The sequence below is a fragment of the Capricornis sumatraensis genome, chromosome 22, assembly GCF_032405125.1.
Source record: "Capricornis sumatraensis isolate serow.1 chromosome 22, serow.2, whole genome shotgun sequence".
Taxonomy (NCBI): domain Eukaryota; kingdom Metazoa; phylum Chordata; class Mammalia; order Artiodactyla; family Bovidae; genus Capricornis; species Capricornis sumatraensis.
This window is the reverse complement of record NC_091090.1, coordinates 20,762,765-20,833,357: the sequence shown is the minus strand read 5'-3', so window position 1 is coordinate 20,833,357 and position 70,593 is coordinate 20,762,765. Positions and strand designations below refer to the sequence as shown.

Sequence of the window (70,593 nt, the reverse complement as noted above, 5' to 3'; positions counted from 1 at the left end):
GGACGGTTGAAGGCTGCCTGGAGCTGATGCCCAGGGCGTGTCTACACCAGGGTATAAGCCAGCTCTCCTTGACTTGTCAGAACTGAGGAGTGCTGCAGGGGTCCAGCTAGGGCAAGTAACTTCAAGCTACTCCGATCTGTGACAGATGAACGAAGGGCACTGCACAGTATCAGAGGACACCTCCTCCTGGCATCAGAGGGCTGGAGGCTTAGCCCCCAGCTGCTTGTGTGGAGCCATGGGTCCATCATCCCCTGCATGTGAGTTTCCTCATCTCTGAAATGGAGAAAGCAATTCTGAACTCACAGCCCCGTGGTGGGGACAAAACAAAATAGTCGATGTCGGTGCTTTGTCCAGTGCTTTCCAGAAGGCTACTGTTGGCCGTGAGGACAAGCACGCCCTCCCATGAACTTCTCACTGTCCTTACGAGAGACTCCACGTGGGCCAAAGGGTTCGTGGCTGTTGCCTCAGGGGACGGGTCTGCTCTGAGCTCCACTGACCGCAGGCAGACACACCCACGGCCGCCAGGGCGGGTCAGTCTCCATGTCAGCCCTGACCTCCTCATCCCAGGGCTGTTGGAGAGAAGGAGCCACAAGCTTGTCACTCTTCTGTTCAGAAAAAGGCAGGAGAAAGAAAAGAAAAGGATGAAGAAAGAATTGATTTTCCCCTTTCTCCCCTCCTTGCTATGACTGAGACTGCCACTTTTTTTTAATTAAAAAAAAAAAAAGATGTTCTGGGTGATGGAACATAATATTTAGACATGTTGAACTGACAGCTGATGGGCATGTTGTCAATACATCACCACAAATCATGTGGCCAGGGTTGGTGGGGGGGAGATTTGTGCGTGCGTGTGTTTGCACGCACATGCTTGAATGATTTTAAGTGATCAGGGAAGGCCCCATGACCCTTATAGAAAGCAGCTCCCATGGAAGGTTAGCCAGGGAGCTGGTGGGCTCTGAGGGTGGAAGTGGGAAGTGGGCTTCCATTGTGAATGGAGGGGGCTCTTCTCTGTATGAGCCTGCAGAAGTGAAATGTCCCCCCTCCCTCTCTCTTTCCTTCCCTGTCTTGTGTCCTTAGCTCCCAGTGGGTGCCCAGTAGGTACTCCTTAGAAGAGGCCCCAGTCTGATAGCTGAGGCAGATAAAACAGCTGGAACCGGGGCACTAAGTGGTGTAATCAAGACGCGCAGCCCGAGTCTTACCATTCTCACTTGCCCTCCAGGCGTTCTTCCTCCTGTCTCTGTCTTCACCTACCCGCTGTTGTCAGGGGACGCGCCAGCCTCTCTGAGCCTTGGAGCCCTCGGTCCAGCTGCCTCTGTGACGGCTCCTGTCATAGGTCTCAGGATGAAAGCGCTTTCGCGGTGCTCCGTCTTCACAGATGCGGATCTAGGCGTCATCTTGACACTCACTTCTCCCACACCCCTGTGCCCATCTCATCACTAAGTCCTGTCAGGTTCACCCCCAGGGGCCCTTCCATCACCACCCGCATCCGAACTGCCTGGCTTGGACCGTCACTAAGCTGAGTACCCCTCGCATCCATCCAGTGTCATCACACACCCTCCTGCAGCCCGTTGTTCTGACCAGGGGTCCACAGATGATGGCCCATGGGCCAATCCAGCTGCTGCCTGGTTGTGTGTACAGCCCACGAGCTAGAAATGTTTTGTCCATATGGTGATTTGATGATATGGGACACTGACTTTGAACCCAACTAAACAAAATGTTATCCCTCCAAAAAATAATTCCATTCTTCTCATTAGATCTACATTATAGAAAATCGTACTCAATTACTCTTATATTTTGAGTTTCCTCAAGAAGTTTGTAGAAATTTGTTTTTCCTCTTATTATAAAAATGTCTACATCATAACCTCAATTTTGCCTCCTGGCTGTGAAGCCTAAAATATATACTGTCCAACCCTTTACAGAAAAAGTTTGCTGATCTCTCTTCCATCCTGTGGCCTTTGCTTAATGGAAATCTGATCAGTGACACATGCTTGTACACACACACACAGAAACACACTGCTCAAAACACTTTGCTTGTTCCTCAGTTGCTCTTGATGTAAAGATAAAACTCCTAACCTTTGGGAACCTGGGGTGGCCCAGCCCCTGCCCCCTCTCCAGTTTCATTGCTATGCTCCTGTTCTGGCCACTCTGGCCTTCTTTCTGCTCTTGGTCCTACCGCGTTTCCACCTGCCACAGGGCCTTTGCCCGTGCTGTCCTTGACTTTGTCTGGGAGGCTCTGTTTTTCCTGTTACACCCCTCTCATCCTGCAGGTGGCTGTATCACTAAGTTACACAGAGGATTCTCCCCTGACCTTCTGCTGAGGTCACAGCCCCTGCTGTAACCCCGCATCACAGTCATAGACTTGGATCTGTCATTGTCTGACACGCCCCCATCCCTCAATGGCAAGCCCCTGACACCACGTCTTACACCCCCCTCACCATGTCCACTGTGCCTGGGACATTGTGGGCCCTCAGTAAAAACTTCATTTCATTGAATGTCTGAGAATCAAGGAAGGCATCATAAAAGATAGGTTTCAAAAGGAACTTACAAGTTGAGAAGGAGAAAGGGGAAAAGGGGGTTTCAGGCAGAGGGACCAATATTCTGGAGACTCTGTGTGGCTCCATGTAGGAGGTTCAAGACGTGTATGGGTGAATGGTGGGGCAAATCATTGAAAGAGAAAGTGAGGCCAAATTGTGGGGTGCCCTCTGCTAGACTAAGCTCTATGGATGCTTCTCCTGTGGACAGAGCGCATTGGTGGTTTGAAGCAGAGAGGTGTTGTGGACAGTGGGCTAGAGGGGGTAGGGCTAGAGCAGGTGAGACCAGCTATAAAGGACTGTTCTGTGGATTGGGATAGTGGGGATAAGAGAAGAGGTGATCAGGGAATGTTATGGAGGAGAGGCCAGCTAGAATTGATAGCCGATTGAAAGTGGGGGAGGTGAGCTCTTGGGATCCCATGTTTCTGATCCAGGCCCTTCCAGTATTTAAGGTGAGTGGAGAGAGAGTTGTTGGGGTGCAGGTGGAGGGTGGACGTTTGTGTGAGAGTCAGGAAGTGGAGGTGGTGAAGACCTACAGCCCTCTGTTCTCTATGAAGTGGAGTTAGGGTCATCTGCTGAGACAAAGAGCTTTTGAGGTTCAGGTCATAGACTTTGGCCTCTTCTCCCTTTTGCAAGCAGAAGGTACCATGTCCCCTCTAAAGTGTTGAGGGGTTCAACTCAGCCAGGAGCAGCTGGGGGTTCAGGCTGGGGATTTCTATCCCAAACAGCTCCTTAGGGGGTTAAACAGGCACTCAAGGAGATCTTAAGAGACCTGTCTTTCCTCACCTGTTTCCTGAAACGTGATGTCTAGATGTCAGCTTTGTCAGAAATCCTACTGTGAAAGCCTTTGGAAAAAAGAGTTGCACTCATCTGTGAAAATGTTCACCAAGGTCCTGCCCTACCCACCTCTGCTCTGAGCACCATGGGGAACCCAGCTCTTGGCCTCCAGAGGGTCTACACCCGACCCAAAGACATGTAACTAACACATGAAATGCACAGAGATGGAACTCCCCGATGGTCCAGTGGTTTGGACTCAGCACTTTTCAGTGCTGTGGGCCTGGGTTTAATCCCTGATTGGGGAACTAAGATCTCACAAACTAAGATCTCACAAGATCTCAGTTAATTCAATGTGACGTAAGTCGACAACCTGTGGATGCAAAAGAGAAGGGAAGTTTGACAAGCTTGTTGACTGCTTTCCCTAAACATTGAGTGGGTTGGCTTTGGGTCAAACACTGCTCATGCCATCGTGGAGAAGCAAGGGAGAGATGTAAAAGTGGAGGTATTAAGACAGCTCTGCTTCCGTAGAACTTAGTCTGGCCACGGTGGAGAAATAGAACACCCAAGATTCTGGTCTGGTTCTTGTCTTGAGAACTGACCTGGAGGAGTGACATGTGTCTGGGCCTACGGATCTTTGCCCAGGACTTGGTCCTCACTTTCCCCAGGGCCCCCAGGCCCTGGGAACCCCATGCCTGCCTTCTTGCTTCCGCTGCTGGGGCCCCTGGTGGACGCATCACTTCGGCCCTCTGATCTTAGAGCAGCCAAGGGAAGTTATTTTTTTACTGTTTGTTTAGTTATTCAGCTGTGTCAGTTCTTCGTTGCATCATGTGAGCTCTCTCATTATGGCGCTCGGGCTTAGTTGCCCTGCGGCATCCACGATCATAGTTCCCTGACCAGGGATCAAACCTGTATCCCCTACATTGCAAGGCGGGTTCTTAACCCCTGTACCAGCAGGGTAATTCCAAGGAAAGTTATTTTGGCAAGAAACGGAGGCAGTGAGGTAATGAGAGCCAGTGACCAAGGGGACATTGGTCTTGAGTGAGTCCAGACAGGCTTGGGAGCTTCCCAGGAGGGATGGAAGGGTTACCAGAGGAGGGGGTAAACCTCACAAAGGGCAGGACAGTCTCTTACTCTCCTGAGGCCTCTCAGCACCTGTCGGGTAGACGGAAGCCAGGCTCTGTGATCCTCCCACTATTGCGCACGAATGTCCACAGCAGGACTCTCAGGTGAATATGCACTTCCAACTTTTTTCTGTAATACTGGAATTCCTAGAAGCATCCGTAACTTAAAGCATGCGGTTTTTCCTCAGTCTTGGCGTGTGCTGTCGTTTGGGACAAGACCCTCCCAGAAGTGGTCTCAAAAGTGGTTGCGACAGCTTGCATCGGCTCGTCTCCTGCAGGGCATCTTCCCTATTCCATCCCTGGGGCTGTCTACCCTTTGCTTCCCCTCCCTCAACAGCTTCCCGTGGGCTGTAAGATCCTGGTCAGGGTGCCCTCTCCTCCGATGAGGAAGGCTGGCCTCCCTCGCTCAGCACAAGCACTAAAAAGGCATCTCCAGGGGCAGCCAAGCCACTGAGTCAGACTTCAGTCCAGGGGCTCTGGGGTGGTGGGAAATGAGCAGGGGGCTGAGGCCCTATGTCTGGCTCCACTGAGCGAACGCCTGCTTAACACAGTGCCAGGTGTGGGGCCCAGGCTGGGTCCTGGAGATGAGCAAGCAGGGGCCTCCAGCTGCCCTCGACAAGTTCACCCCCGCTGGGAGGGTGGGGGCGGACTGACGATGATCCGCCAGAACCCGGTTCGCAGGGGCCCGGAGGAGGGACCGACTCAGGAAGTGCCGCTGGGAAGGCCTCCAGCCCCAGACACCAGAGGTCCTTCTGGCTTGTTTCCTGATTCCCAGAATTCCCCCCAAAGTCTCAGAACTCTGGGCCAGAAGGGCCGTGGCATTGCCCCAGGCTGGGGCCCTGTGTTGACAGGATGGCCCAGCGTGGCACTGACGTCATAACCCAGGGTACCTCCCGTCCGAAACACAGACGGAAGGGCCAAGTGTACATGTCAGTCGCTCAGTCATGTCCTACTCTTAGCAACCCCATGGACTGTAGCCCGCCAGGCTCCTCTGTCTATGGGATTCTCCAGGCAAGAATACTGGATTGGGTTGCCGTTCCCTTCTCCAGAGGGTTTTCCTAACCCAGGGCTCGAACCCAGGTCTCCTGTACTCTAGGCGGATTCTTTACTGTCTGAGCTACCAGAGAGCCTGAAACACAGACAGAAGGAGCAAGAGAGCACGAGAACCTTCATGCATTTATTTCCACACAGGGGAGCAACCCGGGCTTTGTTACCCAATGAACTGTGGGCTGCTTGCCAGAAAGAAGGGAGGTGATTTCCCCTGATACACCAGCTCCTTCTCCAGGCCTTGGGTGTCAAGGGGCATTTGTTTTTTGTACAATCTAACATCTTTGACATCACAGATCATAGCCAAGCCAGCTGCTCCATTTGTGAATTGAGCCCCTAACCACACAGCCTACCTGGAATCCTGGGAGACATTGGGGATGGGGGCTAGTGTAGTCCCAGGGGCCAGTGCTGGCCGCCCGCCTCCCTCCCACTGCAGAGGAAGTCAGTCTGTGCTGCTTGAACAGCTGGAGTCCCTCCCAGCAGCTCGGCCCAGGGTGCTGGGTGTGGGGCTTGAGTGACAGGAGCAGAGGCCTCAGGTGCTTGACTTGTGTTTTCTTAGGCTTCTTGTCGCTGGGAGTGGGGCCAGTGAGTCTGTATCTACCTGCCAGCCACCCCTCCTTCCCTCCATCTTCACTCCGTGCTCCCTGTGGCTGCATCATAGGGAGGCCTCCCGGTCTCCCAGCCCTGCCCTGCCCTGCCCAGAAAAGCTGTCGGAACAGGGCTCCTTCCCTGGCTGCACCCCTCAGTGCTGATTCACAAGGCCTGAGCCTCAGGTGCTCGGAGGCAGGAGTGGAGGCTCCTCCCTGCAACCCTGGCCCAGACCCCTCCATCTGGTCACCCTGCCGAGATCCTCCCTGAGCCCCCAGAAGCAGGGAATTGGCCCACAGCACCTCCTGAGTGCTGGCTGGAGTGACCCTAGCCCCCTGCCAGGCTTCCCTCTGCCCCCTCCACCTCCTCCTTGTGAAATCTTTTGGCTCTTTAGGAAGCTTGGCACCTGCCCCTGCCCCAAGGCTGTGGGCCTCAAGACAGAGGTTTGCAGGGTTTTGTCTCCCCTAGCAGGGCGCTGGCACAGTAGGTCCTCCGTGTAAGTTTACAGGAAGGAATACAGAAGATAAGGCCAGGCATAGATGCCAGTCTCTGGGCTGGGAAGCCAGTGGTCATGACCTAGTCATATCTCCTGGTACAAAGTAGGTCTTCAAAATATGGTCATGTGACTCCTAAAATTCTCCCAGCAGCAGCTCCTTAGGAGACACGTGTGATGAGGAAGTAGTCGGTGTTCAGGTTGCCCAGGAACTCACATGTGGATGGTTCTGGTGTCTCCCCATCCTGCCTTCTCTCTGCACATCTCTTATCAACTTCCGGCTAGTCCCTATTCCTTTTTAAAAATATTTATTTCTTTATGTGGCTGTGCCAGGTCTTAGTTGTGTCATGCGGGATCTAGTTACCTGACCGGGAATCGAACCCCGGCCCCCTGCATTGGGAGCACAGAGTCTTAGCCACTGAACCAGAAAGGGAAGTCTGACTAGTTTTTATTCCTAATCTCCCCACCTAGTCCCAACCATTTGTCAAGGAGGGGTGATTTGAAAAACTGTATCCAGAAATGTATCAACAGGGCCCCCTCGGACCATGTCTGCCTGCTCCAGGAAGCCCCCCTAGACTTCTGAGCACCCCCCCCTTTTCTCCCTGTGTCCTCAGCATCCACACTGCTTCATACCAGCTAGGGTGGGAAGGAAGCGGCATGTGGCAGTCACGACGGCTGGGGATGACAATGTTAATTAATTCTCTGGTAGAACTCAGAGAATTCTACCAATTCTCTGGTAGGCCCAGAGAGCACAGTGAGAACTGCATCCCAGAAAGTGAAATAGCTCCCATCTCCATGCCCTGATGGAGAGCCAGCCCCAGGAAGCGAAGTCCAAACTCTCCAGGCTGCGAGTCAGGCTTCTTCCTGGTTCCTGGGGCTTGGGAGGAAGCAATTGATGTTACGGGGTGAGACTGAAAGATGGAGAAATAAATGTCTCTTGGTGTCCAAAGGAAGGCTTGTGAACTCGCCCAGGGCTGAGAGTCAGCGTGAGACCGGGGGCAGGGAGCAGTGGGGGCGGGAGGGAGCAAGGACCGGCCAGGCACTCTGCGTGGAGGAAGACTCAGCTCTAATCGCCCACATTGGCAGAATTGGTCCGCGGTAATTGGGTTACTGGATTATAAAACACCCACTGGCTTTATTTAGAAGACTAATCAGAAAGCATTTAGAACAACAGTGTTGCTAGAAAGGAGACCACGAGCCACGAGTCCATGTCTTGGAGAACTGCCCTTGGCTTCTGCTTCCTTCAGGGAACAGAATTCCAGGAGGACCCAAGTTAAGCTCCTTTGACAGACCTGAGAGGAAGTCGTGCCTAAGACCGAAGCCAAGTCACTAGGGAAATTGTGTGTATAGTCCCTGAAGGATAGCCTGGTGTCAGAAAAAGGAAAATCTTTTTGGTTTTTCTTCCTCAAACAAGCGGTGGTGGTCTGGCAGGAGCTTACCCTGAATTGTAAGCAAACAAGTCTTGATGAACCGTTGGCCAAAGTCAACTTCCTCTCTCTCTCTGATTCAAAGGATGGTCCTCTCCATCCTTCTTTACAGACTGCGTCCTGTCTCCTCTACCCCCGGGGGGTTTAAGGGAGGGGAGAGGGACTTTGATGCATTAGAACAGAGGTCAGCATGCCGTGCCCGGGGACCCAATCCAGCACCAGCCTGTTCTTGAACGGCCTGTGGGCCCAGAAGGGTTTTTCACATTGAAGAAAAATCCAAAAAAGAACACTATTTCTTGACATGTGAAAATTATATAAAATTCAGTGTCCATATATAAAATTGTGTTAGAACACAACCACACATTTATATATGGTTCATGGCTGCTTTTGCATTGCAACCGCAGAGCTGTGACAGACACAGTATGGCCCACAAAGCTGAAAATATTTACTCTCTGGCCCTGTATAGAAAAGCCCTGTGCTAAAACATCTCCGCAGAGCCTTCTTACTATGTGCAGCATTCCGTGACTCTGGCACTCTAGCACCCTGGGAAAATAGTAAATTCTGGCCCTCGGTCCATGTCAGAGGCATAGGAATCTGGGAGTGAAGTGCTTTAGGCCTCATTTGTCTGACTTGGCATTGCAGCTCAATGAGTGTCTGTTGAGCATCAGCTGTGTTCCAGTCTCTCGGGACCCAATTGGAGAGGATGCTGTCCCTACCTTAGAAGGACTGGGCAGCCAATGGGGGCGTAACACCAAAGCAGGTCATTTGACTCTAATGCTTCAGAGTGAGCATCTCAGGTTTTGAGCAGGCAGCATTTTTGTTGAGCTGAATCCAAAATCCTGGAGTCTTGTTCTAAGGAAGGACTTGACCAAAGAAATGTGAAAGCAGTTGTTCTGTTAATTCATTCATAAATGAAAAAGTTCCTGGTGCCAGTTACCCAATAGGAAGTGTTATACATAATGAGAAAAGCAGTTACTTTATTAGCAAAATAATAAAGACTTGAATCTTGAGTTAGTATTATAACAGTCCTGTGGGATTGACTAATCCACCAAGAGGAACAGTTTCCAGGTTTTAAATGTTTTATTTAAAAACATTTGACCAAATGCTGAACTGTGGGCCTGGTGTGCTGCTGCCTGTGTAAATGGGGGTGGGGGTAGGGGTGCGTACAAGCATTCTTGTATGAGCATAAAGTGTCTCTAGAATATACAAACCTGAGTGATTGTCTGGAGGGGTGCTGGCTGTCTGAAGTACCCTTTATAAAAATTTTGCTCTAACTTTTCGTTTCATTTTCAAGCATTTATTTGAGATTATTTTCACTCTTTCGTATGCTCTTTTATACCTTTTGTATGCTTTTTTTACCTTTTGAATTTTGAACCATGTGAATTTAGTATCTATTCAAAAATATATAAACTTAATGAAATAAGTAGCATATGGTTTTGCTGTTACCTCAATACATCTCCCTAGGGAAGTCATTTTTCATCTCTTCCATTCAGTATATGATTTTTTTTTTCCATTTTATGATATCTGTGTTCACTTTTTTCAACTAATTTTTTAACTGGAGGATAAGGAAATGGTAACCCACTCCAGTATTCTTGCCTGGAAAATCCCGTGGACAGAGGAGCCTGGCGTTCTACAGTCTGTGGGGTTGCAGAAGAGCAGGACATGACTTAGCAATTAAACAATTGCTTTACAATGTTGTGTTGGTTTCTGCTGTTCAAAAATGTGAATCAGTCATAACTGTATATATGTGTGTATATACACACAGACACACATATATAAATATATCCCCTCCCTCTAGAGCTTACCTCCCACCAATAGCCAGGACAAGGAAGCAACCTAGATGTCGATCGACAGATGAATGGATGAAGACGTTTTGGTACATATATATGATGGAATATTACTAAGCCATAGGAACGAACAAATGTGAATCAGTTGAACTGAGGTAGATGAACCTAGAGCCGTTATACAGAGTATATGATTCTTGATTGCCTACTACTGTTGAGTCAGGTACTCTTCTAGGTCTGGAAGTTACAGACAGCTTTCAGCTCTAGAGGGCATCAGACTGAACAGGAGCGCTCATTGAAACACGGACTGCCAGGACTTCTCTGGCAGCCCAGTGGCTGGTAATTTGTGCCCCCAGTGTTGGGGGTGGAGGGGCTCAGGTTTGATCCCTGGTCGGGGAGCTGGGATCCTGCATGCTGCACGACACAGCCAAAAAGAAATGTTTTTTTTAAAAAAGCACAGACTGCTGGGCCCCACCCCACCCCCTACATTCAGTGGGTCTGGGTGAGGCTCAAGAATCAGCATTTACACAAACTGGTGTATATACAATGGAGAGACGACAAGGTCCTACTGTAAAGCACAGTATAATCTATAATCCCTGTGATAAACCAAAAGGAAAAAGAATATGAAAAACGAATGTATAACTGAGTCACTTTGATTTATAGTAGTAATTAGTGCAACATTGTAATTCAACTATATGTCAATAAAAAATAATTTTAAAGGAAAAGAAAAAGAATCAGCATTTACAAGTTCCCAAGTGATGCTGATGCTGCTGGCCTGGGAAAAAACACTTTGGGAGCCCTGCCTCTGACTTTCTAGCGTTTTCTGCTTTCTAGGGTTCTTTATAAATAAACTACGTTCCCAGTTCTGAAATTATCCACAAATAATGGATACAGTAACTCAGAACACCAAGTAATCCCTCTTGCTCAGCAGTCTGGGAACACAGCAGAGCAGACAGGTCAATAGACATAAAACTATCTAGCTTCCCTTCCACCCACGGTGTATAATGGAGAGACACAGAATCAGATCATGATCAGAGTCTGGTGAGTTTCAGCAAGTAATTCTTCCTGGGGGAGGTGCCCTGGTGCAAGGCTTTCAAGGAAGGTTACGTGGTGAGGTTTAAGCCGGGCAGGACATTCTGATATCACCAGGGCTAATGCCCACAGGATCACATTGCTGGACATAATTTTTTTTTTCTTTTCATTTATTTGGCTGTGCAGGATCCTTAATTGTGCATGCAGAATCTTTAGTTGTGGCATGTGGGATCCAGTTCCCCAACCAGGGATCAAACCTGGGCCCCCTGCATTGGGACCTTGGAGTCCCAGGGACCACCAGGGATGTCCCTGAACATCATTTTAAGACCCCCCACAATTTATCCCTGACCATACAAATTTAGCCTGATCATCAGTGAGTTCCTCTCAAGGATGTGGAGCCTCAGCATGGACCCCTAACCTCCCTGCACCTGATTCTCTGCCTTTGTGCATGTTCCCACAGGTGGAATACTCCTGCTGGTCCTCTCAGCTCTGTAAACCCTATTTGTCCATCAGGACCAGGTAAAATATAATTGTTCTTTATGAGGATTTAATATTCACTCAGCCTACACTGAATATCTTTTCCTGTATATCAGTTCACCAGGACACTTGATCATTGTTCTCTTAATTTTTTTTCCATTTATTGATTCATTCATTCAATAATATTACCCCTCTGTCAAGAAATTCTTATCAGGGGGTCTACCATATACTGTGAATTATGGTAGATTTGGGGAATAGAATCATCAGTTCAGTTCAGTTCAGTCACTCAGTCGTGTCTGACTCTTTGCAACCCCATGAATCACAGCACACCAGGCCTCCCTGTCCATCACCAACTCCCAGAGTTCACTCAAACTCACCTCCATCGAGTCGGTGATGCCATCCAGCCATCTCATCCTCTGTCATCCCCTTCTCCTCCTGCCCCCGATCCCTCCCAGCATCAGAGTCTTTTCCAATGAGTCAACTCTTCGCTTGAGGTGGACAAAGTATTGGAGTTTCAGCTTCAGCATCCAGAGAAATCCCAGGACTGATCTCCTTTAGGATGGACTGGTTGGATCTCCTTGCAGTCCAAGGGACCCTCAAGAGTCTTCTCCAACACCACAGTTCAAAAGCATCAATTCTTCAGTGCTCAGCCTTCTTCACAGTCCAACTCTCACATCCATACATGACCACTGGAAAAACCATAGCCTTGACTAGACAGACCTTTGTTGGCAAAGTAATGGCTTTGCTTTTTAATATGCTATCTAGGTTGGTCATAATAGGCTAAAATAAAAAAACAGACATGGTCCCTGCCCTGGTAAGAGAAAGATCCATGAATCAAATAATTACACTGGTGGAAATACAGTTACAGTCTGAGAAAAGTGGTCTGAAGGAAAGGGATACAGTTTTATGAGAACATAAAAGAAATGACCCTCATGTAGCCTTGGGAGTTGAGGTTAGGATAGACTTTCTAAGAAGGTATAGTTTTGGCTGAGAACTGAAGGATGCCCAGAACTTGGCTGGATGAAGAGGTGGAGAAGGGAAGGGGAAAGCTCTCCAAATTGGGGAGGGGCAGTATGTGCAAAGTCCTGTTGTAAGAGGCAGCTTGGCAGATTCATGGAACCTGGTCACTCTGGGAGACCAGAGTGACTGGGAATGTGGACAGGGAGTTGGTGGGGAGAACAAGGAGGAAAGGGTTATATCCTGAGGCTGGGAACAAACCATGGGGAACCCTGTCAGCCCCGTTATGATTTTTATTTTAAACTGAATGGTACTAAAGATGCCATGGAAAGGTTTTAAACAGTGGGATGATGTTATCACAGTACATTTCGGAAAGATCTGCTGCTGCTGTGTGGAGAATGGACATGACTGAAAGCAGGGAGATCACCAATCAGCCTGCTTTGGAGATGGTGCAGATGATAAATACAGTGCCCTGGACTAGGGTGCTAGTAGTGGAACCAGAAGAAAATAGGTTGAGTTCAGAAAGTACTAGGTGGTGAATTGATGGGTCGTGGTGGCTGATTAAGGGGGAAACAAGAGTCAAGGGTGAGACTTTGTTTTGGCTTGTTTTCTTAAAATATTTATTTACTTAGGCTGCGCTGGGTCTTAGTTAGGCTTCCCAGGTGGCGCCAGTGGTAAAGGACCCACCTGCTAATGCGGGAGACATAAGAAAGGCAAGTTCAATCCCTGGGTCGGGAAGATGGCCTGGAAGAGGGCACGGCAAGCCACTCCAGTGTTCTTGCTTGGAAAATCCCATAGACAGAGGAGCCTGGCAGGGTAGAATCCAGAGGGGTCACACAGAGTCAAACACGACCGAAGCGACTTGGCACGCACACACTCAGGGGTCTTAGTTGCGGCCTGCAGGATCTTTTTTTTTTCAGGTGTGGGATCTAGTTCCCTGACCAGAGATCAAACCTGAGCCCCCTTCACTGGCTGCGTGAAGTTTTAACCACTGGACCATCAGGGAATTCCAAGGGCTTTGGAGGAGCATCCATTTGTGGGGAGATGATATTGAGTTTGCTTTGAACTTGGAAATGGGGGTGTGGAGTAGGAGGCTGATCAGGAGGTCAGACCCTCTTAGTGGGTGGTCGCTGGGAGTCCTCAAGGCTTCGTCTTCAGGGTCTGCTCCAGCCATGTTTATCCAGCCTTTGTCCCACTCCACTGCTTTCCTTGTTCCACCCTTCATTCCACCAAACCAAATGCCTCACCCTGAATTTGTCCATCTCCATCTCTTCTCGTTCAGAAAGGGACAGAGAGACCAACTTAGATTTGCTCCCAGTTGGAGGGAGTGTCTTCAAAAACTTCCTGCTTAAAATCCCCCATAAAAGGATATTATAAAACCATTTACCCCCTCACACATTTTAAAGTTTACATCTTCATTTTTTATTATATGTCTGCAGAAGATGCAATTTCCAGTACATTGTAAACACTGATATTTTTAAGTAAAACTATGACATCACTGTTTTAAATTTATCCAGTGGAATCTAAACACCATGGAATTTGATACCCACATCATCCATTTTAGAAATGCATGGACATGTTCTTCATTAATAGTCAGTGTTCCTTTTTCTCCTGAAATTTTATTTCTGTTTCACTTCCCCTGTGGAATTTTATGCTAATGTAATATGTTTCTGTCCCTAAAACTCTATCATTTGTTTCCCTATCCTAATTTTTGGTAACAATTTTATATGAAGTTAAAACTTTTAAAATTTCCTGAAATCATAAAGTTCTAAGTTCTAAAATTTTCTTCCCATTTGAGTTATCATTATAATGATTATTAAAAGTGTGCAGTTGATCAAGATAGCATAAAGTATGTTCTAATTTGGGTAAATAATACTCATAAAAACTAAAATTATATTGAAAATATACCTAAGATAGTGATGCTGGAGACTTTTTAATTTTTAATTGTTTTTCATGTAAATACTTTTTTGTTTGCGGGGGGGTTGGGGGGTTGTTTTGTTTGAAGTATAATTAATTTACAGTGTTGTGCCAATCTCTGCCGTACAGCACAGTGGCTCGGTTTTACACATTCTTTTTAAAATATTCTCTTCCATCATGATTTATCCCAGGAGACTGGATTTAGTTCCCTGCGCTAAACAGTAGGACCTTGTTGTTTATCCGTTCTCAATGCAATAGTTTACATCTACCAGCCCCAAACTCCCAGTTCATCGCTCTCCCACCCTCCTCCCTTGGCAACCCGAAGTCGGAGCTCTGTGTCTGTGAGTCTGTTTCTTTTCTGTAGCTAGGTTCATTGGTGCTGTATTTTAGATTCCACTTATACATGATATGATATGATTTTTGTCTTTCTCCTTCTGACTTATTTCACTCAGTATGACAGTCTAGAGTTGCATCCATGTTGCTGCAAATGGCATTAGTTTGTTCTTTTCTATGGGTGAGTAGTATTCCTTTATATCTGTGTGTGTGTGTGTGTGTGTGTGTGTGATGTGTGTACCACGTCTTCTTTATCCATTCACCTCTTGATGAACAGTTAGGTTGTTTCCATGCTTTAGCTAAGTCATTTTTTTATTGACGCACAGCATACACGTATGTGATGAAGTGCGAGTGTGCAACTCAGGGTATCACAGAGGAAGCACACCACCCCCATGCAGTTGTCACCCAGATCCAGAGGTAGACTCTTGCTGGTGCTGGGTTATTTCTTCTGTTTTTTGTTTTTTAATCTGTCCATGGAAGAATACCATTTGTTGCATGAGATATGAGACACAGACCAGCATCTATTATATTCCCATTTTTCATTTATATAGATGTAAACACTGAAAACCCTCATTTGTATAAACTAATAGATAAAAAAATACGAGTTTTATTAAAGTGGTGTCAGCTCAGTGTTCTTGATCTGCTTCTGAGTTATGTACCAATAATCACATAGCGATCTATCACTGACAATTGTATTTTAATTCTACTGGGCCTTCCTAATGAAAAACAAGAATTGGAAACCACCTAGCCTAACAAATAAGATTTACTACGTATTTATTAGAGAGTCTCACTTTCAGTGTTCTGAGTGTGGGCTCAGTAGTTGTGGCGCAGGGGCCCAGTTGCTCTGTGGCCTGTGGGATCTTCCTGGATCAGGGATCGAACTCGTGTCCCCTGCACTGGCAGGCAGATTCTTAACCACTGGACCACCAGGGAGATCACCTAGTTCATGTTTCTAAGAGAGGGAACTTGATTGGCTCCGCCTATTTGTTTACCTATATATATATTTATTTATTTATTTATTGAGTCCAGGCCCATCATAGACTTCTGGCCAGGTGATCAGCACTGTGCACAGATGTTTCTTTGAGCAAGGATACCAAAGGATCAAGTAGCTGTGTACTGATGTGCACTGCTCTTCTTTGAAACTGTTCTTCTGCTAGAAATATACCCTCCAGCCTATGAATTCCATATCTGTTATTTTCCCCTTTCTGTACATGTGTCTCTTTCATCCTTGTACTGTAGTTATTCATGTGACCAACTCCTTTTTCCAACTGTGAGCTCCTCAAGATCTGGCCCATGTCTTAATCATTCGCTTAAGCATTGTGTCTTCCACTTAGTAAATGTCTTTGTCTAATAAGTATTTGTTTACTAGATGAATTGATTTATGAGTATCTTAAACTTCTTCATATCCTTTTAGGCCCTACAGTAGTGCTGGGCTTTCGATAGCAGGGTCCCAGAAGAACGGATGAATTAATCAGTGAGCAAAACAATGAATTAACGAATCGATGAACTAATGAGCCGTTGAGCAATAGCTTGAAAGTAAGAGAGTTCACATCTTATGTGAGGGTCAAGATCTGCAGAATCAGTGTAAAGGTGTGGCATGTATGAAACGGGCTATTTTTAATCCAGGCTCCCGTTTTGTGTTTATTTCTCTAATGAGTCGTGGTAGATACAGTTGCTCATTGCAAAACAGTCAAGTAAGTCCTTTCCTGTCCTTTGCAACTTGTCTTGCAGGTGTGAGCAGCATCTCTTCACCACGGTGGCATTTGGTCCGTCCCTTAGCCCGGGTGAGGATGTAAAACCCCTCGCTCTGCACATGCGTGGTAGAGGCCAACAGGAACACCTGGCTGCAGCCACGGTCACGGACATGTCAGCCGTGGAGTAGTGTGGACGCTTTCTCTCTGCTTCTCAGGGTTTCAGTCCTTTCGGGTTTGTGTCATTGACCTTTTTGTATGGTTTTGTGGCTGGACGTTCACAACCAGGGCAGGCACCATGGGGGACCAGCAGCTATACAAGACCAATCATGTGGCCCACGGTGGTGAGAACCTTTTCTACCAACAGCCACCACTTGGCGTCCACGGCGGGCTGAACCACAACTATGGGAATACAGTGCCCGGGGCTGGAATGGATGCCCCTCAGGCATCACCCATCTCCCCCCACTTCCCTCAAGACACTCGGGATGGTCTAGGCTTGGCTGTTGGCTCCAAAAACCTTGGCCAAGTGGATACCTCGAGGCAGGGAGGGTGGGGAGGCCATGCAGGGCCTGGAAACCACATCCAGCTACGTGGCAACCTGACCAACTCGAACATGATGTGGGGGGCACCAGCCCAGGCGGAGCCCACCGATGGCTACCAGTACACCTACTCGCAGGCCAGCGAGATCCGGACCCAGAAGCTCACCAGTGGTGTCCTGCACAAGCTAGACTCTTTCACCCAGGTGTTTGCCAACCAAAACCTGCGAATTCAGGTCAACAATATGGCCCAGGTGCTGCACACCCAGTCAGCGGTGATGGACGGAGCGCCCGACAGCGCCCTCCGCCAGTTGCTGTCCCAGAAGCCCATGGAGGCCCCAGCACCGGCTCTCCCATCCCGCTACCAGCAGGCGTCCCAGCAGCCTCACCCTGGTTTCACTAGTGGGCTATCCAAACCGGCTCTCCAGGTTGGGCAGCACCCAAGCCAAGGGCACATGTATTACGACTACCAGCAACCGCTGGCCCAAATGCCGGTGCAGGGAGGACAGTCGCTGCAGGCCCCCCAGATGCTATCCCAGCACATGCAGCAGCTGCAGCCACATCAGTATTACCCGCCACAGCAACAGCCACACTCCGGGCAGCAGCGGGTGTCCATGCAAGAAATGCAGCCGCCGCCACAACAGCAGATTCGCCCGCCGCAGCCCCAGCCGCAGCCGCAGCCACGGCAGGGTTCAATGCAGATACCTCAGTATTACCAATCCCCACCCATGATACAGCCTTTGCCAGAGCCGCAGCAGCCCCAGATGCACCTGCAGCCCCCTTCTTATCACAGGGACCCCCACCAATACACCCCGGAGCAGGCGCACGCAGTCCAGCTGATTCAGCTGGGCTCCATGCCCCAGTACTACTACCAGGAGCCCCAGCAGCCCTACGGCCACTCCGTGTACCAGCAGAGCCACCTGCCTCAGCACCAGCAGCCTGAGGACAGTCAGCCCAAGACTTATCCAGGCGACAGGCAGGCCCAGGCCATGCTGAGCTCCCACGGGGACCTGGGGCCTCCAGATACAGGAATGGGAGACACGGCCAGCTCCGACCTGAACCGGGCCAGCAGTGCCCTCCCGCACCGGCCGCTCCTGTCCCCTGGCAGCATCCACCTCAACAACATGGGGTCTCAGCACCAGCAGCTGTCTCCCAGTGCCGTGTGGCCCCAGGTATCCTCAGAGTGGACGTTCATCCCGGGATCTCAGGGTGCGCGTGTGTCAGCCAGAGCTGAGTCCAGTGCAGTGCCTAGTCCCATCCTCCAAACCCCTCCAACACTTTCGTTCTTTTCTTTGTTCCACAAACGTTAACCAGACACTGTGGAATACAGAATCAGTTGTGACTCAGTCTTTTGCCCGTAGAGCTTATAATCTCACTAAAGAGGCGGCCAAAATATATATCAGGTCCCAAATGATGCATGTCATGGTCAAGGCCTCATCAGGTGCCCAGGGACCACACAGTGGGGGTGGTCTTGTCCCCCTTAGGTCTGTATCCTTAGGGGACTTCCTGTGAAATTGTTCCCTTCTGGGGAGGGAGACCGTATTATGACAGCATTTCTCAAAGTCTATTGCTCAGAATAGGAGTTCCATAGAATGTTTAGCGGACATTGCTCGGGGGAGGGGAGTGGGTTCTTGGGAGAAATCAATATGAGGGGATATCTCATGTAGTTGCAGAGGTGAAAAACCTTAGCTGCCCACAGGATCCAGGCAGGTAAAGTCAATAAGCAGAATGGCCTGGTATGGATTTTGTGGACTGGAGGGCCGATGCCCCAACTAATGATATCCACAGTCAGGGTTTTTAAAAACAGTCCAGCCAAGCAGACCATGTCTGCAGATCAGATTCAGCCTGTGGGTGACAGGTATTAACTCTTAATTGTTTCCCAAATCGATTTGATCATAAAATTGCCTACTGTGTGCTGGGCACCATTCATGTTTTGGTGTGTTCCAAGTGCTACACTCAAGTGACAACAGATTCAAGGGAGGAGGGTACCTTGAATAAGACCAGGGTAAATGAAGAGAGGGCTCCAATGAAGGCTGAAGGCCAGAGATAACTCCCTCTGACCCTGTTTTGTTTAGGACTCAGGCCAGTAGTAACTGAGAGCCTTTGTGAATGCAAGAGTAAGATGACATGGCCCAGGCTAAAAAGAATTCCAGCAGGAGGTCTTGTGTGAGGCTGTATCATCCAGCTCTCCATTCTGTGTCTCTCTTGGGAATGGAGTCTGTCCATGCACAGAGGGGTGGACAGGGAGAACAGGAAAAGGAGGTGAGGGACTGAGTCCCAGTGGGCTTGTGGCTGGCGGGGCATCCTCAGGGGTGTGGCCCCAAGCCCAGGAGCATCGGGGGAAAGAAGACTGGAAGTTTCAGGTGTGGAAGGGCAAGGGCATGAGTAGCTATGAGCCTGGTCAGCATGAAGCAGAGAGAGGGAAGAATCCTAGAAGGGCAGGCCCTGGTGTTCCCGCTGCTCAAAGACCCCTCCTGTCAGAAACATGTTTTTCTTTTTCTTCTTCTTTCTTCTGGTGTCCTGCATTGCTCAAAATTAGATGCACCTACCTGATGGCCGAGCCCAGCCAGGGTCTCCTGAGTCAAGGTAGGATGGATGCATGGAGGTTTGTTGGCATGCGGGGAGACTGGGAGGTTTTCCTGGATGGTCTCATGATTCATTTCCAAATTCAAAGTCAGTTCCTCAAAGAAATGTATAAGAACAATAATAGCAGCTGTTGTGGTTGAGCCACTTACTATTATTCCATATCATGTCTAATAAAAGTAATTCAGTGAGGGTGGGTATGATTACCATGTTCCTGGCATGTAGTAAGCACTCAACCACTGTTAACTGTTATTATTATTTTACAAATGAGAAAGCCGAGTCTCAGAGAGCTTAAGTTTACACATCGAGAAAGTAGAGGTGCTGTCATAGACTCCAAAGCCCATGTTCTGCCCTCTTATCCATTCGGTGAGTGTTTGTTGAGTACCTACTATGTGCCAGACATAGAACTAAGCTTTGAGGATGCCATAGTGAAACAGTACAGTCTTGCTTTCTCCCCTCGTGGGTCTGGTAAATCATTAAAGACTTAGCCAGAACCTGACAAACTTAAGGCGTGTAATCTGAAGACTTATCAGAGGACTGAGACTCATATCTCTAAGGGAAGGCTTCTAGAAGAGGAGGAACCAAGCACCCTGCTTCTAGAAGGGTCGTAAGCCAAAGGTGGGGGAAGAAGACAGCACGTGAAGGCCTGGAATGAAGAAAGATGTTTGGTTCATCTTTTGCATGATCTTAAGCATACCCTTTCCTACTTTTGAGCCTCCATTTTCCATCTGCAAATTGGGCTCAGTTCTGCAAAGGGAATTGGTGAGGGGCCATGGCCGTTGGGAGCTCTGGGTGAATGAAATGGGTTCATCGTGGGGTATGTGGCCTTGTGATGAGTCATTGTTTCCCTTCGTTGATGTGCGTGTCCTCTCCTCTTGGCCCTACCCTTGAGCAGCGGCCAACCCAAAGGAGTGTTTGGGGAGCAGTTTGATGCCAAGAACAAGCTGACATGCTCCATCTGCCTGAAGGAGTTCAAGAGCCTGCCCGCCCTGAATGGCCACATGCGGTCCCATGGGGGGATGAGGGCCTCCCCCAGCCTCAAACAGGTGAGCAGGAATCCAGCCCCGTCCTTCCCTGGCCATGTGCTGCTTGCTTCGCTTTGCTGCCGTCAGATGGAGTAATATGAGCCCCACCTGGGGGACCTAGAGAGGCGTAGTCCTTCCCTAACGAAAGTGCTCAAGTTTTGACGCTGGGAGCCAGCCAGGTCACACAGTCCTCACTTCCACTGGCACCATGAACAAAAATCCAGAACTGAGGTGGTAGAAATCCTTTTAGGGGATCCCAGCCTCTCCGCGCCCTGGAGAAGATAACAAAGAAAACATAGAGATGCAATATTATTTTTAACTTCTGCTGCATGAAGCACTCAAGACCAGGGTCCCTTATGCCTTCCAGATCAGTAGTCAGTGGCCAGGGAGAGCTAGTGTGACCACCAGGCTCCCAGCTGCATTTTCTATTCACTGGGGCACCAGTGTTAGACTCTAGCATCTAAAGACCTTTAAATACCCTCGGGATTATCCAGGCAGGATATGCTTGTGGTGAACTAGCCACGCAGTTTTAGAGTTAGGTTAAAACTCAAAAGAATTTTCTTGATTCTTTGAATATTGTGCATCTTAATTTAAGTCTATGAGATTAATTCACTGTTCGCCAAAAACTTTGATGTGATCCAGGTCACTCCGTCTCTTGACGGTGCCAGTTAAAAGATCTTGGTCTTCCATTTGACAGATGAGTCAACTGCAGCCCAAAGAATTAAAAGGTCCTACATGAGAGCTTATGTGGGGTTTTTCCTTCTTTTTTTTTTTTTGGCCTGATTCTAAGTCCAGATCCTTTTCGTTAAAAGCAATGACAACCACACAAAAATTTTTCTTCACTGTCTGTTTGAATATACAAGTGGTCAGGATTTTTTAAATGTAGAAAATAAGAGTGCCTTGTCCACTGCCCACGGGCATCACTGGAGCCGAGGGACTCAGGGTGGCGGGAAGGAAGCCACCCTGAGGCGGTTCTCTGTCACCCACGTGTGATGTCCAGGAACGGTGCAGGAAGAGCGAAGTTGCATGCCCCACTGTGGGAGCTGCTCTGAGCCCAGGATCAAAGCCTTTATTGTCTGTGTAGGAGGAAGGAGAGAAGGCCCCGGCGCCTCCGCCTCAGCCCCAGCCGCCACTGCCGCCTCCGCCGCCGCCACCTCAGCTCCCTCCCGAGGCGGAAAGCCTCACGCCTATGGTCATGCCCGTGTCTGTCCCTGTCAAGCTTCTCCCGCCCAAGCCCAGCTCTCAGGGCTTCGCCAACAGCGTCGCTGCCGCCCCCTCGGCCAGAGACAAGCCAGCCAGCTCGATGTCGGACGACGAGATGCCCGTGCTCGTGAGGATGACCCTCTCTCCCCCACACTCGCCCCACGGGGCTGCCCCCAACCCGCCTGCTGTGAGTTGCAGCTCCACCCCACCTGCCTGAGGTGGGGACATCCCTTTGCTTTCTTGGAGATGGGGACAGATCTGCCCAGGCCACCAGCCAGAGCTCAGACGTGGCATGGCTCCTTGGGGCTGAGCCCCTGTGGCCACCCTGGGAATTCCCATCTGCGCCCAACTACCTGCTACCCAGTATATCCTAGTACTCTACCAGGTTCATGTTCCAGATTAGATTCTGTGAGACCTGAAGATGTTCCTGCATTAAAAACAGAGGTGATAACTCAGCTGATGATCACAGTGATTAAAATATGGAAGTACTGTTCCGGATCACAAAGACCCTCCCTGGTCCCTCCCCCAGGATCCCCAGACCTCCCCAAATCCATCCACCAGAGATGAAACCCCCTGGCACGGCGGGTCCTCCAGGCATCCATGCTGATGGTCAGCCTTAGCAGATGCTTAATATTTTCAATATCACCTCTGCATAAATAAATACTCTCAGAGGACCTGATTCATTGAGGTTCCCAAAGTAATTCCACTGAGATACCCACCCCCAATCTCAAGAAAGCAAAGAGATTCGTGTTTCTTACTGCCCTTCTCTTTCTCAGCTTCTAAGTGCTTCACCCAAGCAGCTTAGCCTGGCTCTGGGACAGAGATCTCTCTCTGTCTCCTTCCTTCTCCTCTTCCTTCCCTCCCTACCCTGCCCCCAACCTCCCTGGAGTCTGGAACCCCTGTGGTTCATTACATCAGACTTGTCCCCTCCCCACAAAGTGCTGTCCTGGGTCGTACCTATTCTCACAGAATAAGTGGCCACTGGGATGCCAGGAGGCATAAAGGTGGGGCTGGGCCAGGAGAAGGACAGGGAGAATAATTAAGAGAACTAGAAAAGTCCAGAAAGAGCCTTTTTGGTTCTCTACATAATATCAAGGCTCAGAAGAGGAAAAAGACAGATGGAGAACCTCTGGAGGTAAGGATTCCCATCAGCTGGCAGGTCCTGGGGGCCAGCAACAGGGAGAGAGATGAAACCACACCGCCAGACCTCCTCTTTGCCCAGGACGTGCCTGATTTGCTGGGAGAGACACTGTTTCTATCCTTTGGAAACTTTCAGCCTGAAGCTGGAGAAAGTCAGGTTCCTAGTGACACAGGGGTCAGAGCCCCAGGCAGCAGGTCTGCCTCAATTCAAGACAGAGACACCAAGGCAGCACTGCCCTGCGTGGGGCTGGTGGGGAATATACCCCGAGAGCTAAGGTCGTTAGGGACTAAGACGAGGCAAGGGACCTTTGGTGTTAGAAGACCATCATGAGGAGAGTTCCAGACAGTTTTGAAGGCAGAGATGAACTCGGTTTTGTGGCAAGGGTGAGAAAGATACTGTGAGGAGATAAGCTGAAGTGGAAGCATGAAGTAGGACTGAGTGCATGTGAGCAAGGTCCTGACACTTACTGTATTAAGAGATGAAAATGTTCAGGGAGGAGTCCTGGATTTTAATCCCCACTGTGCTCCTAGTCAGTTGGGGTGCAGACAGCTGAGACCGTTCGCTTCTCAGAACCATGGTTTCTCCTGTGACCTCAGGGGGAAGGGAGTGGGCTTCCTCAGTGGCTGTCACCTTTCTGAGGAGCTTTTAAAACCTCTCAGCGCTTGGCCCTGCTTGGCTGGAACTCTGTATATACTTCCTCCCAGGTGATAATCCAGGTCTGACCTTCTGGGGGCCTTCCCTGGCCCACAGTCTCAGAACCTTGCCTGGAGGATTGGAAAGTTCCAGTTCAGAGCTGTTGTCACTGAACCAGAGTCTCAAGGAGAGAGAGCCCCAAAGGGACCTCTGGCCCTGTCTGTGGTCAGAGGTCTGGATTCTGGTGCAGTGTTGAAGACATGCAGAGTCAAGCTGACCTCATCAGTCACCCAGGAACTGGGTGTAAAGCACCAGGATTGCTCCCCTAGTTGCGGGGCACGGGCATCCTTTCCCCATTCCTCAGCCCCCTCTGCATCTGAGGCTCAGGCAGCGAGGAGCCCTCTGGTGGGGAAAGAAAGCAGGTTGGGGCTCTGTGGCCTCAGGAGGGCCCCCCGGGGGTGAGTTCCTCTGCCCCTTCTTTCCCCACCTCTCTGCTTCCCTAAACTCCCCTGCTAGGTGCTGGGATGGCACCCCAGAAACTGAGGGGGAGACAGGGAGGGGCAGCCTGAAGTGCTGAAGGCAGCAGAACTGCCTTCAGCGGGGTTTGTTAGAGGGAGAGAAGCCCAGAGCTGAGGGGTGACTGGGGCAGGTCACATGACCATGGAAACCCTTCCCATCACCCCCTGCTGCCTCCTACTGAGGCACCAAGGTGGATACCAGGATTGTCAGGGACCACAGCTGTGACAGGCACTGGCCTGCAGGGCCTGGGAGGGGACCACAGACTGCCCAGAACTTCCCTGCAGGTATCTCCTCTGCACCCGCCACCGACCCCTGCCCTACAACTGCAGCACTGTCAATCCGGCCTCACCCAGCTCTGGGTTTTCTGAGCTGATGCTGGCACACACCAAGTCTGTTTATGTTTGGCTTTGGCATGCCCTGCTTTATCTCCTTCCATGCATATGTTTACTTATTAGTATATCTGTTTCCTTGTGGCAAATCTTCCTTCCAGAAGATGCTTGGTTCTGCTGGAATAAAATAAACTAAACCCGCTGACAGGAAACCAACCTAGGAGAAGGGTTTGCCACAGAGAGCCACCAGTGCTGGGAGCAGGAGTGAAGGGCGGTGAGGGGGAAGGGTCAGCGGGTCCACTTCTAGGAGAGCACATGAGAGGGGGCGCCTCGGAGATCCCAGCTGGCCCTCCTCCACCCTGACAGTTACCTCCAAGGGAGAGCCCAGTGTGCGGGTCACTGGCCCTGGGAGCTTTGGCTGAGGCCGGACCGTCCCCTCCCCCGCCCCGTCTTCCTGCCCCACAGCCTCTGCCAGCTTCCCTGAATAGACGATTCTGTCCCCTTCTTAGAACATGTGTTATCTGTCCCCGAGGTCCGTCCCTGGGGAGCCCGTGGGGAATTAAAGGGCCCACTCAGCTGGAGTCCACTCAGCAGATGGGAATGTGGTGATAAGCAGTAAAGAATGTGAATTTATTCTTTCTTGCCCACCCACTGTTCCTACACCCACCCACCCCCAATCCGTCTCCAGACATGAGGGATTTCCTCCCAAACCAAAGTCGGCTCCCTTAACCAAGCCACCAGATCTCGCCTTGCCGGAGATGGCTGTGACCGTTTGTTTCTCAAGGCAGGGGACGCTGGGGTCAGCCCGGGGCGGGGGAGGGGGGGCGTGTTCCCGTTAGAACGCAGATTGCCCCCTCCCCTCAACCTGTGGCAAGGGCCTGAGGGAAGAGCCCCAGGATCTGAATCGGACCGTTCTTCCCGTCGTAGGAAATTCCCAAGAAGCACCAGCCAGGCGCGGCTAAAGCCGAGGACGCCCTCAGAAGCGCGCCCGCGGAGAAGAAGAAGTTCCGGCACCGGCCCGAGCCGCTCTTCATCCCGCCACCGCCCTCCTACACGCCCAACCTCGCCGCCTCGCACTCGGGCGCCACCCTCTACCAGAGCCAGCTGCGCTCCCCGCGGGTGCTGGGCGACCACCTGCTCCTGGACCCCGCCCACGAGCTGCCCCCCTACACGCCCCCGCCCATGCTCAGCCCGGTGCGCCAGGGCTCGGGGCTCTTCAGCAACGTGCTCATCGCCGGCCACGGCCCCGGCGCCCACCCGCAGCTGCCCCTCACGCCCCTGACGCCCACGCCGCGCGTGCTGCTCTGCCGCTCCAGTGAGTCGCCCCCCGACCCCGCCGCCGCCACCCCGGGGGCCGGGGGGTGGCGGGGGCACCCTGGCTGTGGGTGCTGCCCTGAGAAGCCTCCCGTTCTGTCCTGGTCTCACTCACCTCGCAGACCTTTGAGGTGGCCCACAGACCTTTGAGATGGCTCAGGCCGTGTGCTGCGTGCTAGGAATTCTTAGAATACTTACCCTCAAGGGAATCACAGTCTAGCCGCGGAGACCAACGCATAAAGCTCATTAGGGTTTCTCGGGGATGAGGGAGGGAAAAAAAAGAAAAAACAGTCGAAGTGCGCCGTGGAGAATCGTGTTAAGACACCCAAAGTAAATGTACTAAGTACACGTACAAATAGGATTAGCTGCAAGACCACACCTCCACGTTTTAGCACGCGGTGTAAAGATCAAGGCCTGTAGCAGGATCTCTTTCTAGAGCAAGAGGAATGTCATAGAACAAGAAAGCTTAACAGGGGAATTCCCTGGCGGTCCATTGGTTGGGACTCCCGGGGCTTTCACTTGCCAAGGGCCCAAGTGTGACTCCTGGCCCAGGAACTGGGATCCTGAAAGATGCACAGTGCAGGCCAAAAAAAAAAAAAAAGAATGAAAAAAGAGTAGTAGACCGGAGAGATAGCTGGCCTCTCCTTACTCTGAGAAGTGCGTGTGTGTGTGTGTGCTAAGTTGCTTCAGTTATGTCTGACTCTGTCCTGACCCCATAGACTGTGGTCTGCCAGGCTCTTCTGTCCACGAGGTTCTCCAGGCAAGAATACTCGAGTGGGTATCCATTCCCTTCTCCAGAGGATCTTCCAACCCAGGGATTGAACCCAGGCCTCCTGCGTTGCAGGCAGATTCTTTACCCTATTAGCCACCAGGGAAGCCAGGTGTTAAGAAATAGGGAAACCCTAAGCCACGTTGCTCCACACTCCAGCTCCTCAGAGACTGCTGGGGTAACTCCTGCATGGTTTGGGTAGGAGAGGGACCCTACCATGACTGTTCAGGTAACTGCTTGTTTAGTTTAGTTTCTTTAGTATCTTCTCTGCTAACCAGTGACCTCTGGTTTTTGTGCTTCAGACAGCATCGATGGCAGCAACCTGACGGTCACCCCGGGGCCTGGAGAGCAGACCGTTGATGTCGAACCGTAAGGAAGAGCCAATTATTCTTTAGAACAGAAGCCTCAACCTAGAAAAGGGAGAAGGAGCTTTAAGAAGTATAGCTAGTACTTCTGGGGGCCGAGTGGCCACTGGGCAAGAAGTTGTGGAAATTGTAGGATCGTGGTATTTCTCAAGTGTGATGGTTACCCTATAATTTCCAGTATTTCAAGGCCCTTTCTACAGACTGAAGGCATTAAAAATGTGGAGCCTCGTATTTGGAGAACCTTAGTGTCCCTATCTCCAGCTCCATGAGCCAGTTTGGTTGGGGGCCACAGGCCTTCATGTCCCCAGTGACATCTCTCTCAGGGTACCTAGCTCCCTAGGAGGCTTCACCCACCACCCTGCTCCTTTACCCCCTCCCTAAGATTTTTGGCTGGGCCTCCAAATGGGCTTGTTGAATACTTGAGTTGGGGGATATAATTGAAAAAAAAAATTTTTTTTTTTTTCTCTTCATGGATAAATGCAAAAGAAGCCAGATGGTAGAGTGGTGAGTAGATTTGAGTCAGGAATCAGGAAACTTGGTTCCAGCACCATTTTGTTATTTGATCTTGATAAAGTTAACCTTTGTAGAGTTAAGTTAACTCATCTGTTAAGTAGGAATACTTATCACTGCTTTGCTTACCTCACAGGCCTTTGTGAGGTTCAGATGGGATCATTTATGTGAAAATGGCCTGAAAGGATAAAAATAAGGACTTTGTTCCTTTGGGTCAAGTGGTACCTTTGGCCATGCTCTGGGCATCTGTCCCCTTGGCATTAGCACCCTCCCTCTCCCAGCTATGAAAGTCGCTCAGTGGTGTCCGACTCTTTGTGACCCCATAGACTGAATAGTCCATGGAATTCTCCAGGGCAGAATACTGGAGTGTGTAGCCTTTCCCTTCTCCAGGGGATCTTCCCAACCCAGGGATCGAACCCAGGTCTCCTGCACTGCAGGTGGATTCTTTACTTGCTGAACCACAAGGGAAGCCCCTCCCCAGCTCTAGGGAGCTAAGAATCCCCAGCCAGGCTTCTCCCTTGCTTCCCGTGGCATCTCTCCCCAATCTTCAAGCTGTTCTTTATCCCAGTGAAAAAGTCATGCCTGGAATCTTCAGATCACACTGTGAGGAAATGCCCCTGCATTCTTCTTGCAGAAGGAGCTGTTTTCCTTCGTTTTCAAGTCCCTGACAGTTACCTTTGGTTTCAAATTGAAGACCACACTGTTGTTTTTCTTCTTGTGATTTAAAGACGCATCAACATTGGCTTGCGATTCCAAGCGGAGATCCCAGAACTCCAGGATGTCTCTGCCCTGGCCCAGGACACACACAGGGCCACACTAGTATGGAAGCCCTGGCCAGAGCTGGAAAACCACGACCTCCAGCAAAGAGGTATTGACAGCCTGGGAAGAACTGGGCAGGAAGGGCTGGATTTCTCCTGGGGGCCTCTGGCTCTAGGATCAGTGTGTCTTTCTGGTGACACTGAGCTCTCTCTGATGCAGTGCCCTATCTTTGTTCCCAACAGTGGAGAATCTCCTGAATTTATGCTGTTCAAGTGCGTTGCCAGGTGGAGGGACCAATTCTGAATTTGCTTTGCACTCTCTCTTCGAGGCCAAAGGTGATGTGATGGTAAGGAACCATGAAAAGGAGGCTTCCCAGTTCATACTCTTCATGTGGAAATTCTGAAAAGCATTTCCCCAAGTTCCTGTGTTGTCTCACGTCCCATGTAACCAACTCATAAGATGATGACCAGTCAGTGTGCCCTCCCATATTCCTTATCTCAGTGAATAGGTCAGAATTTGAAAGCCTGCAAGAAAACCTCCAGTTGGACTTCTGTATACACATCTGTTCCTCAGTGATAATGATTTGAACGTCTGTCTTGGGAAACTAGAATTTCTTTTCAGCGGTCTTGTAATTCACATCAGGAAACAGGTCTGCAACGGTGGAGGTAGAAGGCCTTCCTGAAATAAGACTTGGCCTAAAAAAGCTTGTCATTCTCTGCTCTTCATTCTTCCCTACCATGGAAATCAGAGTTTGATGTCCATAGAACTGTTTGCTGCCCTAACCAAAGAGAGATGTTTGCTGCACACCATCTGGTGTCATTCTTCCACTTTTGACACAGTTCTCTGGCAGACCCAGGCCAGGATGTTGGGACTCTTCTCCCAGAATCAGAGCTGATCATTTGCCTGCTCAACCGGGACCCCTGGCTGGAGCACTACATCACTAGCCTCAGCTTTCCCTTCAGTAAATACATGATTCTTACACCAGAGCCAGCCTCCTGTTTTGTAAGTTTATGAAAATGCATAAGCAAACAAATGTCCCAGTACTACCTTCTCACAAGATTATTGATACCCTTCAGAGATTCTCTAGAACACTGGAAAACTCCCCTTGACCTTTTAAGATCAGTGCTGCAGAGCTCTGCTTCTCAAACTTCTAACATGCACATGAATCCCCTGGAGAGGCTTGTTAAAATGCAGCAGTTCAGGAGGTTGGGGTCCAAGGGCCTACATTTGTAACCTGCTCCCAGAGGATGCTCAGGCTGCTGGCCCATGGACCGCGCTTGGAGTAGCAAGATTCCAGACCTTGCTCTGCCCCTAAACCATCCACTACTCAACTCCATTTGTGCCATTTTTAAAGAACCCCAACAAGGCTGAAGGAGGAAGATTTGAATAGGTTATTTTGTGAGGCTCCCTGGAAGGACAATGTGCAGTACAGTTATTACTAATACAGCTGTTTGTGTTCAGTTATAATGAAACATGTAATTTTTTTTTCTGAAAAAACAGTTCCAAGTCACCCACTCATTTCCTCAGAACCCTTTCCCAGAGACTCAGCCTCCATTCATAGGAGGCCCCACAGTATCTGACGGCGGGGCCCTCACCAAGGAAGGAGTGGCGTTTGGGCTGCCGTCTGTGTTTCTGTAACATGACTAGCTGGCTGCAGGCATGAGCAGGGGAGATATTAGAATGATGAGTCCTGTTGGGTGCTGACTGGAAGGAGGACCCCAAATAGGGGAGTCTCCCCTTGTTTCCCTTCCAGCACCCCCACCTCGGGCCCTGCCATGCTGGCTCATCTTCCTTGTGGGATAGTTGGTCTTCCGAGGATGCACAGCCCCATGAATGACTCTCACCTTTTCTCTCCCGTGGGTCTGCAGGCTGCTCTGGAAATGCTGCTGTTGCGGAAACCAGTCAGGTTAAAATGTCATCCTTTAGCAAATTACCACTATGCTGGTAGGTGCCGGGGCCCTGCTGGGGCTCACTGTTTGCATGTTGCTCGTGTCCCCTTTACTAACAGAGAGCACCCATTCTCTCCTCAGTGCCGCTTGTTAACCCTGGGCCTCTGGGGCATGGCCAGTGGGGCAGCTGTGTCCACCGACTGGTTGCTGTTGGGCATTTGTCTGTCTGTCTCCTCCCTTCCTGGGTGTGCTAAGAGCTGAGCAGCAGTGGACAGGGGCCCCGCATGTGGCAGTGGGAGAGAGCCCCAGAGGGTAGAGCACAGAGGCAACAGCTCACAGTGGCCCCTTGGCTTTGGAATCCAATCTTACCTGCTCCCCGTGGCCCTCTGTAGTTTTGGTTTCCTCACCTATAAGGTGGGGCTCATATTCCATCCCTTATGGCATTTTGTGAAGACTAGGGAGAGCATATTGAGCCTCTTGCCTGGCACATTCTTGTAGCCATTATTATTCATTTATTGAACAATTTAAGATGAGGAAGTGACAGTGACAGATTTTGATACAGTACTGCCTTGTGCAGTTTGGAGTCTGAGGAGGAGGCAGTTATTAAACAACAGGTCACACGAGTAGCAGGAGAAAGACACGTATGTGCACGTGTATACATGTACCTGTACGTATACACATGGGGCTTCCCAGCTGGCGCTAGTGGTAAAGAATCCACCTGCCAATGCAGGCACAAGAGACTGTGGTTTGAGCCCTGGGTCGGGAAGATCCCCTGGAGTAGGAAATGGCAGTCCCCTCCAGTGTTCTTTCCTGGAGAATTCCATGGACAGAGGAGCCTGGTGGGCAACCGTCCATGGGGTTGCAAAGAGTCGAACACGACTGAGCGCACACACACGAACATATACACTTACGTATACTTGTATGCATAGATACACACATACACACACATGTACACTGTCTTAGAAGCGGGTGGATTAATAATGGCATCACCAATAAGAGGGAAGAAGCACACCCCTTAGAGAGTTGAATGTGGTGAGAATGGTGAAAAGACAAGGAAACAGGTTGGGGAGCCTGTGGTGACAAGGGAAGTCAAAGTCAGCATCTATTTCCATTAAGCGGTAGCCGTCTGTTCTGGCATCTCCACGAGCCTGCCCAGGTCCTCTCTTTCAGAGCGGGCTGGATCCTCCAGTGCCCCTTGGTGGTATTCGTTTGAAGGTGTCTCTGGTGCCTGGGGGGACCCTGCACGGTAGGTGCTGACTACCTCAGTGGCCTTGGGGACCCAGTGGTGCCTTTTCCAGGCCTCAATCCAGGTGGCCAGATGTGGCCTCAGGGGAGGGCTGTTCTGCAGGTATCACGGTGCTCTCAGAGGGCTCCCTGTCCCCGCCTCCACTGTCTGCCTCAAGAATATCGTCTCCATCATTTCCTGCTCGGTGTCTTCCCTGAATGTGGCTAGAAGATGTGGGAGTTCTCCCTAATCTGCTATGGAAACAATTCAATCCTCTCTTAATTCCCAGCGTCATCTGCTGCCCATTAAACCCTGACAGGCCGTCCAGCCTCCTGGAGCCTGTGTCAAGCTTCTTTGCTTAGTGGGTGAGACTTCCCAACCATCTGCCGCAGCTGCCTTCCGCCCCCGGGGTGGCTGGGGTGGCTGGCGCCTCAGGGCGGGTCAGCTCCAGCAATGAGCAACCTCTTCTGGAACCTAAATCCCCTCTGGTTCTTTCCAGCATGCCAAGCAACAATTGTGATTTTTTTTTTTTTAATGTATGTCATGGCATGAAAAAGATGGGAAAACTGTGGGATGGAAACTACCCCCACCCTAAACAAAACAAAAACATTGAAACAGGACTAAAAACTTTGATTCCCAGGTGACTCAGTGGTAAAGAATCTACCTGCCAAGCAGGAGACACAGGAGACGAGAGTCCAATCCCTGGATTGGGAAGATCCCCTGGAGGAGGAAATGGCAACCCACTCCAGTATTCTTGCCTGGAGGCTATACAGTCCATGGGGTCACAGAGAGTCGGACACAACAGGAAGCGTTGAATTCCAGACTCCCAGTTGTCTAGAGAGAGAGGTCAGACCTCCCTGGCTTGGGCCCTGGAAGGAAGGTGGAAAGACTGGGTTTGGGGGGAGACAGACAGGGGCCCTTGAAAATCACTTCCCTGACTTTACTCCTGACTGCCCTTCCACCCCATCCCACCCCAGAAAGAAGAGGGAAGAACGGCCAGTTCTGGAGCCCAGAAGAGACGCCCGTGTGGGTGGGCTGCTCACACAGATCTGGGGCTGCTCGGCAAACCTGGAGGAGCTCTGTTAGGATCCTGAGGGTGGTGCTGTTGCTGTGGCCTTCAGGGCTCTCAAACTGATATCAAAGCGCCTGGTCCAGCTTTCTCTCCGCACCCTCCACCCATGTGTGGGCAGTGTTGTTTGCAGTGGCTCCCAGTCAGCAGCTGGATTGGGTGGAGAAGGCTTGAGCATGGGGGTGTCAAGGGGGCAAGGATGCCTGGCTGTGATTAGAGGACTTCCAGCATCCTTGGTTTTTCTGCTGAGCCGGTCATTCCTGCAGATGGGCGCCAGAGTGGAGGGGTGTCAGAGGTGGCCCTGGGACTCTTGGCAAGAGTTCAGCAGAGGCTCGTATGGGCGGCCCCCCCCGCCCCAGCCCAAGCGCTCAAGAGGTCCTGAACCTTGACCTGACTCCAGAGATGGGAGAGACCTGGAGGAAATACCCATTCAGTAGAGGGAGGCTGGTCTATGTCTTGGAAGTTGCCCCAGTTTGGTGGGGAGACAGAATTACATGCTCCAGAGAATACTTTGAAAGAAGCATAGCTGTGAAGTCACCTCGCAGGCATTCTTAGCCCATGTTGCTAGCGGGAGACTGACCCCCACAAAGGGCAGGAACCGAGTTACTATGCACTTCGCTGCTTGGCCTGTCACGGCACTTGGAGAGAAGAAGGTTAGTAGACAAGCTCAGGTTCTGGATTCAGACCAAGGCCTCCCTGCCTTTTGCCTCCAGAGGGAACTTTGGTATCACCCAGTTCACATGCACCCCTAAAAAAATTACTCAGCCTTCACCCATCATGGAAAATCTTTCACCAAATGAAGATCTGGTATAAAAACAAGTCCTCCTTTTTCTGCAATGAACATGTCTTTCTTATGTAACCTTTGTGACAGCATCAATAACAGTTTTTAAAAGATTGAGAGGAAGACAGAAAAGCCCTCTTTAAAAGACACTGTGCCCAAACTTTCTCTCACCCCTCCAGGTCTCTCTTTAACTGCCTGTGTTCTCTATAGATTGCCCCAAATTTCACCACCATCCAGAGCCTGTTTCCCGGCAACCGAAGCTCAGAATGTTTCTCCTCTGGATACTGTTCCAGCACTGGTTTCCTCCTGTTAATTAGGCTCTTTGTAATTAGGCTTAATCATCTTATTAGGGACCCCTGCTGATAATAGTCCACTAGCCAGGAATCCCCAGGGAGAATGAATGAGTGTGGGGTGGGGAGGGGGAGGGTGTCAGCCCACTGACCCTAGGGACGTGCTGAGTGGACAGCAATGATCTCAGAGAGGGTGGCCAAGCAAGAAGTGGGGGCAGCTCCCTGCTTCGGTTTTTGCATTTTTATCTTGGACTTTGTCCAAGAAACAGAATCCCAGAAGAGCTGGCTTAAAACAAAACAAAACAAAAAAAAATACCTTGTCCTAGAATGGGGAAAACGCTCCTGCCAGACAGTCTCCAGGAGGACAGATGCTGAACCTTATCTCGATGGATTACAGGAGGATTTCGAGGCAGGGAGAGGAAGACTGTGCAAGTGCCAAGCGGCCTGGAGTAAGACTGTGAGTGTACACACGCAACACGGAACACCAGCAGGGACTACTGGGCTTCACGAGTGCCACTGACATGGACATCAGCACGAACAGCATGTTTTCCACGGCGGCAAGCTTATTTGGAATCTTCTGTCCAAGTGGCCAGATCTGAGACATTCACTGTGCCCCTTCTTAGGACCAAATGCTGTTAGGCACTGCATGACTGTCACAATCCCCAAATCACAAGAGAGGAAACTGAGGCTCAGAAAAGTAAATTTGCAGAGGGAGTTAAGTGGCAGAACCAGGTTCGCGGCAAACCGTCTCCTGATTAAAGTTGCCCCTTTTTAATCACAGCACAGTGACCTCATTCTTTGGGGTGAGCACATTCAGATATTATGTCTGTATACCAGATTTTGGCCTGAGAATGCCACCCAAGAGACCTGGAGTAGATTCTTGGCCCCATGAGTGATCTGTGATCAGGGTGCAGTAAAGAGCTTGCTACTGTGAGTGTGAGAACGGATGGGCTTGTCTGGCCCCGCCTCGGTCTCTCAGTTCATGGACACCCCTGTTGGACAGACACGCACGCACAGCACAGTCCTGTGTGCTAAACCATGGACCCTAGGACTGATTAGAGGAGCCATCTCTCAGCATCTGAGCACATGCTCCCTGCCCTGGCCGTCAGGGTTCGGACCAGCACAGAGAGGAAAGCTAGAGGCTTTTCCACTTCAATCAGAGACTGGTGGTGTGGAGTGAACACCCCGGGATCAGGAAGACTGGAGGCCCCACCACAGAGCAGCAGCCCTAAAAGCCAACGGAGAAGGGCTTCCTTGCTGGCTCAGTGGTGACGATGCAGGAGACGCGAGTTCGATCCCGGGTCCAGGAAGATTCCACACGGTGAGGAGTAACATGCACCTCAACTACTGAGCCTGTGCTCTAGAGCCTGCAAGCCACAAGTGCTGAAGCCTGCTGGCCCTAGAGGCCGAACTCCGCAATGAGAAGCCCACGCACTGCAACTAGAGAGTAGCCTCTGCTCACTGCAACTAGAGAAATTATTAAAAAAAAAAACAAGAAAACTCAAACCACCAGAGAGTTGATGGGGAGCAGGCCTCCTTCCCCATGAGGCTTGAGGGTCCCCCATAACAGATGGTCCAGGAAGTGACTTCTCTTTGTGGGGTTACAACTGGCAGGCCACCTGGGGACATGAAGGGACATCTCACAGGTATACAGACCTGGGGACTTCACACTGTGGTTTGGGCAGTAATCCAGTGGTGAGCTTGGTGTGGGGTGGAAGAAAGTATACCCAGTGTGAGGCTGGGTGCTGACCCGAGAAGGCCGCATGGCCCTTGAGTGTCTCATGAGGGTTTAAAGCTGCACTTTGACTGGAGAAACATAGGGTCCAGCTGAAAATGGAAAGTATTCTTACTCATCTCATTGGGAGGGGTTTCATCAGCAAAATGTCCCCTAACCGACATCCCTGGTGGCCCAGTCGTTAAGAATCCGCCTGCCAATACAGGAGACGTGGGTTTGACCCCTGGTCTGGGAAGATTCCACTTGCTTTTCGAGCAGCTAAGCCTGTGCACAGCTACTGAGCCTGCAAGCCCTAGAGCCTGCATTCCACAACAAGAGAAGCTACTGTAATGAGAAGCCTATACACTGAAACTAGAGAAAGTCTATGCGCAGCAACAGACTCAGCACAGCAAAAAAGAAAAAAAATGTGTTCCCTAACTTCCTAACTGAGATGCAGCCTGGAGCTGCACAGACTGGACCTGCATCAGGGCAGAACAAAACTCTCCTTATACGTCTGTCAGGGGACTCGATTGGTGTGACATGTCCCTGTCATGTTCCACATATACCATCGCCTCTCTGACCTCTCTTTACTGTTTTGATGGATACTTAAAAAGAACCATGACTCCTCTATGGTTGTTCAATTGTTGGGCCATCCTTTCTGTTTCACTCTTTCTGTCTCTGCCTCTGGACAGCGGGAGCAGATAAGAGCCAGGACCCCAAGTTCTTGAATGTTGGAAGAATTTTGAGGAATGATGATGAAAATACTCCAGAGCCTGAAATCCCACCAACCTCCTCTGCTCACATCCACTCTAGCAGAATTTCACCAAAGCCCTGGCCCTACTTCTCCCTGTCACGATGGTTTGCACGACCAGAGATGTCCTGGTCTCTAGAACCAGTGGAAGATGCTTCCTTCTGCTGAGGATTAGAAAGCTGCTCTTCCTTTAGAGAAATTTGCAAACCAAAGGAGTCAGATGGTGATTTTTAGAGACCTGGACCAGCCCCAATGTGGAGAGTATATTCTGTACTGGAGTCTTGGCTTAAGGACCCCTCAGGGAGTCCCACTGAGAAGGTGTTTATTTCAGAAATCTGAGCTGACATCACTGAGTCACATATTTTCTCAAGGATCCTAGGATCTTCACCTCCTGCTTGCCTGCCAGGCATGGTTTCACCTAATCAACTGATTCAGGCCGAATCTTTTGAGGGAGGAAGCAATTCAGGTTTTCTATACTTCAGCCCCTCAGTGAACCATTGCAAAATGGAAATCTTGGGCTTGTCCTACTTGGAAAAATACTATGGTTTGGAGATTACAGCTTTGAAAAGTAGAAACCTGTCAAAGGCTCAGACATATACCATCCAAAGAATCAGAGATATAGGGAATTCAAAAAATTAGAATGAGGCTGAGTTTTCTGCTAACCAGCCACAGAAATTGAGCCTTCTCTGCAGCCCACAGAAATAGGACTTCCCTTGGAAATAGACCAGGACCATTCTCTGATTGTCTGCATATCCTACTTTGACATGAATGGCAAGCTCATCCATGAAGCAGATACACCAGCCTGACACATCTGGGCCTCTTCCTCATTGGTTTGCAGGTTTATCAGGAACCGGTCCCTCTTACCTCCCAGCCTCATCTGCCTTCCCTCTGCTGGAACCCTGTAGCTGAGCCATACCAGATTACTGCTTATTCCTTGAACACCTCCATTTCCTCATCTGTAAAATGGGTAGGAGTAATATCAATCTTATAGGGTTGTCTGTAGAAGCAAGTGACTAGTATCTTCAAGGGTCTTAGAACCTGGCATATAGTAAGCACTTATAAGTATTAGCTTTTCTCCCCCCTAGTGTCTTGCATGTGTGTGCTCAGTTGCTCAGCTGTGTCCTATTCTTTGCGACCCCATGGACTGTAGCCCACCAGGCTTCTCTGACCATGGAATTTTCGAGGCAAGAATACTGGAGTGGGTTGACAGTTCCTTCTCTGGGGGATCCTCTCCACCCAGCGATCTAAATATCTAGCAAATATCTGCTGAATAAGTGAATAAAATGTATCCTCTCACTACTTGGCTCTGACTGTGCACTCGCCACTTCCGCTCCCCAGAATTCCCATCCATCTCCTTCTTTCTAAATATTTATTTTATTTATTTTTTATTTGGCTGCACCAAGTCTTAGTTGTGGCATGTGGGATCTTAGGCTGTGGTGTGTGGGATCTAGTTCCCCGACCAGACACTGAACCCGGACTTCCTGCGTGGGGAGCGCAGAGCCTTAGCCACTGGGCTACCAGGGAAGTCCTTCCATCTCATTCTTGCCCGACTTGCTTCTGTGTCTTTTAAAACCCTACTCAGGTGTTTCCTCTTCCTGGAAGCCTTCCCAGTTTCTCGGAGTCTGGTGTTCCTCCTTTGTGCCCCACTGGCACCCAACCCCTGCCCTCATCCTTGCAGTCATCCCCTTGAATGCACTGGCTCCTGATTTTCTCCCCACTAGACTGCTGAGTCCAGCACGCACAAGGAACACTGCCTACATGAATACTTGCCCTCCCTAATTATATTAAAACTGTAGCTAAAATCTGCTGAGTGCTCACGATTTTCCAGTTACCAAGAGATAGTTTTAGGGAGTTATCTTCTTTCACCTTCACAAAAGTCCTCTAAGAGGTGGAGACACTCAGAATTATTCCCATTCATAGGTAAAGAAATCAAGTCTTAGGTTCAGTAACTTGCCAAGTCAAGGCCACAGCTAAGCTTTGAACCCAGGTGGCAGGGTTGTTAACCGTTACACTGCACTGGCTTTTTGTTCAGAAAGAAGAAGTGTAGTGTGGGTATTTACATGTCACACACTGAACAGTTGTAGTTTGTAACTTCACTAAGTGAACAACCATCTACAAGTGGGAAGAACTGGGCTATTTTTTTATGCAGTTTGTGTTTTGTTGTAGGTTCGGACAAGTGGACCTCCCTAGAAAGAAAACTGTTTAATAAAGCACTAGCCACTTACAGCAAAGACTTTATTTTTGTACAGAAGATGGTAAGCATGCTTTTTCCTACTGCTGTCTTGAAACCAAATTTGGGAAGTTGTGCACCTAAAGATACATATAGAACTATTTTATTGCTGGTTTAAGACTGTCACCAAAACAATGTCTTCCATCTTTTGTTGGTAAAGGATGGTATTTGTTATGGATGGCGGGGCCCTGGTGTTTAGGAGGTAGGGGGAGGAGGGCATAGATTATTTGGATGTGGCAGTGGTGTGGAGGGGTATTTTTATCTCAATAAAGATGTGTGATTTATACATTCTATCAGAATAAAATAAGCTTGGGGCTGCTGGTTCACAATTTATATAATTTATTTCATGTGTGTTTGACAGATCTGTCATGTTTCTGACAGAACATGGTGGGAGGAGGGGGTATCCAGAGAAGGGAGAATATGAGCCCTGCCCCTAGCCGGTAGCAGAGTTTCTGCTGTGGGGCCCCTGATCATAAGGACAGTAATAATAGCAATAAAATGTTACATATACAGCATCTCACAGCAAAAGAGAGTTCTGTCACCAAGATGAAATAGCATTTTGTCCAGCACATAATAAATGTAATAGGCCTTAATTGGCCGAGAGGTGGTTTAGGCTAAAAGTTACAATGATTCAGAGTGTTTTAGCAAACCGATGAATGATGGAACCTTACTTGTTATTAAGGTCATGAAAATGCTCAGGTCCAAGGAGAACAGGGTCTCAGACGACAACTACCGCTGGCTCTGGGCTGGGCCTCAGTGTTGTCCCGGGTTCCTGTCTTCTGTCCTTAACCCTGGGCCTTGAGTGAATGAGAATCGGAAATAGGTGGAGTTTTTCTCCGACTTGCCTCCATCTACAGATCTGAATTCGCTCCCACCTTACTCTGTCTTGGAGGCCACCGCACTCTTTGCTGCTCTGTGTTCCAGCAGCTCCCGTCTGTCCTGAGTCACCCCCTCCTGTCCTAGGCTTTATTATTTCTTAAAGGTCCCACACCTTGTTGACTGGTGACAGATTCACATGACGTGCTCGCCAGTTAATTCAGGATTTTAAACCAGGATTCTCTGGGACACTGTCTTCCCTCCCTGGGCAACTCTAATGTAGAAATTCACTGTATCAGGTGTGTGTAAAGGGGACAACTTTGAGGAAACCAGATGTCTGGAAGGTGCCGTTTTCACTCTCACTGCATGGGTGGCCTTCTTTCCGGACCCAATGGGACAGCCAGCCTGCCTCCAGAAAACTCACATTATTGAACCCCACTTTGAGCTTAGAGAACTGTGAACTAAACAAAGGAATTTTTTTTCTCTTTAAAACACATTTACCTTTGCCCCTTTAGGGGAGAACAGGACAAGGCTTGTTTTCTGCAAACACTAAGCTCTTGTCATAACTTTTGCCTTATATTCCTGTTTGATTACTAAGGAACACTTTTCATAAATAGATTTTGAAGGTCAGCAACTCGGAGAGCCAAACTCATTCAAGCATTTGAAAAAGCATGCTGCTTTGTGGGTTTAAAAAGGGAGGGAGCTCGCTATGGATGGTTGTGAAAAAATTCTCCAAGCCCTCTTGTGAAAAAGTCAAGATGCGGAACAGTACATATAGTGTACGTACTACCTTGTGTGAGGCAAAATGGTGGGGAGGAATATATTTTTGTGTTGTTGGTATACAAGTAGAAAAATTCTGGAACATCTCCCAAGATATGAACAAGGGAGGCTAGCTGAGTTGCAGGGGTGGGGAGGGAACGGATGAATGGATGGCTGGAGAACAGGGCTGGGGAGGAGATTTTCCACCATGTATATGTTTTTATTTAACTGCATAAACTTCCTACCTATTACAAACTTAAAATTGCATGAAAACTGGTTGCCTTGCACCCTGCCCACTGCTGGAGCTAATCTTAAGATGGTTTTCCCGGCAGGTGAAGTCCAAGACGGTGGCTCAGTGTGTGGAGTACTATTACACGTGGAAAAAAATCATGAGGTTGGGGAGGAAACACCGGACACGGCTCTCAGAAATCATCGACGACTGTGTGGTGAGTGAAGGCGCCCAAGTGCTGTTTCCACGGGCCCCACCCCCACCCCACACCCAGGTTCATAAGTGGCTAGTGTTTGGCTTGGCTTCACTGCCAGGCAGCTGTTGTGAGTAGGTGATGGGCCAGTTCCCAGTCAGGATTCAGGCCTTGACTTCCTGGGATAACTAGGCAAGGGAAGGGCAGCTTCCAGTTTGACCTGCAGCCCAGTAATCGGTTAAGGAGTGGGGGCTGGCTTGCATTCTGGCAGGTAGGTGCCAGGGGAGTTAAACTGTAGTGGTCCCAGCCTTGATGTGTGTGGTTTTTAAGAGGCACTCTGGTGTCCTGGGATAGCCCTTCCTGATCTCTCCACAATAGTTCTCCTCACCAGAGAACTAACATGCCTTAGAACAGGGGTCCCCAACCTCTGGAATCTTAATGCCTGGTGATCTGAGGTGAAGCTGATGTAATAATAATAGAAATAAAGTGCACAATAAATGTAATGTGCTTAAATCATCCCCAAACCATCCCCTCTTACCCCACCCCTAGTCTGTGGAAAAACTCTTCCACAAAACCGATCCCTGGTGCCAAAAAGGTTGGGGAGCCCTGCCTTAGGAAGACTCAGGTTCTGGGATTTTACACAGCTTCTATGAAGCATGCGCAAGAAGCAGCTTTGACCTCTAGATGGCGCCAGGAATCCTCCATCATTGGCGAGCTGGTTAGCAGTGTGTGGATTATTCTGGTCCTCACATCACCATTTATCCTTAATATCGATTTCCTTCATTAGCAGACAAATCCAAAGTTGTCTGCAGATGAAGATGAAGAACCTACTAAAGGCGTCACAAGAACGAAATCTTCTCCAAACCCCTTATTTGTGGCTTTGGAAATGGCTACTGCTTTCGTCCTTGTGGTTAACTCTCTTCTCTGCATCCATAGCCAAGGAAAATCTTGCATGTTGTGGAAGACACATACGTGTATGTAGAAATTACGTCTTACAACAGATTACTAAAATCCAGTCTGCAGCCTTTAAGGAAATGGTTTCAAATTCATAAATATGAAATTTACAATTACACTTTCATTCCCAATTGTATCCATGCATAAGTGTTCCTAGCACATATCCAGGTTGATTTCTATCACAGACACTTACACGTAGCACTTCATACGTTCCAGGCATTGTACTAGGAGGGACTTGATACATGATAACTCATTTACTCCTCGTACCGATTATATGAGGTAGGAAACAGAGGCACAGAGCCTAGGTAACTTAGCCATGGTCAAAGGCTGGTGAGTGTGTTGTCTGGGACTGACTCCCCTGTGTAACACTCAGGAGCAAGCAAATGCTAATCCTCTTACAGAAGGGTAAAAACATCCATGCATGTATGTGGCCTCAGCCATGTCCAGCTCTTTGTGACCCCCTGGACTGTAGCCTGCCAGGCTCCTCTGTCCATGGACTTCTCCAGACTTGAATACTAGAGTGAGTTGCCATTTCCTACTCTAGGGGTTCTTCCCAATCCAGGGATCAAGCTCATATCTCTTGCGTCTCCTGCACTGGCAGGCAGATTCTTTACCATTGAGCCTTCTAGGAAGTAAAACCACCTGGAGTCATTAGGGTTTCAAAGCCTGAGTTCCTAACGAAGAATTTGATCCCAGCTACAAAATATAAACACATATATACAGTTATATGTGGACTCAAATATATATAAAAAAATAGACATCTGTAGAATAGAATGGTATTGCCATTCATTTGATGAGAGATGGCAGTATTCTTGTGATCAGGACTGTTGTTGGACTGGCTTAAGTAGTGATGCCTTATATCCGAATAGCCTTTTTCTCATCGGTGGCTAATGTTGGAAAAAGCAGCGTGATCTCTTCTGGTTCAATCCGCTAAAAGAAACTGAGTCCTCGCTGTGTCTGTAGTGCTGTGGGTGAGCCAGAGCTGCTGACTGGCCTTGGCCCCTGCCCCAGAACATATGTTTCCATTTGGAAGACGTGGCATACCCGAAGAGAAAGCTTACCGTGAACTTCAAGTCTTTTAAAACACTGTGAGGTGAGAACCAGAAGATATTAGATATGACCTTCAGGAATTCTCTCTTATCCAGCTCTTCCAGTCCTCAGGCAGAAGGTTGAGGCCCAGCAAGGGGAAGGGGCTTGCCCACGGTCACACAGAGCATTGCTTTCTGAGGGGGTAGACAGTAAATGAGGAAGCACCAAGATGCCCGGTCTGGGAGACCTAAGACCTGGCCCCTAAGTTTACCGACCTATAAAATAGGGCTGATGGTTTAGATAACCTGAACGGTCCCTTCCAATTCTGGAATGTTCAGAGTCATGTTTTGGAGGAGAGCAAAATCAGAGGATATGGTTTCCTAAGGCAGACCTTTGGCTTGGGTATTACCAAGTGCTCAGGACTGTGCCTGGCATAATATCAGCACTCAGTAAATGTTTGTTGAGTGAATGACTGAAAATTTTTCCCAGCTAGAAGTCACTCTGGGTCATGGGAGCAATCCCTCTATGAGCTCCCCGGGAGGAGATGGGTGAACCAGGGGGTTCTGAGCAGAGGAGGGCTACTGAAGACGGTGTCACTACTGGAGACAGAGGCTCCATCTGGGGCCAGCAGGCCTTCGCAGGTGGGTGAAAAGGCCCGAGCCAGCATGTAGCCTCAGACCCAGGAGGAAAGGTTAAGATGGCACTCGAGGCACCCCACCTTCTTGGGATTATTTGCCAGGGGCTGGTATTGAGCTGGGTCAGGTGTGCCACACCTGTGGCCTGTGAGCTTAGAACAAAAAGCCACGTGCACAGGTGACTCAGCGCCTGTTTGTTTCAGCTGTGCTGGCTCTTTGTTGCTGCATTCAGGCTTTCTCTAGTTGTGGCAAGTGGGGCCTTCTCTCTAGTTGTGATGCCCAGGCTTCTCATTGCAGGGGCTTCTCGTGTTGGCAGAACATGGGTCCTAGAGCGTGTGGGCTCAGTAATTATGGCACACGGGCTTAGTTGCTCTGCAGCCTGTGGAATCGTCCCAGATCAGGGCTCGAACCCATGTCCCCTGCATTGGCAGGCAGATTCTTAGCCACTGGACCACCAGGGAAGTCCCACAGTCCACCTTCTGAGGATAGGTTGCCAAGTGGAGATAAAAACTAGGACCAGGCAAGGACAGAGAGGGTGTAGGAAGCACCATCCTAGGAGGGGGTCCTGCTCTCGGTCCTCAGGGCCTACCTGGGTAGCTCTCCTGACCATGTGTGTTCAGTAATTTATTAAAGGGACAGGTGACTGTATTCCCCCTGGAAGGAGCACAGGCCGAACTCAGGGACTTTCCCAGGGAGAAGGGTGATGAAGGAGGATGGGGAGTGACTGCTCTTGAGGGGCCAGGAGGTCAGCATGGCATATCACTCACCTCACAGGTGACTTGACTTCTGGCCTGAGACCATCACACACCTTCCTCTCCCACCCTTTGGGGCAGAAGAGGGGGCCAAGATGTGCTCTGCTGAGAAGGTGGGAGGGAAGTGCTGACCACAGTGTCCTGTCTCCTGCCCAGGCTCCTGCCCCAACTCAGGGTGAATCCGTGGGTCTGACTAGGAGCAAAATTCTGCTCAGTTCAAGAAACCAGCTGAGAAATGTAACTGACTTCGGAAGACAGCAGTCAGGGCACCAAGAGCACAGCTCCCCCAGGTCCCCAGCCTGAGTTACCTGCGGCAGGGTCCTCTGACAAGGGGCCTAGGAAACATCCCTCTTCCCTTTGACACAGAAAAGCAGTTGGTTTTAATGGTTATGAGAGGTTTAAAAGCTCTTTGTTTGAACTGAAAATCTAAGCCATGCCCAGATGGACAGATGTGTGTCTGTGGACATGTGCAGGCAGGCAAGGAGCAGAGGCTGAGATTTTACAATCAGATGGTACAGGATTTAAATCTCAATTCAGCTTCTTTACCAGCTGTGTGCTCTTGGGAAAATCAGTTCTCTGGCAAATTTCTTATTTGTTTAAAAAATAAAAACTTGTAGGGGATTCCCTGGTGGTCCAGTGGTTAAGATTCCATGCTTTCACTGCCAAAATGCTGAGGGCCCAGGTTCAGTCCCTAGTCAGAGAACTAAGATCCTGCAAGCTGCATGTCATTGCCCGCCACCACCCCCCCCAAAAAAAAAAAACAAAGGGAAAAAATAAAATAATAAGAAAAAAAAATATGCAGAGATTTTGTGAGAACTAGCTCTGTGTGTGTATGTAAATATGTGTGTGTGTGTAGTCCCTGATCCAAAGCAAGCCTTCAGTGTGTTGTCATCACCAACATCTTTCATTGGTGACTGTAACACTCAAATTTGTGTCATTGAAATTTGGATTGTTGAGCATCTGTGTTTTAACTTGTAAATTTCTCATAATACCAATGCCATTTGCAGGCCTGAGAAATAAAAATCTCCTCCTCAACAAATTCTTACTTGGACTCTCAAAGTTTTGAGCCCCTTGTATAATATATAACCATCTGTCTGCCCTGTATTTGCCTACCTTTCTACCAGGTTTGGAATATTACCAAATGTTTCCTTTTCACAATACATCAGGAAATGGCCAACTTGTTCATACAGAGTCCTACATGTTAGGGTTTCATCCCGTCTTTGCATCTATTAGTCACCTTGGTGAGCCCTTTGGCTTGATGATAAATCATTTTGTGAACATGCATAGATTGCCATTTGAATTAAAACCTGTCTGCATTCCTGAGACATATATAATCACAGGACAGTATAATTTAGTCTATTATTTAATGGCTCTATGGAACTTTTTTTCTAAGCACTTTTAAGCCCAAACAATGGCATGGCGAGAAAATTGTAATTATAACAACTGCCATGAAATAAATGCCATTGTCATTGAAAGTTACTGTGTAATTTACTTTAAATGGTGAGCTGTAGGCCCTGGTCTGCTTAATAACCTGATACTTGACACCGCAAAGTTCCAGTTCTGTAAAGGAATGGAGTGAACCCATGGGGTTTGACATAACATGGTTTTACCTGAAATTCTTGAGATTCAAAGGTGGTGGATTCATATGAGACTAAGGCCATTTAAGTGAAATCAACCTGTCTGTTCTAAACTAGTAAGAGACTGTAAGTTTATACCACAAATCACTCTGTAAAATAAATTAAGCCTATATCTGAATTCACTGAAGTCTTTCAGCAAATGTAATCATTACTGAGTAATCCTAATTGCTAAGTCGCTTCAGTCGTGTCCGATTCTGTGCAACCCCATAGACAGCAGCCCACCAGGCTCCTCTGTCCCTGGGATTCTCCAGGCAAGAATACTGGAGTGGGTTGCCATTTCCTTCCTCAATGCCTGAAAGTGAAAAGTGAAATGCAAGTCGCTCAGTCATGTCTGACTCTTAGCAACCCCATGGACTGCAGCCTACCAGGCTCCTCCATCCATGGGATTTTCCAGGCAAGAGTACTAGAGTGGGGTGCCATTGCCTTCTGGGATACCTTCTTAAGTATACCCTATTAATACATGGTCTCAAATAGGCATATATACCATACTGTGAGTCAGTGAGTATTAGTTGCTCAGTCATATCCAACTTTTTGCAACCCCATGGACTGTAGCCTGCCAGGCTCCTCTGTGCATGGAATTCTCCAGGCAAGAATACTGGAGTAGGTAGCCATTCTCTTCAGGGGATCTTCCTGACTCAGGGATTGAACCTGGGTCTCTCACACCATAAGCAGGTTCTTTACCATCTGAGCCACCAGGGAAGCCCCATACACCATGTTAAATAAGGCTAAAACGGAAGGAGTGAGGAGCGTGCTAAATGCCCACATTACTGGGATTGTCTTTGACTCTCATCTCCAATCCAGACTGGAAAAAGAAAGCCAGTGGTGTCTGGATCCCAGGGGTCTGGCTTCTGGGTTCTAAGACTCATAGGCTCAACCAGCATTGCATCACTGGCCAGAGTGAACCAAACTGGAGCCCGCTTGCTTCAAGCAGTGGGTGTGCAGAGAGCCCAGTAGAAACCAGTGACCCATCAGGGTGGGAGGCAGCTGGCCAACCCCTCTTTGTTTCCTCATTTGTTAAGCAGGCAGACTGTTTACAGTCTATCCAGTGACATAGCAAGTGTGAAAGCGCTTCACACACCATGAAGTGCTGTGAAACAGAAGCTGAAGTGTGGTTGCTGGAACACAGAGTTTGCATCCTTGGTCCTCAGTCCTTCTAGGCCCTAGGAGCAAGCCCTCCTCAGCCAGCCTCCTCATGCGGATGGAGATTGCAAAATAGGGCACTCAGTTCAATAAAAGAGCCGCCCAGGTTCCTGCCCTCCCTCCCAGGCCTCCAGTGCCTCCTCCACGCTGCTCCTTTAACTGTCTTGTTGACTTCAAGGATGGTCAGGATCTTCTGCGTAATTCATCTTGTTGCTGTTCTGAAGTAGACGGAGGGGATACGGTTGCAGAGAAGATAATTATTCACAGAAATATTTTTCTTGTTCTTTTTCATAGAGTGCCTCTGAAAGGCATTTCTTCAAGAGCCTATGACTAGAAACAAACAAAAAAACATGAGAAGTAAAAGGAAATATCCAATCCCCTTCCATTTCTGCCCCTTTTCAGAGCCATTGTGGTTCACTCTTTGATCCTATATTCTGACAAGAACAGAGCAGGAGCGCATCAAAATGCCATGGGTCATGTGCCTGCCAAAGGTCAAATCAATATCTCGGGTGTCTTGCAAGGAAGTGTGATAGAAAACCTTTGAAAACAAATCATGGGGGGAGGGGACATATGTATACCTATGGCCGATTCATGCTGATGTATGGTGGAAACCAACACAATAGTGAAAAGCATTTATCCTTCAATAAAAAATAATTTAACAAACAAACATGGGGACTTCCCTGGTGATCCAGTGGCTAAGACTCCATGTTCCCAATGCAGGGGGCCCAGGTTTGATCCATGGTCAGGGATCAAGCCTGCAACTAGAGAGCCCTCGAGCCACAACGAAGACCCGGTGCAGCCAAAATAAGTAGTAAGCTTAAAAAAAATAATGATAGGGCTTTGGTCTCTGCCCAGCGGAGTTCCACGGTGTCATTTCTGCTTGAAAACCCTTCTCACTCCCCTGGAAGGCAGAGCAGCTGCAAGTGGGGCAGCCTGCCTGGGTTTTGGTCGATGTCATGTTCTGCTGGTCTCCAATAAGGGGGAGAAACTCTACATAGAAAAATCTCTCCTGTCTGCCGTAGCACATTTTTCTTTATAAGTGATGAGGGGACCCAGAGTGGGCCTCGGGAACTTGGTTGCTCTCAGAATTCCAGGTGTCCAGTGACCAAGCTTGTCCCTCCTGAGAAGTCTCTGCCAGCCACTCCCTCATGCACAAAGATGCCGACACAGCCCCAGCGTCCAGGCCCTCTCTCCTTCGCTGGCCCCTGGGTTCTGTTCATTACTAAAAATGTCTTTTGGGGGGGGTTCCCCCTTTCTCTTGTATTCCCTTCACACCAGACGAGTGAAGAAGATGAAGAGGGAGAGGAGGAGGAGGATCCGGAAGAAGACAGGAAATCCACAAGAGAAGAGGAGAGTGAATTGCCCAAGTCCCCGGAGCCGCCGCAGGGCCCGGTCCTGGCTCCCGCAGAGGGGCCGCCCCTGCAGGCCCTGGGCCAGCCCTCGGGCTCCTTCATCTGTGAAATGCCCAACTGCGGGGCGGTAAGTGTCTCCACGTCCTCCGAGGCTCTGGGACTGGTGAGAGCCGTGCGTACAGCCGGCTTAAAGAGATGATGCCTTTTACAAAGGAGGGTGCTCTTCCAGCAGTGAAAGCTGGGCAGAGAGAATCCACTTGACCATGCTTTTCTTTCTTTCATCCATTTACTTGTTTGGCCCACAGATATTTCTGGAGTCAAGCAGAGTCAAACACTGTGCCACATGCTCAGAGGACGCAAGTCCTTTCCTGGCCTCAGGAAGCAGGTGATTTAGGCTCTGCAGAGGCCTTGGCCTCCAGAACTCACACTTCCTGTTTCGTGGTGCCTCCCCACTGCTCTGAGCTGTCCTGGAAACATGCATTGGAATGCTGTGGGAGAGCCCCCAGAGAAGGAGTCTCCTTTTATGGCATAATTACAAAGATTTGGCTGAAGTTTATCTTTGTACTCTTTGAGGGAAGCAAAAAAAAAAACGATTTACTAAGCAAATTAATCATGTAAACAGGCTGAAAGCGTGTCTGTTTAATTACTTAACCTAGTACTTTTTATTAATAAGTACGTTAGAAGCATCATCTTGCCAAAATAAAAGCAGTTCACCATTCGATCATTCGTAGTGCTAAAGCCTTACAGAATCTGTACTGGCTGCCATAAGACTCGCTGTGTGTTTTGAAGAATATATTTTTTAAATTGTTAACTTTGGACTGTCAGTCATCCACTGGTCTCCTGTGAAGTGAAAGTCACTCAGTTGTGACCGACTTGTGTGACCCCATGGGCTGTAGCTCTGTCCATGGAATTTTCCAGGCAAGAATACTGAAGTGGGTTGCCATTTCCTTCTCCAGGCCAGTGGTCTCCTACTCATCTGAGTTGCTGAGCTTTTCCCAAATCAGGTTTCTTAAAGCTGTACACAACTGTACAGGCAAGTTCTAGAGGTATTATGCAAAAAAAAATTAGAATATATGATTCGTTTCATATGAAGCCGTTTCCCCCAAGTTAGTGCTTATCTCTGCTTGTATGTTACATAGGATAACACTCTTTTCCAGAGTGTATTGAATGCTGTTTATTGAGTCTGTCACTTAGATGAAGACAGCAGCAGTCTTTCAAATATTTTAGACTCTAAAGCTGAAATTTACTTGATTCACATCTAAGAAAAAAATTAAGAAGTAAAAAAAAAAAGATATGTACATCTTGCATTGCCTTTGAAGAGAACATAAATTGCTAGCTTGTTTCTGTCTTTGATGTTTAAAGACCTAGATGCTTCACTCCATCATTACCGTACTGTATAGAACACTTCCATTCAAAAAGTGACTTTAAATGACGGTCTTTTTGGTGAATTTGTTTAGAAATTGGTTGCTTTCTCAGTTCACAGTTTGGGTCTACAGTAAATTCTTTCCTGTGAGGGGAATCATCTTTTACTTTACCCAATCAAAAATGCTCAGTGGGATGAATGTTTTTTCGTCACTTCAAAAAAACAACAGGGGGGGGAAAAGAAGTGTGTTGGTTTTATTCGTTGCCTAACCATGGAAGTTTTGGTTGCTAAATCAACTAAAGGTTTTTTTCCCTGCAAGACTATAAACAAAACTCATGAACTTAACACAGCAACTGTCTGTGGCTGGGTGGTTCAGTGAGTACTCACATTAGCTGGTGCATTTAGCGATTTGGAAGTCAGGGCTCTAGGAATTCAGGGGGTGGATCACTTCCCTTTACAGCAGTGAATCTCACTGGGGAATGATCTTGTTCCCCACGAACATTTGGCAGTGTCCAGAGGGAGACATTTTTGTCACATCTGGGGAGGTGCTCCTGACATCTGGTGGGTGGAGTCCAGGGATGCTGCTAAAGACCCCATGATGCAAAGGACAGCCCCACAACAGTCATCCAGCCCAAAATGTCAGCAATACTGAAGTTGGGAAACCATGCTTTACGGCAAGCTTCAAAAGACTGAGTCGTTTCCCTTTTTATCATTCTGCAGTGAAATTTGGGGGTCTGAAATGTGGCTTCAGCACTGGACTACTGACTGGGGCTTAGATATAACGTAGAATAGAGCAGAGTGGCTAATCAGTGTTTTCAGAGCTGTGTCTCTTAGGGTTCTAGGGATTCCTAGGGGAGATAGAACTGAGCAAATAGACCCAGTTCTGGAATGCTGTCTCTTTCAGCCAGAGCACCTCTGCTTATAACTTTGAGCTTTTGAATAAGATTTTTTAAGTAAAAAAAAAAAAAAAAAGGAAAGAGGAGGGAAAAATAAAGGGAAAAAAGTGGGAGGAAGTTTCTGACTGAAAAAAAATGTTAGAAAGCTGGTCCAAACCCCTTCATTCTACAGATGGAAAAAACAAGGTGTTCAGAGGGGAGATGGCCCAATGACCTCCGTGTATGTTGGAGGCGCTGGGTTGAGCCCCCAGTCTTTGATTGTAACAATGATTTGTTGTTGGCACAGCATTTGTGGTCGTGGTATTTGATCTCTGCTTTCTGTGGCATTTGCCCAGAGTTTGCTTATGTAAAACCCCTGTGCCTTGTCATTAGACTCTGTTTCAAGTATCCCATGTTGTACCAATGAGTAACTAATAACCCTAATTTCCTTTTCAGGACTGTAGATGTCATGTCACTCCCTTTCTTCCCCAGGTGTTCAGCTCCCGGCAGGCACTGAACGGCCACGCCCGCATCCACGGTGGCACCAACCAGGTGACCAAAGCTCGGGGCGCTGTTCCCTCTGGGAAGCAGAAGCCTGGCAGTGCCCAGAGCGGGTACTGCTCGGTGAAGAGCTCACCCTCCCACAGCACCACCAGTGGCGAAACAGACCCCACCACCATCTTCCCCTGCAAAGAGTGCGGCAAGTAGGTAGAACTGGGCCAGGGATGGATCTAAGTGTGTGATGAAAAAGGCCCCTGTGGGGTCTGGGCCAGGGTGGTCTGAGATGTCTCCAGGTAGAAAAAGAACCCAGACTCTCCAGCTTTTCCTCGTACCATCCTTGGGGTTGGCATGGTACCTCGTGGCAGATGGACCTTGTCTCTGACTCAGAATATGGTCACTCTGATGTCCTAAACCCTAATAAGGATGGACATCATCAGAGAGCAGATCTCTAGTGACAGAACTTCACTCTTCCAGAAATGATGGATGGGACTGATTCCCAGCTCTTCCTTTCACACCCAGAGCATATTCACTAGGACTGCTTTCTTTGCATCCCTGCCCAGTGATTTGAGAATGGCTCTGAAACATCTGGTCAGGAACTCTCTGTAGCAGAAATGGCTTTTCTAGTACCGCTGATGACTCCTGCACCCAGGGCAGACATCACTAATCAATTGCTACACTCTTTGCTATTGTATTAAGATAAGACTCCAGTGCTTTTCAGTCCTTTAAATCCTCATGCTTCAAGCAGGCACAACCAGTTGATCACACTTGACCTGAGAAAACCTATTTGTCATCTCTGCCCTTTTAAGTATAATTTTAAACAGTGAAAAGGGAGAAACTGACAGTGGGCAGTAATGACAGCCAGCCTTTACTAAGCACTTGATTTTGTCACATACTTCATGTGCCTGAGCTCTTTTAAACCCCACACAAAAACTCCATGTGATACAGATACTACTTTATCCTTGGGTTACAAATAAGGACTGAACGTTAAGTAAATTGACATGCCCCAAGTCACACCCCCAGAAAGAGCAGAACTGAGATTTGAAGCCATCAGTGTTCAGATACAGAGCCTGGGTGTCCGACCACTGTTCCATCCCGTGGGTTTGCTTTGTTTGCTTATTTATCACTGGTAAGATACACACAGTCCCTTCCCACAGCATCCGGTATAGAATTCCAGTTTATTTCTCAGTGAGTCTGTGCTACGAGGGGTTGTCACAAGTGACTTCCTTCAGGAGCCTTACCGAGTTGCTCTTCCTTTAACCTACAGTGCTGCAAACACTCAGGGTTACCTGGAGAGATGCCCACCAGGCAGCTGCCAAAACTCTACTAAGGGAACATTCTCGGTTGTATGAGAGAGGCCACCCAGGACCTCTGTTTATAATATTCATCCTCATGAAATATTTCAGGCATTTTGCTTCCATTTATCAGTTACTCAGTGCTTGCCTGGCATTGTTTTAAAGGATGTTTACGTGTATTAATTTATTCCTTAGCCCAGTGAAGTACGTACTCTTAGCCTTAGGTCAGTGGCACCTGCCGAGGTGAGTTGGAACCAGCAGCTCTCTTCCTGCAGAGATGGGGAGACACACTTAGGATCGGCCCCCTCCTGGGGGCTCTAATGTCTTCCAGAGCCAGGACATGATGCCATCTTCATGTCACCAAGAAATAAGGGATTGACCATCAGGCTTATTTACTTGAAACAATGAAACCTCCTTAGTCTGACTTCCATCTACTTGCCCTGGGGTGGAAGAGAGAGGCAGAGAAGAGGGTCATACCAGTGTCTTCTGCAAGGAACCAGAACCTTCTGCTCACTTCCCCCAGACAGGCAACAACTCCCTACTCCACTAGGTGGCAACAAAGCACTAACCAAAACTAAGTATTTCCAGCTCTTTCAGTGACATTCAATTTTTCTTGTCCTGTTTTTATGTTGCTTGGGATCTTTTTCAAGCATAACTCCAGTTAAGATTTTATGGAAAATAAAAATATTTTCTATGGTTTTCCACACTAAGAATAACATCAGCCAAATGTTTGCAGAGTGCTGCTTTTAGCTGCTGAAATTGTGTTCATCACATTAGTTTTCAGCATCATGTGGTGATTCATCAACTCTGTTCTAAGACACAGGTCTTACAAATCAGATCTTTTTCTCCTTTATGAGCTCAGGAATGAATATTTATGCTACCCACCCTCCCCTAAAACAGGCAGCCTCACCTCTGGACAAATGTTCTCTGAAAAAGGTCCAGAGAGAAATATTTTAGGCTTTGCAGGCCATTCTGTCTCTGCCACAGCTACTCAGCTCTGCCATTTTAGTGCAGAAGGAGCTATAGACGATACATAAACAGAGAGACATGGCTGTATTCCCAGAAAACTTTATTTACAAAAGCAGGCAGCATATGGGATTTGGCCCACTGACCATAGTTGGCAGACCCCTCATCCCAGGATTTCTCAACCTGGGTCTGACGATTCCTAGTTTGGGGTAGAGGGCCTGCCCTCAATATCGTAGAATGTTTAGTGACATCCCTGGCCTCTACCCTAACTCAAAGCCAGAAGTGCCAGCACCACCCAATTGTGACCATCAGAAATATCTCCAGACGTTACTCCCTGGGAGGCAGACCCACCCTCAGCTGAGAACCACTGTTTCATTCGAAAGTTAACAGGAGCCAACTGTGATATATGAAGGCCAAAACAAGAAGGGATCTTGGGTGAAGAGGACTGCTCGGTGCAGAAGTCAAGTACAATGAAGACCGAGGTGGGGCTGTTGGATTTGGCTACACAGTTACTAGCGAGCGATCTCAAGCACTCGGGCTGAGCACAGGGGACGGTGCTCCACTTGGAGAGTGTGGAGGATGGAGGAGCAGTCTGTGTCTGCAGAGACCCCCCTGGAATTTTGACGGGAAGAACAGGGATTGGAGGCCAGAGGCAGAGGAGGGGTTGTTTTATGGTGGGAACCAGCGGGGCTGGGCTGCATGATTTGAGGGTTCTCGGTTGAGAGGGCTTACCTAGCGATGGAGATAGAAAGAGGGACGAGAAGGAGGGAAAGGGGCGTGGGCCACAGGCCACAGGCGGACAGGAAAGCTTTGAGAATTCATTCTCCATTGTCACAGGGAGAAAGCCCAACACACATAAATGTCTTCCTGTCCCCATCTTCTTCCCTTGGAGAGAAGAGAAGTGACAGGTCACTGAGGGAGGAGGTCTTCGGAGCTAAGGAGACCAGAACACTGTCAGCACCACCCCAAAGCAGGCATGACCGCACACCCACTGTTCCCTCTAGGACCCTTGGATTTCCAAGAACTCCGATGCTCTCAATGTCTCATGCTTCTTTTTCCTCATTTTTATAGAGTCTTCTTCAAGATCAAAAGCCGAAATGCACACATGAAAACTCACAGACAGCAGGAGGAACAGCAGAGGCAGAAAGCGCAAAAGGCGGCATTTGCAGCCGAAATGGCAGCCACAATCGAGAGGACTACGGGGCCGGTGGGGCCGCAGGGGCTGTTGCCCCTGGACCAGCTGAGTCTGATCAAACCCATCAAGGACGTGGACCTCCTCGACGACGACGTCGTCCAGCAGTTAGGAGGCGTCATGGCAGAGGCCGAGGTCGTGGACACCGGTCTCCTCCTGGATGATCAGGCTTCAGTTTTGCTTCAGGGTGACACAGAACTCTAAAGGCCCCGCGTGTCGCTTTAAGACAGCGAAAACCCACAGCCTCCAGCCTCCAGCCTCTTTCATCAGGAAACTGGGACTGCCTGCTTGTTTTATAATCATTTTAAACTACCTGTTTAAAAAGTGGTCTTTTTTTTTTCCAGGTTTAGAAACAAATCGGTTTTTTTCTTTTCCTTTTATTTAAAAACAATTGTTTTTATGGGTGGTTGGGGGGAATAAATAATTGGCACAATTCTACTTTAAGATGTGTTTCATCTGGGCTAGGCTACATTCCCAAGAACTCATTCCTAGCTGGGAATGAACTTGACATTCATGTTCTTTTGCTTTTTAGATGCCAACCATCCTGGTTGCCTTCTATCCCAAAGCTTGCGTGAGTGAGCGAGTGTGTGTGTGTGTGTGTTTGTGTGTGTATAAAGCAGGCTGCTTTCTTTCTGCTGGGGTCTTGGATCATCCTTCCCCACCAACAGTCATTTTTGTATTGACCTCATTCCACAGTTTGCAGTGAACTTGGCATCTTTGCTGGGAGACCCTGCTAGGAAGTAGCTCTCCAGTGAGCAAAGTCAGCCTTGTGTTCCACGGCTTTCTTCCAGCATACACATCATTTGAAGAGTTGACCAAATGTGGAAATAATTTTTCTGCCTGCCCTGCGCATCACTCAGCCTAGCTCTAAAACCTGAGTACTGTATCATTTCAGGCTTTCCCTCCTGGACAGTGGTTTACTGAGAAGGTGGTTCATAGAGCAAGCGTGTCCTCTTCCCCGTGCCCTGAGGACTGGCTGACTCCAATTCACCCGTTGGCAGAGGCGTACTTTGGCCTGAGCTGACTGACTGCAAGTCCGTCTAGAGGAAAATAACCCCAACTATTAAGTTGCCAGGGTTGTTTCTAGGGAAGATAGTCAAGGAGCACAGATCAAAGTATCTAGAATGCCAGGCAGTCTTCTTTTGCCCAAAAACTAGCTCAGAAGAGCCCATTCCTTTTTGCCACATTGTTAATGGTCTGTGGGGTTCCACAATTACTCTGTGCCACTTGGAAGTACTATGAAACCTGATTCACTGGGATTCTGCTGTTACTCATCTGTACAGGACCGAAGTTTACTTTGACGCTAACTCTGAGGAAAAGGGTTTTCTAGCAAATCTGATGGTGAATACAAGGGAAATAGCATTAAAGGCCAACAAAAACAGTTTCAGATGCCCTTTTGGCTCCATTGTTTGCATTCAAACCGTGAATTTTTCATTAGTCATTTACCAAAGCTCTTCTAGAATTCTCCAAGCAACATAACTCTGCTCTGCCTCCTGTCCCTGCCAGCAGGGCTGCTGTTTGTACCTGAAGGTATTAAACCTGTAATCCTTCAAAAATGGCTTTCAGCTCAGGCTTTTGAGCTGAGTCAGACTGCTCTCTGGCCTTCGTCAGGGCAAACGAGTGCCTGCCTTCAGATTAGAATGCGGTCCCAGCTCAGAGCTGACGCGTCTGGCTGGTGACTTCCGAGCAGGAGGCTTTCCGGCCTTCCCCCACCCCAAATAGGTTGATGCCCCAGCTCGTGCAGGCGTGGCAACCCTGCCAGGGCACTTTGCTGACAGATGTCAGTGGAAGGATGAGGATAGGAACAAAGCATCGTTTACATTGTCTTTGCAAAAGCGTTTAGCGGGCAGCCATGACCCACAGCAGGCCCATGCAGGCAGTGTCCTCTGAATCTCAGGAAAGCCACGGACAGAAGATCAATACAATGGTTCCTTTCATGCCATCATTTCTATTCTCAGAAAAAAGAGGTCTTGAAAGTTTCCTTTTTTTCTTTTTTTTTTTTTAGGGAGGGAAATAATGTGTCATTTGCTACCATTTCTGACAAGTTATTCGATGTTTTGAGTTCAGAACTGCCTGGGCAGGGCATCAACTTTGTGGCAGAACTATTTGAGAACCATACCAAGTGTAATACCGGCTGATCCCATCTGCCCCAGTGACTATTTCCCTCCACATGTGGGTATATGAGAGGGTTCTGGAAGGGTTCTGCTACTGGATCTCTGAAAGTTTATCTGGCAAAGGAGCAGACACCCAGGAAAAATGTTTATACAGCAAATGTATGCATTCTGTTTGGAGATTTGCCCGGCTGTTCCAGTTTAAAACATTAAAATAAACTGAGTTGCCAAGGCAAAAATATAAGGCACAATTTAGTTTTGACTTTCCATGCAGTATACCATAAGCATTTTTGACTTGAAATAACCAAAGAACTCCTCCTTGACGAGACAGTTCACTTTGCTGAATTAGTATTCTTCTTAGTGTCAGCGCAGAGGATGACTTCATAGTAAAATATTGCACTTGCTGTTTTTCCTGAAATGATTCTGCCTGCATGTGCGTGTTGTGGTTTAGCTCCCCAGCCCATCTCTCCTCACCCCAAAGAACTTTTCTTCCCGATGGTTTATGTCTCCAACCCATTACTGTTTACTATCAGATAGTTTTTCATTAGTGAATTTAGACCTCTTTGAGAAAGCTTGTATATAAAAAGTTAAAAAGATATATTTTATGGAAAAACCCATCTTATTTTCAAATATATTTAACTGCTGTTCTATTTTATTAGAGGAAGGTTGTAAATATTTTCTAGGAGTTCTATTGTAAAGAAAAGTATTTTTGAAAAAAAATTAATGTAATAAAAATGAAAACATTTTTAAATGGTGGTTGTGATTGCTTCCTGTTCTGGCTTCGTTGTGCTCTATTCGCAGGAAATGTCTTGCATGCCTTGCCATGTTAGGATGTAATTTATTCCGGTTTGCACTATTTTCAGTTGGCATCATAATATCTAACGTGCTCCACTGTATCTTCCCCTGGAATGCAGGTCCCTTGGTCCATATCAAAAGCACTATGTATAGCATATTCATACTTTTTTCTTTTGTAATGTGTGTATTTTTAATAAGGATTTTATGTAACATTTTGGCAAAAAAAGAGGACAGTATTTTCTAGTGAATTTTATAATACATTTTGCTAAAAATGTTTCTTCCTAGGTCAGTTTTTGTTAAGGTGAACCAAAAGTCTTATTTTCCCAGGGGTTTAAAAAAAAAGTTTGAAGCTTGAAAGCAAAGTTATATTTAAACATCATATGTAACAAATAAATAAAGATGTTTTATAGACTTGTCCTCAAAAGTTGCATTCCTTAAAATACGAAAACAACTAGGGCATTCTAGGTTGGTTCCCCCTTTGTGATGAGCATTTTTTTTTTAATTGCCACAATACTATTTTTCAGAGAGCCAGGAGCATTTTACTTAAAATTTTCCAGTCATTAGCCTTCTCAGAAATTTATTACAGTTCTTAAAGATAGGCATTCATCAGAGATGTAACCAAATAGACACTGTCATATTTATTTGTGAAAACCTGATTCAATATTGCATCAGCTGCTCTGAAAATAAAATGTTATCTTTTTGAGTTTCATTTGGCTTAACATTCCTTCTTTTTAGCCGCTGAAGTGATTTCTCAATGCTTATTTACCATTAGTTGGTTTCTAGAGACCGGTTTAGAAGGGTGTTGATCAGATTTAATGCTCATATAAGTGCCCCCACCCCCACTCAGGAGGCCAAGCTGAATATTTCTGCTTCTCCAAGCAGCGGATGAGCCATTTGAAGGGTTGATGGTCTCTAACCCACAGTAGTCACAGTGCAGTTTCGGGGAGTTCAGTAATACACGAGTTACCTCACAAGGAACCGCCAACAAAATCCAGCCCACCCTGATTTACAGGCATGGCTAATCTCGATTTCCAAATTCTAAAAGGTGTGTTTACTTTTTAATGCTCAACAGCAAAGTTCAGGAGAAATCTGAAATTCTGGATTTTATACAGAACTTGATTTAAATGGGGCATAGCTGTTCGAGACCTTGATCTTCTACATGCTTTGGGGGTTTTATATTTTTAATTTGTGCAATTCTGGTTCTGTACCAAAGAAAATAACTCTTCCTTTACAAACACTGTGCATTTAGCCAGTGTTGGAAATTTAAATTCTGCTTCCAGAGGCTCAGGTGTCCAATCTGAAGATTTTAAGTTTTTCATTCATTACTCATCTACCAGGCACTATTCTAGCTGTATTACACATGGGGGAGTTGAGTGGATAAAGAGGACTGTGACATCATTCCTGCCTGCATGCCAAGGAATTTAATACTTGGGAAAAACATATAGGGTCTTGGGAACAGATCCAAGTCCACCAGTGGGAAGAGCAAAGCTCATGGTTTATTACTATTACTGAACCATCTCACCATCACCCACATAGTCACAGCAATTTGCAATAGGTTCTCAGCAACTATTTGTTAAATTGATTATCTCTAATCTTCCAGGTATGCTTATCTGCACGTGTGTATGTGTACATAAAACCTCTTCTGAGTTTACCTAAAGTCAACTCTTAGTTCCACAGACCTCCAGTCTACTTTCCTTGGTCACAGCCAGCCAGCTGGGGACTGAGGCTGAGTTTTAATGTTGACATAAGCAAAACATAATTAGGAAGTCATGTTAAGAAACTAGATAACATATTATTATTATGTATCTAATATTAGTTAATATCTTATTATTTAGATAATAGATTTTGAGTCTCAGATATCCCTGTATAAAAAGAGCCAAAGGACGGATTATTTCTTTATATGAGAGAGAATCTTGAAAAAATCTAATCTTCCAGCCATCCCTCAAGGGATGTGTTTAATGTTTCTGTTTGAGTATAAAGGCCAAGCAGTCATATATGCTTGATCTACACTGCAGCACACACATCCTTAACATACAACATGGATCTCTCTTTGGGCTGTTTGGGGTCATTATTTCCTCTGCTTCTGTAATTTTGACGGTCTTGATATTTCTTCTTTTCCCAACCACTTTATTTAAAGGCATGTTTGACACATAAATGCTATATTTATTGTGTACAACCTGATGAGTTTGGAGATAAGTGTATAACCATGAAACCAGCACAATCAAGGGAGAAGGGCTGTCTTTTAAAACAGAACAACCAGTGCAATCAAAGTATGATTTAACTTAGAAATATTTGATGCACACACTTATTTTTCCTGGATATAGAGCAAGGTAGACTTGCATCAACCATCTAGAATCACTTGATCTCCTGTTCATTTACACTAGTTCAGAGGTTTGAAGGGTCAATTCATAGGGAAAGTGAAAGTGTGAACTCACTCAGTTGTGTCCGACTCTTTGCAACCCCATGGACGGTAGCCTGCACCAGGCTCCTCCGTCCATGGGATTTTCTAGGCAAGAGTACTGGAGTGGGTTACCATTTCCTTCTCCAGGGAATCTTCCCGACCCAGGGATCAAACCCAGGTCTCCCGCATTGTAGACAGACGCTTTACCATCTGAGCCACCATAGGGAAGAGACCTATAATGGACTGGCTGAGCTTCAGAACACTGTCCATGCTAATAAACTAAGAACTTTAATGTGTCAAAACAAAAACCCTGCACTGTCTATGCCCACACACCATACCAAAAGACCCTGTCCACAACCCCACTGTTGGCAAAACCCCAGATGGCCTCACACAATGACTCCCACCTTGCCCCCAGCTAATTGGTACAGGGCTGGCACCTAACCAAAAGTTATTAGGGCCACAGTCTGTTTGATGACACAGTTTAGCCCTGGAAAACAATGGGGCCAAATCCAATTCCCACATTTTAGAGTATGAATGGAGAAACTTGGTGAGCCAAAGCGGCAAGCAGCAGTCATGTGCAAGGCGGAAATCTGAGGGAGCAGACACAATTTGTAAGCAAAGGCCATCCATAAAGAGACCATATTTGGCCAGAGGGGTGGAGAGGGCATCCAGTTCCCAAGGCTGTTTTGAGGCCACGTTTCCAGTTTCAGGAGTAGGAAAGGCCATCTCAGTCTTTAAAAAATAAACTCCTTCCTTGCAGGAGCACAGGGAAGCAGGGACCTCTATGCCTCACATCCTAGAGACTTAAGTAGAACTGGACTTTGTCACAGGGTCAACTCCAGGGGTGCCGCAGGGGTGGGAAAGGCATTGAACTAGGATGTTGAAGCTGGTTATTGGTTCAGCTGTAACTAATTCACCACATGACTTTGAGTCATTTCATCTCTGAGCCTCAGTTTCCTCACTTATTAAATTCGGGTAAAATGTACGTGATCTTGTGAGGATCCAATTAGGTAACACAGGGAAATGTTGTTTGCAGGCTGTAATGTCACCATCATCAGCTGCTGCAGAACCTTCACTCAGCTTGTTCAAGGCAGCAGAGGCAGGTTGAGGAGCCATCCCAGAAGAGAGACTGATGCTTTAGAAGCAGCAAGAGTTGGAGAGCTCTAGGAAAACTCCACTGGCTAAGAGGGACCAGCCAACTTTGAACGTCACAACTGAAAGAGGGAGCTTGATTCTGAAAAGGACACTGGGCAGCCTGCCAAGGCTATCGCTGTTATAACTCTCACCTCTAAGTTACAAACGCAGATTGTTTCTCCAGGGCAAGGTGAGTATCAGACCCCAAATCGTGGACCACCTGAATCCTAAACCAGAGACATTCTGACTCTCAAAACTATGACTCAAAAGACGATTAAACCTAGCCTCTTGGTTATTTAAAAAAACAAACAGACAAGAAAACCCTAACTCAAAGACAAACATGGAGTGGATCTGAGGCTTGGCTCATGCTCCCTTGCCTGGCGCTCTGCAATAAATCCTTACTCCCTGCAAACTCCCACTGTCAGTCTGGGTTTTTTTTGCGAGCCACAGGCACTTTGCTCCGTTATAATAGAAAAATCAACTATCAATCAACCATCAACTCAGAGATAACCACTGTCAATACATTAGTTATATTTGTTCCAAGCGTGTGGTTATGTTTACCTCCAACAAAACAGGAACTGCAAAGCACAAACGATTTCAAGAGGAAAGCGCTGACGGAAGTCGCTAACTACCTAGATACAAGCTGAAGCTATAAAAAGGCGGACGGGCCAGGTTAGGACCTCCTGAAGGAAGCCGGCTGTGTTCACTCTAAGAGAGCGTGGAACCACGTCTCTATGGTTGTTCCTGTGCCGGAACACAAGGATACACTCTCTCCTTCTGCGGAACTCTATGGTCAGAGGACGCTTCTGTGACCCCGGAGGCAATCCGGGGGAGCAGGACCGGCAAGATGGCGGCGCGAGCGGTGTTTGGGGCCCTGGGCCGGCGTCTCTGGCAGGTAAGGAGCGCGCTACGCGGATTAGGCGGCCTAACAGGGACAGTTACCATTACGTCTGATTGCCACTTGTCATTCTTCCCATCTTCCGCGATATTTATTTCGCACCTTGACCCGCTGTTGGGAAGAAGGTGGCGAGAAAAGGGCTGATTTTATCTCTAATTCTCTCAGGATGAAACAGAAGTTAATGAGTCAGGGCAAAGACAGGAACGAGAAGAAGAGTGGACTATCAGAAGTGGAAAGGATATTGGACAGCAAATGTTGCAGACCCCGCCTTTCACGTTTGCGAAATAGGCTCAGAGAAGTCAGGAAGCTACACCTCGCGAAAATTTGGTAGCTTGAGAGTTTAGACGCTTCTCACGGAATCAGATTGAGATACCTTCCTGATACCCAGGTTTCTGAGACTCAGATGACAGTCGCTGAAGTCAGAGGAGTGGGCTAAATATCCTCTGCTGGGATTTTTGGGGAAAAAGCAAAAAATTCAGGCAGCGGTTCTTATTTGGCTTCAGCACTCCTCTACTCTTCAGGAGAATGGATATATTCTCTCCTAATGTATATAGCTGCGTCCCTTCACTGTTACCTGAACTGTCACAACATTGTTAATCGGCTACACCCCATACAATAGAAAGTGTTTTCTTTTTTTAAATAGTTAAGGACTCCAAAGAGCTTTGAGTTTTGTGTTTTTTAAGCTATCGATTTTTTAGCTTATTAGAAAATACAACCTAGAATCTTTAAAATCCTTAATTAAAAATAATACTAAAACTCATTACATGTTAACATAATAGCAATTTTATGAAAAGCAACTAGATTTTCCAAAACAAATTGAGAGAGAGGAGTGGCATGTTTTATGTTTTTGCAAACCTCTTTACTGTCTGGCTTAATAGAAAACAGCTTCTCTAGCTGCTTCTGCAGTCTCTTACTATGTCAGAGGTCATACAGTCTCTGGAAAACTTCACTGTACTTTGGTGCGAGACTAGAGTGGAAAAGTTGAAAATACCATCTTACTGTTATTATAAAAAATAAGTTTAGCCTCGGGAGCCGCCTCTCAAAGTGTCTCAGAAGTCCCTCAGAGGTTCTTAGACCACACTTTGAGAACCACTGTCCTTAAGTCAGGTAGCGTTAGAGGTTGAAATTTTGAATTATTTTTAAGACACATTTACTCAGAGCAGAGGCTCCACTCCCTCAAAAACAGAAAGGAAAGAAAAGGTAAGAACTTCTTAAGGTTAATTTGTGGATGTAATAGCAGTTTAGGCTTGAGATTTTAAGAACAGAAGTGTCATATTCCTTAGACATCTGGTCCTTCAGCACAACTGGATTGTGGGCTCATTGGCCCACAGACATGGGAGGCAGTTTTCTCTGTGAGTATGTGTGCAGAAAGGCCTGTACCTCTTACCAGCTTGTGGTATTGTGCTTGATTTCCTCTTTTTTGTTTTTCCCCCTTTATCCAAGGGAGACTGTGAAAGTTTTTATTTGCCTCCTTGTTCGGTAAAGACAGCTACAAATAGGCATTCTTAACAACTTAGGTGACCTTCCATTGTTTTAATTTTGTTTGTACTAAACTGGTATTCTCAACTTTGAAGTGTTTTTAAGGATCTGTTAAGCTTCCAGTTTCTCAGGTTGCACTTTTAAATCTCAGGAAAGCTTAGAGGAAAAAAAAAGGCAAGTGTCAGATTATGTGTTACATACAGTAAGATAGATTTCCTACAACCGGAAGTTTTGTTCCACCAGGGGGAGCTGATAATAAAGGATTTGGGAAGGCTGGATTGTTGCAGTATGAGGCACAGTAGTGATAGAAGATGGGTGTAAATTCCAATGTGTATTTCAGTTTATTTATAAGCTAGTTGTTATAGCTAGTTACTTATAAGCTAGTTATCCCAGCCAAAGCAAGAAATAAATATGCTGAAAAAGGATGAAAGCTTCAAGAGTACTTTAGAATTCTTGATGCTAAGATGCTAAGTCATTCAGTTGTGTCCGACTCTGTGTGACCCCATAGACGGCAGCCCACCAGGCTCCCCCGTCCCTGGGATTCTCCAGGCAAGAACACTGGAGTGGGTTGCCATTCCTTCTCCAGTGCATGAAAGTGAAAAGTGAAAGTGAAGTCGCTCAGTCGTATCCAACTCTTAGCGACCCCATGGACTGCAGCCTACCAGGCTCCTCCGTCCATGGGATTTTTCAGGCAAGAGTACTGGAGTGGGGTGCCATTGCCTTCTCTGTTAGAATTCTTATTCCAGCCCAATAAATTATAAAGACATTTTTTCTTAATGCTCAAAAATATTTAAGTAAAATATGTATTATATTGAAATACATTTAGTCTGTAAAAAATAATGGTCAAATGAAGTCACATGTTTTCTTCCTTAATCTCCACATATGTAATTCATAGCTATTCACGTGAGAATTGCTTGTTTTTAAAAAATTCCTGCTCCTGAGCTTTAAAAGATATAGCCTGTGGTATTTTGAGAGTCCTTTTTGATTATCAGCTCTGTTATCAACCATTGTCATCTTTTTTTTCCCTAATGAAGCCTAATTTGACAGTTTAGTTACCCTAATTGTTTGTTTTGTTTGTTTAGTTCCTATGTCGTGTCTCTTTTGTCACCTCATGAACTGTAGGCCGCCAGACTCCTCTGTCCATGGGATTTTCCAGGCAAGAATACTTGAGTGGGTTGTTATTTCCTTTTCCAGGGGATTTTCCCGACCCAAGGATCTCCTGCATTGGCAGGTGGACTCTTTGCATTACGCTATTTGGGAAGCCCCAGTTACCCCAATATCTTCATTTAAAATAAAGAGAAAACTTGTTGTTTGAAGCATTCTTTTGGGTTATAATGGAAACAATGACTGGTTTGGAAATTGACTTCAATTCTAATACACATCTCCCTTTTTTTTAAGGGTTCAAGGAATTTTTCTGTAAGCAGTTCTAGGAGCAGTATAGCCAAAAACGATGGCTTTCTTCTGTAAGTATATAATTGGATTTGCTAAATTGATAAGAAAATAGACTCTTATGCTATTTTACTTAGATTTCTCTTTGTTTCCACACGTAGCAGCACCAGTATGAAGTGGGTTCAGTTTTCAAACCTACACGTTGATGTCCCCAAGGATTTGACCAAGCCTACGGTATGCACTCCCTATTTCTTGGCATAAGAAGCTACATTAGCGATAAATTTTCCTCCTTATTTCATTTGAAGCTGTTTCCCAAAGACTTTATGAATAAAAACATGTGTTCTAGAATACTGGCAGGCGCACAGTGAGCCTGAGGAAAGTATTCTCTGATGTCCCTGAGTGCTTAGGGTCGCTTTCAGGCTGTCAAGGTAAGAGCTAATTGAACAAATTATTTACCCCAGATAACTGTGGGAATGAGCAGTCTTTTACTTTTAGCTCAGTACAGTGTGCAGAGTTGTCATAATCAGTGATGCTGAATACTTGGTATTATAGTATAGAAGCATTTTGTGTGTGTGTGTGTGGCCTTCAAGTCTTTATTTTCATTTTAAGACAGTAAGTCTGGGCCTGGACAATGCTTTATTGTTCACAGTGAGCATTATCACAAGCAGTCCAGGAGCAGCTGTGTAACCTTGTTTCCTTTAATTAAAAGTCATGGTTCCATCAACCCAGTTTTTTGGTTATTTGTAGCTTTTTATAAAATCCTTACAAGTTCTAAACCAAATGCTTGCAGTCCCATCCATCAAAAATAATCCCCTTTAACAGTTTGGCATGAATCCTTCTAGACCTCTATATATAATCATCTATGTACACCACACACACCAAACTGGAATTGTGATATATCTGATAGACTGCTGGTTCAGTGTTTTCACTTAATAGCATATATAAATGCCGAGTCTCCAGATGCCTGCATGAGCCAGGCCTGTATGGAAAGGTGACAGGGTGGCCACAGTGGCAGGCTGTGCCCTTTTTAAGCAAGACAGCTGCTACTTGCTGTAGCCACTTGCGTTATGTGGAAAATCAGACCTAGTGATGTCATATTGTCTACATTTTCCACACGAAATGAAATTCCAATATTTATGTGAAATCTTTTGATTTTTAGTATTTGTAACAGATTCAACATATCTTTAAAACCCTATAGAGACTGGTCATTACAGATCTTAGGGCCATATTCCCCCTCTGTTGTCCCTTCACTTAAGGATAGTATGTGAGTATTTTCTGTTCTTGCAACAACCATATTTGGGGGTACTTGCCAGTGAGTATCTAGTTTCCTGGTGAATAAGTAGATCTACTTTCAGGGGCAAAGTGATTTAACTCTGAAACATCGGATTAGTAATATAAATTATTGGTTTGATGGATGAATGAAGCAAGGGTAATTTACCTCTTGGAAGAAAGTCAGAGATGTCAAACCCATTATTTCTAAGATCTTTAAGTATTAAGATAGAAGAGGTAGAAGTTAAATGTACAGTCATTTTAATTAGAAATGAGTCATTTTTCTATTAGGGCAGGTAAAATGAACATGGACAAACCTAATAAAAAGAACATGAGTAGCAATAGCTCGCTTTTGTTTAATGATGTTTATAATTTATAAGCACTTAAATCTGTGCTTTCTTATTTGTTCCCAGCAGAAATGCCATGAACTATAGCACAGGTATTGTCCTGTTTATATATAAGAAAACTAAAGTGCAATGAGGTTAGTGTATGACTTGCCTGTTGTCATTCAGCTTGAAATGGGAGAGTTTAATTCTCAGTCCAGTTCTTCTGATCAGGCTAGTTTTATTAACAAACCCCTAAGTCCTTTCCTGTTGTTTATTTTGGGTTCAGTAACTTAAGCTAAAGAGTTCCATTGGTGATTTTGTAGGTCGCTTGAAAATCCTTTTGATTCAAACTGTATTATAACTGATTCTTAAGGGTCATTCTAGAGTCTGAATGTAGTCATATCTAGATATTTAAAGATGTGTTTTTCTCCCCACTTACTAGTAAACTGTGAAGTTGTTCAGTTGAGGATAGTATTTTAAATTTTCCAGTATAAATATTAGAGGAACCATGACTGAAGCCTTTCTTCTGGATTTTAAAATTGCAGATAACCATTTCTGATGAACCGGACACATTATATAAGCGCCTGTCAGTTTTAGTAAAAGGCCATGATAAGGCTGTATTGGACAGTTATGAATATTTTGCAGTGCTTGCTGCTAAAGAACTTGGTATCTCTATTAAAGTGTAAGTATGATATTTCTTAATCTGACCCGTTAGCAGCTATAACACAGTCAGGAAAATGGTGCCAGTCCCAGCTAGGTCTGAACTCTTAAAATGGGACAGAAACTCATGATGGAGAGAGTTGAGGTTTGTTATTCTAAGCAGAATCATTCCTTCCTGTCTGCCAGAATTTTAAAATACTAGAATGCATGAACAAGGAAAATGAAGGAATCCTTTCTCTAGAAATGGCATAGACATAGGAGTCCCAAGAAGCCTGTGTGTCTGGAATCTCCATGGGGCAGGGAGGTGGATTAGGTGAACACGCAGTTTTTCAGACCTGTTGGATTTGATGATCTTTGCTATTATATCCATTGTTTTAAAACTGCCTTAAGAAACATCACAACCCAATACTTTGATGCGTGAGCAGAGTGAGCCTCATACGGCCTTAAAGTCTCTGCAGGGTCAAGTGTAACTACCTCCTTTGTCTTGTCATCCGCTCTCTGATGCTGAACGAGGCCCATTTGGAGCTTTGCCAGTCTTGCCTTCTAACAAAACTGAAGGAACGTGCACGTTTACCATAACAGACTATAGTTTGTGCTTACCAATGTATCTGTAATGCACACAGCAGATACCACAGCTGTGTCCAACACACAGTGCTGCTCCTCCAGCTCATACATTTGGTCTGTGCAGGTCCTTAATGGTATGAAAGCTAGAGGCGCGTGTGTGCGCGTGAGTACTTGGATGCCAAGGCTTGTTTTTTGGGTCTGTGGCAAATGTTCCTGTTGCTGTCTCTGGGTTTATTTTGGCCTGAGCTTTATGGCAGCAGTTGTTAGAGATGACAATCTTAACAAATGGAAGTTTGTAAATGATAGTTAATGCCTATAATTGAGCATGAGCCTGACCTACAAGATTGTGGAATCATGCTTTGATAGCAGTGACTCAGGTTTTAACATCACTTAAGTGTGTTGCTTTGCCCATTAATTTTCCAGACATGAACCTCCAAGGAAAATAGAACGATTTACTCTTCTCAAATCAGTGCATATTTTCAAGAAGCACAGAGTTCAGTATGAAATGAGAACACTTTACAGATGTTTAGAGGTGAGTTTATTTCAGATATTCAGGCTTTTTTTTTTTTAATGTCCCAAATTTCACATGAGCACATCATAACTTTCCTTTAACTTTACCTGTGGGCTTCCTTTCAGTCAGTCCATGTCCAGTAGTTATAGAGAAGATGAGTGGTTTTTGTGTTTATGGAAGAAACGTGATAGAAAAATATTCAAGTAAAGCCATCTTTCAGAGTGTGTTTGCTCAGTCACTCAGTTGTGTCCAACTCTTTGTGATCCTGTGGACTTGTAGCCTCCCTGGCTCCTCTGTCCATGGGTTTCTCTAGGCAAGAATACTGGAGTGAGTTGCCATGCCCTTCTCCAGGGGATCTTCCCAACTGAGGGATTGAACCTAGGTCTCCTGCATTGCAGGTGGATTCTTTTTTGTCTGAGCCACCAAGGAAACCCTTTTCGGAGTAGTTCAGACTTTAAATCAGGAGTACACATTATGTTGACTAGTATTTTTAATAAGAAATTGCAGGCAATTTTTTTTAAATTATTTGGCTGTGACAGGTCTTAGTTGCAGCATGCAGGATCTTTCATTATGGTGCTCAGGCTTCTGTCTAGTTGTAGCGTGGTCTTAGTTGCCCTGTGGCATATGGGACCTTAGTGACAAGGATCGAACCCACATCCCCTGTGTTGGAAGGCAGATTCTTAACCACTGGACAGTCAGTGAAGTCCGTGTTGACTGATTTTTATACACTAAGCTAGCGTTGGAATAATTTTTCTTATATTTCAGAAACTCTAGCTAAGTTTTCACACAACTCTAATAATTCTTTTCTCATCCTCACTGAATTCTCCACAACCATGATAGCCAACATTAAGGTTTTTCATTCATTGATTATCATTCATTTGTGCAGTCACCCAGGTCAGCACAGTCCCGTGGTTGAGAAAAGCAGGGGATCTGGGGTCAGACAGCCAGGTCCAAGCACTAGCATTTGCTGGCTGTGTGACCTGTGCCTTACTTAAGTCCTTCATCTTTAAATTGGAAATAATGGGGCTCATTTCTCAAGGTTAATGTGAGGATTAAATGAGATATTTATCTAAAGCGCTTAGACTATTTTGTCACACAATAAATGATTGTTAAATGTTATTAAAACAAGTGCTTGTGCATCTTTTATGTGAGAAGCTCTGTACTAGGCATTGTATTAAGACATTGCCCTACCCTTAAATGAAAAAGAAAAATCCACAATTTTATTCACCTCGCCATAGAGCATACAGAAAATCTTACACTGTCTTATAATTTAGTTTTTTGTTTCTTTTTGAGTTGTTTTGTGACATTCTTGTGCTGTGTTGATACCATGTTTGCCATCTGGGTTTCATGGAGTCCTGACATTAAGGCATTTGGGAGTAATGTTTCCCCAGTTCAACCAGAAGATCTACACTTTTTTCCTATTAAATTGGGATTCTGAAAATTTCACCGATGAAGAAATGACTGCTGATTTTACCCCCCCCAAAAAAGAAAAAAAACTTAAAATTTCTACTTTAACAGCATAGCATGAACCAATTTCATGTTTGAAATTTTAGTTAGAGCATCTCACTGGAAGCACAGCAGATGTCTACTTGGAGTATATTCAGCGAAACTTACCTGAAGGAGTTGCCATGGAAATTACAAAGGTACGGCTTGAATTTCTCTCTCAGTTGCAGGGAGATCTGTATTGTTGTGTGGATACATTGCCGCCTGATTCCAGCTGCCCCGGTGGAGGGGAGGACCTGGAGGGAGACTTGTCCCAGTGGTTGGGCTCTCTGCCCGCCCCACCCCGCCGCGCCCCCAGAGCAGTGGGGACAGCTCAGCAGACTGCAGCCCACATCCTCCCAGAGCAACTTCTGATGCCTCCCTTCCTCTCAGCAGTTGTCTCAACACAGGTTCCACATTGATTGGTGGTCCCTGGAGATCACTGAGGAGCAGCAGATTATGTATGTGAGCGTTTATCTGCCATTGAGTTTCCTTCTCTTTGTTTCAAAGTCCTGGAACAAGATGAGGGGGTAAAAGAAAAAGGTCAGAGGCCTTGAGGGAAGAGAATGAATACATTCAGTTTGTGGCTAAAGAGTTCAGTTTAGTGCATTATACTATAATTTTGTTTTTCTCTCTAGACAAGATTAGAACAGTTACCAGAACACATCAAGAAGCCAATTTGGGAAACAACACCAGAGGAAAAAGGAGACAGCAAGTCATAAAGTCCCACAGTGACCACTTGTGCCAGGATGTGGAGTGAACATGTCAAGTGGAGGGACCCTCCAGTGAGAACTATTTCAGGTCTACCCGACTGCGCTCCTGAGGCCACATAGCCTGATCAGTGTAACGCGGGGGTCAGAACTTTACGATACACTGGCCTGTTGTGCAAGAACCACTTTATCTGTTCTTTTGTAAGCCTCATGTATTTCAGTTCTGATTTTAACAAATACGAGCAAACCATTTGGACCACTCTGTGCCAAAACAGGGAAATTGACATTTTATTATTCTGCTGTTGTTATTAGTTTGTACTGATTGTGATTTCTGTCTTTTCATTCATCTAAAAATGAGTGTTCCACATACTCCTCACACACATTTTTTTTCTTTTGAGGGACCTAAAAGGAACCTTTGGTCAATTAAACATTGAGCAGTTTGAGTTTTGGTACTTACCTAGTGTAGGCTGGCATATGATAATTTGGGATGGTGACCTCCAAGTTTTGCCTCATGTGAGCATTACGTTCTTAAAAATGGATATACTTTGCATCAGATCAAGCATGTTTGTGGCTTGCGCTGAACCCCTCTGGGGCTGCCTGGAAGGGTCACTGTGATGGAATTTGAGCTCTCGAGAAATCACTGATTATTGGTTCCTTCATCCTGTAAGTCATTTATTCAGTAAGCTTTTCTTTTGTTAGGTTTGCACCCAGTACTGTAGTAAATACCAAAAATTGAATAGCAATAATGGCTTTCAAACATTGTGCAAGGCACAAATAAATACTTTTCCTTATTAAGTTCCATGCTGGTAAGACCTCTTTCTTTTGGTGAATAGCACTCTTTTTGTTGGAGATGTCTACTTTTCCATGAAATTAGATAGCAGTAAAGAGCTCTGAAAGAGGCAGGACTACAGTGGGTTGAGACTATTGGTGTATCAACCCCAAAGGACTGGTTTGTTTCCTTTTTACAGAAGAATCGGGTGCTTGTCTTGTGGTTTCCTTCTCATCTTTGGGGTAGTTTGACTTCTCAGTTTTCCCCCCTTAAACTGGAGTCCCTGTTCTCTTTCCCTGACCTGCTATCAGGTATGAGTGTTCTGAATGCACACTGCTTACGTATCAGACGTACATTGCTGTCATTAACTTGAAAAGAATTACAGCCTTGTCCGCCAAGACCTCATTCTGTTTTCACCTCAGTTGTGGACTGTCATTCACAAATGTATAAAGCATGATTACCCCAGGAATAAGCCTCAGGATTAAGAACTAATCAATGAAACAGAAGCAATATAATAGTAAATATACATAACAAAGCAGCCATTGTGGCTCATTTTCACTATAAAAAGATTCTTTAAAAATAAATACAGACCTGCATCTCACC

The 70,593-nt window shown here is 47.0% G+C and overlaps 2 protein-coding genes across 5 annotated transcripts; both read left to right on the top strand.

The window, feature by feature from the left end:
• The first annotated feature begins 16,470 nt into the window (after positions 1-16,470).
• Positions 16,471-53,696, top strand: TRERF1 (transcriptional regulating factor 1). 4 transcript variants are annotated; one of them, XM_068960874.1, is made up of 14 exons: positions 16,471-17,880; positions 19,248-19,294; positions 20,187-20,337; positions 21,401-21,646; positions 25,069-25,456; positions 26,527-26,593; positions 27,828-27,967; positions 28,101-28,204; positions 29,727-29,802; positions 37,744-37,832; positions 39,715-39,828; positions 47,230-47,430; positions 50,034-50,245; positions 53,372-53,696. In XM_068960874.1, exons 1-14 carry the CDS (start codon positions 16,471-16,473, stop codon positions 53,694-53,696), a joined length of 3,570 nt encoding a protein of 1,189 aa, XP_068816975.1. The 4 variants fall into 4 exon arrangements, with proteins under 4 accessions (XP_068816975.1, XP_068816974.1, XP_068816973.1 ...); XM_068960873.1 differs by having other exon boundaries at positions 49,998-50,245; XM_068960872.1 differs by having other exon boundaries at positions 21,401-21,706.
• A 7,084-nt stretch (positions 53,697-60,780) lies between these two features.
• MRPS10 (mitochondrial ribosomal protein S10) lies at positions 60,781-70,325 on the top strand. Its single transcript, XM_068960906.1, has 7 exons — positions 60,781-60,828; positions 63,709-63,773; positions 63,861-63,933; positions 65,840-65,976; positions 66,942-67,050; positions 68,583-68,672; positions 69,150-70,325. The coding sequence occupies exons 1-7, from the start codon at positions 60,781-60,783 to the stop codon at positions 69,231-69,233; spliced, it is 606 nt and encodes a 201-aa protein (XP_068817007.1). The 3' UTR covers positions 69,234-70,325.
• The last annotated feature ends 268 nt before the right edge of the window (positions 70,326-70,593 follow it).

Bases quoted from the DNA above. Each gene is read 5' to 3' on its own strand.
- MRPS10 (XM_068960906.1), top strand. From the start codon at position 60,781: ATGGCGGCGCGAGCGGTGTTTGGGGCCCTGGGCCGGCGTCTCTGGCAG. The intron at 65,977-66,941 runs GTAAGTATGATA...TTAATTTTCCAG, and splicing joins CTTGGTATCTCTATTAAAGT to ACATGAACCTCCAAGGAAAA. The intron at 68,673-69,149 runs GTACGGCTTGAA...TTTTCTCTCTAG, and splicing joins TTGCCATGGAAATTACAAAG to ACAAGATTAGAACAGTTACC.
- TRERF1 (XM_068960872.1), top strand. From the start codon at position 16,471: ATGGGGGACCAGCAGCTATACAAGACCAATCATGTGGCCCACGGTGGT. The intron at 27,968-28,100 runs GTATTGACAGCC...TGTTCCCAACAG, and splicing joins CCACGACCTCCAGCAAAGAG to TGGAGAATCTCCTGAATTTA. The intron at 47,431-50,033 runs GTAAGTGTCTCC...TTTCTTCCCCAG, and splicing joins AAATGCCCAACTGCGGGGCG to GTGTTCAGCTCCCGGCAGGC.